General features: G+C 39.9%; 3 protein-coding genes and 2 pseudogenes across 3 annotated transcripts; 4 read left to right on the top strand and 1 right to left on the bottom strand.

Moving 5' to 3' along the window:
• The first annotated feature begins 6,976 nt into the window (after positions 1-6,976).
• LOC122646229 lies at positions 6,977-9,265 on the top strand (annotated as a pseudogene).
• A 1,062-nt stretch (positions 9,266-10,327) lies between these two features.
• Positions 10,328-12,505, top strand: LOC122646228 (gibberellin 20 oxidase 3-like). Its single transcript, XM_043839730.1, has 3 exons — positions 10,328-10,836; positions 11,790-12,108; positions 12,236-12,505. The coding sequence occupies exons 1-3, from the start codon at positions 10,328-10,330 to the stop codon at positions 12,503-12,505; spliced, it is 1,098 nt and encodes a 365-aa protein (XP_043695665.1).
• A 10,468-nt stretch (positions 12,506-22,973) lies between these two features.
• LOC122646226 lies at positions 22,974-24,870 on the bottom strand. Its single transcript, XM_043839729.1, has 4 exons — positions 24,843-24,870; positions 23,488-23,502; positions 23,164-23,384; positions 22,974-23,120 (listed from the first exon to the last, which is right to left on the bottom strand). Exons 1-4 carry the CDS (start codon positions 24,868-24,870, stop codon positions 22,974-22,976), a joined length of 411 nt encoding a protein of 136 aa, XP_043695664.1.
• A 10,909-nt stretch (positions 24,871-35,779) lies between these two features.
• On the top strand, positions 35,780-37,949 carry LOC122646225 (gibberellin 20 oxidase 1-like). The gene is made up of 3 exons (XM_043839728.1): positions 35,780-36,288; positions 37,234-37,552; positions 37,680-37,949. Exons 1-3 carry the CDS (start codon positions 35,780-35,782, stop codon positions 37,947-37,949), a joined length of 1,098 nt encoding a protein of 365 aa, XP_043695663.1.
• Positions 37,950-49,545: 11,596 nt separating this feature from the next.
• LOC122646224 lies at positions 49,546-51,260 on the top strand (annotated as a pseudogene).
• The last annotated feature ends 11,155 nt before the right edge of the window (positions 51,261-62,415 follow it).

The following is a 62,415-nucleotide window of genomic DNA, read 5'->3' as shown; positions in this document are numbered from 1 at the left end:
CCCATAGACCGATGGGCAGTTAGAGAGACTGATACAGATACTTGAAGACATGTTGAGAGCGTGTGCTCTAAACTTGAAAGGAAGCTGCGAGAAACACTTGCTTTTGGTTGAATTTGCATATAACAACAGTTTTTAGGCAACCATTGGTATGGCCCCATACGAAACATTATATGGCAGGAAATGTCGATCTCCTCTTCACTGGAATGAGATTGGTGAACGGAAAGTTATGGGACCAGAATTGATACAAGAAACTTGGGAGAAAATACAACTCATACAGAAAAGAATCAAGGTAGCACAAGACAGACAGAAGAGCTACGCCAACACAAAAAGGAAGGAGCTGGAATTCAATGTAGGAGACAGTGTCTTCTTGAAGATTGCACCAATGAAGGGAGTAGTAAGATTTGGCAAGAAAGGGAAGCTTAGCCCCAGATTCATTAGTCCGTTCGAGATTTTGCGGAGGGTTGGACCAGTAGCTTACCGACTTGGACTACCCCCAACTTTAGCCGGAGTACATGATGTGTTTCACATCTCATTACTCAGAAAATATGTTGCACATCTAGCGTACATCCTGAGTTATGAACTGTTGTAGCTAACAGAAGACCTATCCTATAAAGAAACCCCTATTCGGATTTTGGATCGTACAGAGCAACTCCTACGGAACCACACCATATCATTTGTGAAAGTTCTTTGGAATAATGATGGCATTCATGAGGCTTCTTGGGAAACAGAAGATGATATGTAGAGAAAGTATCCACACTTTTTACCGATCTTGGTATGTAAATTTTGAGGACAGAATTTTTATAAGGGGGAGGGATGTAATACCCATGCCCAAAATACGGGATAATTTAGACTTTTCACTTTGTGTGCAGAAGCTATATCAGTGGAACAATGAAGGGTGAAATTTTGGACGTTAGTATGCACACTAGAGGTAAAAACCTTGCTAGTATTTTATTAGTGTTAGTGTAGGGTATGCTTGTTTTTTTATTTATTTACTTTCCCTATGCATGGTTATATGCTACCAATAGCCAAATATTTTTATTAATAAGTACATTATCATCAAAGAGAGGTTAGCCTAGTGGTTAGGACCATATATGGAATTAAAGAGGCGTAAGGATCAATTCTTGAGTGAAGCAATTAAGGGTGGTGCTTCAAGGGTGGATTTTATTTATTTTGCCTTGAGCAGCATGGTGGATTTCACACAATATTGACTTTTGACTTGAGGACTATAGATCGATTTTGAAAGGAAAAGAGAGATTCCCTTTTTCAAGGTATACTTGAGAAGTTGAGATAAAATAAAGGGAGAGAATTAAGAAACTTGAAGTTTTATTAAAAGAGAGATTCCCTTTGTCAAGGTGTACTTGAGAAGTTGAGATAAAATAAAGGAAGGGAGAGAATTAAGAAACTTGAAGTTTAATTAAAAGGGAGTTGAAACCTACTCCAAGAAATAAAGGAGCAAAATTAAAGAAGAAATAAAGAAGAAGAAATAAAGGAGAAAAAGAGAGAGGGAGAGAGAGTTTCACGCAAGAGCAAGAGAGAAGGCTTCATTGAGTCTTTCATTTTTTTTCCAGAAGGTAATCCATTTTCCCATTTTCATGCTCTATTTCAGAGTCATTTGAATATAAGAGATTTGAGTTTTAAGATTGTCTTACTACAGTGTGCTGTTTTAGACAGATTCCGTCTGCTGTTAGAAAAAAAATTGTAGTTACTAATAGGTGAGGATTTTGGGCCCCAATTTCGGTGGGATTATGGATAACATGTATATAGAATATTGTTGCAAATTTGGGACCTATACAATTTCAATTGAAGTCCCATATGAATGAAAACTTGGGACTAGTCTGCTGTCATGGCAGAATTTGAAACTGAAATTAGGAATGATGAAAGTTCAATTAATACTTGGTTTTCGGACTTGAAATTTGGTATGAATCATTATTGTTTTGTCTAGTTTCATACTAGAAAAATTTGGATTCAATTAGGTTCAGGATAGGGCAGTTCTGTATCTTTTAATTCTGTTGCGTAGATTCTGGCTGAATCTGAGCACTAAGATTGAGACGCATGATTTAAATATAAAATGTGAGAATTTGTAGATGATTTTTGGTGGAGATATGTATAAGTGGAGGAAATATTAGATTGTTAGGGCTATCCGTGTTTGCAAGTTGGGTACAGCCTTGTAGGGGTACATAAGCCTATTGAGTTTGCTATTTATGATCTATGTAGGGGATATTTGATAGTTACTTTTGTGATTCAAAGTGTAGTGAGAATTGACTTACAACTTGCTAAGGTGAGTGAGACCCCGCAGAACCTATTGTGAGGATCCGGGTTTTTTCCTCTTTCATACATCGGGGCGCTTGATGCACGCTGAGTCGGGGGTTTTATACATGGTCCTCTGATATGAGGGAGAAGGAATGCGTCTTCTTAGGAGTATGGTGTCAATTTATCGGGGGATGGGGGTCATACAATAAAATGAAATGGAGTTGCCACCTAGGGTTAGGGCCTAGGACCCATTGGTGTAGCCCTTGAAGGGCTACGAGACTTCGATTGGTCTGGTCAGAGATTCGGGGTAAGTGGTCAGGTTACAAGAGTGGGAAGGTGTTAGGCACCCACATCACCCGGATGAACCGATCTTTCTACTAAATGCTTATTTTCGAATATTCTCCCTTTTATGAATGTCCTATTCTCATATGTATGGTTAAATAATGATGCACAAACTATTTATTTAAATTAAACTATGTTACACTAACTACTGTTCACTACACGAGAGTATTTGAAAGGACTACATAGTACTGGAATTAAAAAGTTGACAGAAGTAATGTATACCTGTATGCTTTAAATAAATGCAATTATGCAAGACGGACCGTGTCCCCCAGCACAGGTGGGGGCAAAAGACTGGCTTTGTCCTTTCGTCAGACAGAGTAATGGTGTGCGGGTGTTGGATCTTAAGATCTGGGACAGAATAACGGCATTCCAAGGCTTTGGAAACTAGGGGCTCAAAGGCCAGACAAAGTGTCTACGCCACAGAAAGTTTCCTAGATTTGGGCAAGAAAGGGTCGAGGAAGCCGGACTCGGATAGCCCGGACTTCAGATAGAGGGACGAGGCTCGACAACTTGAAGTCAAATTGGGGAAGAGCCTTGAAACAAGGAAACAAAGAAAAAAACTAGAAAATTGGGGCTCTGGGGCTGCCCCCTCTCCCATAAACTTGGATTATGCAAATGAGGGGTGTGACCCCCTTTTATAGGCAAAGTTTGGGTTTGGCAGCGCCGCGAAAAATGTGTGGGGCCACATGGTGGGGCCGCGACAGAGCAAAAAAGGAAAAAAAATCAGATTTTTGGTGCCCACGGGGCCGCACAGCAGGGTCACATGCGCACTGGATGGGTATGTGGACCGAGGGGTGAGGTAAGAACGTGACGTTTAAGGAACATGGTTTCCCCTCCATAGGAGCCCGTTACCGGTTCTGTGAGGCAAGAGCCTGAGTCTCATCCCGTTGATTATATTAGTGATATGTTGATTGTTAGCAGTGCCACTTTATGACCTACTGAGACTATTAATTGGAACTGGTGTTATGAACATTTGAACTCATGGCATGTTTTACTGGAATTTATAGTATTTGCAAATTTTTACAACTTATGTTTTGAGATGCTATTATATTTCTGGATATGCATTTATCTACCGATATTTTATGTTAAGTTAGAGAAGTTAGAGAGCGCCCTCAAGAATGTCAAGGGCGTGGAGGTGCAGGTTGCTCGACACCGTAGGAATGTGCTTCTTCCTTGAGGCAAAAATACCTGAGAAGTTTAAATTCTGTTCCCCCTTACTCACTAAGATTTTCCCAAGCTTACCCCTTTATTTAACCATACAGAGAACAATAGTAAGGAGCCATGCTCATGTGATGATTGCATTGGAGTTGTAGGAGAAGATGATACTCAGATTGAGAATGATTAGAACATTTATGGATTCATTTACAATCTTTTATTTGAAACGGTTGTAATGATTTTGGATTTGGATTTGATCTTAGATACATGGTTTCTTTTAAGATTTGGATGGATGGATGTAATAGGGATTTATATTTACTTTTAGTTGTGGTGCCACTAGTACCTAAGTTTTGAATATTCAAATTCATATTAACCGAATGCTGATTTTAATTGTTTAAGTCTTCTGCTGTGTTATATGATGATATTGTTAAGGGTTTGTTTGGAGATTATGATTAATGGTCTAGTTTTGGTTCATCTATCTAAAACCATTTCAATCTTGTGGATTTGTGTGACGACCCTTACCCCTAGGCCAGTTTGGGGGCGTTACATCATCTCTAAAGGTAACCTTATATATAATCCATCATTACAGTTCAAGCAGAAAATGATCCGTAGCAGTCGACAGATCAAACCAATATAATTGTTGGACTTTGAGCCCATTTGATCCGGCACAAGACATATATAATTGGAACATTCTAGACTTTTTTTTCTTAATTAGTTAATATCATATCAGTACAATACCATATATAAATAGTTGTCATTCCAACCAAAAAAAGATAACAACAAAGATGTAAATCTTAATTTCTAACATACACGTCAGGAGAGTGTACTGCGAACGCTTAGACACAGTGGGTGACAAAATGACTTCACTGCCCGCTATGAAAGGTGGAAATCTCACCCCCATGATGCTTTTGGGTGCGCTCTCATTGGCCCGCAGGTGCCACACACCCTTCGTTTAGTAAAAGAGGTAAACTTTGCAAAGTTAGCATTCCGACCTGGAGCATAAAAAAAAAAAAAAACTATTTACTCGAAGAATGAAAATAGCTCAGGCCTTCCCCAGGTCATCTCTAAAGGTAACCTTATATATAATCCATCATTATAGTTCAAGCGAAAAATGATCCATAGCAACTGCTGACACATCAAAAGAATATAATTGTTGGACTTTGAGCCCATTTGATCAGGCACATGACATATATTTGGAACATTCTAGATTTTTTTCTCTTAATTAGTTAATATCATATCATTGCAATACCATATATAAATAGTTGCCTTTCCTACCAAAAAAAGATAACAACAAAGATGTAAATCTTAATCTCTATCATACACGTCAGGAGAGTGTACCGCCAACGCCTAAACACAGTGGGTGATGAAATGACTGCACTCCCCCCTCTGAAAGATGGAAATCTCACCCCCATGATGCTTTTGCCTGCGCTCTCATTGGCCCGCAGGGGCCACACCCCCTTATTTGGTTTAGTAAAAGAGGTAAATCTTGCAAAGTCAACATTCCGACCTGGAGCATAAAACAAAAAAAAAAAAAAAAAAACTATTTACTCCAAGAATGAAAACAGCCCAGGCCTTCTCTAGGTCATCTCTAAAGGTAACCTTATATATAACCCATCATTACAGTTCAAACGGAAAATGATCTGTAGTAGCTGACACATCAAATGAATATAATTGTTGGACTTTGAGCCCATTTGATCAGGCACATGACATATATTTGGAACATTCTAGAATTTTTTTTCTTAATTAGTTAATATCATATCATTACAATAATATATATAAATAGTTGCCTTTCCTACCAAAAAAATATAACAACAAAGATGTAAATCTTAATCTCTAACATACACATCAGGAGAGTGTACCGCTAACGCCTAGACACAGTGGGTGATGAAATGATTGCACTGCCCCTATGAAAGATGGAAATCTCACCCCCATGATGCTTTTGTGTGTGCTTTCATTGGCCCGTAGGGGCCACACACCCTTATTTGGTTTAGTAAAGGAGGCAAACCTTGCAAAGTCAGCATTCTGACCTGGACCAAAAAAAAAAAAAACTATTTACTCCAAGAATGAAAACAGCCCAGGCCTTCCCTAGGTCATCTCTAAAGGTAACTTTATATATAATCCATCATTACAGTTCAAGCGGAAAATGATCCATAGCAGCTGACACATCAAATGAATATAATTGTTTTTACAATATTTAAATGCATCCTTGCCATAACCGATGGATCTATCTTAGAGAAAAGATAAGAATAAAATCCTTGATTTAAGGGCTGATAATTAGGGGGAGACATGGGAGACATATCTTCTCTCTTTCCTTGATATTTTGAATTATTTCATTTAGGAAATTGGCATGTGTTTTGTGTGCAAGCTGAGCATTGGGAGAAGATAGGCCATGAGTCAGCATTGACTTGTTTTGGATTATGGTTCCTCTATGTACCACAGTTCCATGGTCTTGATGATCATGGACCGATTTTGAATCTTCATATGTCATAACAGACTTTGAGCCATTTGATCAGGCACATGAAATATATTTGGAACATTCTACAATTTTTTTTCTTAATTAGTTAATATCATATCATTACAATACCATATATAAATAGTTACCTTTCTTACCAAAAAAAGATAACAACAAAGATGTAAATCTTAATCTCTAACATACACATCAGGAGACTGTACAACCAACTCCTAGACACAGTGGATGACGAAATGATTGCCCTACCTACTATGAAAGGTGGAAATCCCACCTTCATGATGCTTTTGCGTTCGCTCTCATTGGCCGGTAAACACAGGGTCCACATCTATTCCCCCTCTCCAACTTTATAGAGCCTCTTTATCGGATTATAGAACAGTGATATATATGAATCGAGATTCGAATGGCAAATCAATTCCTGTACAGAGATAAACCATAACTTGACCATTGTTAGAAATTCAGAAATTCAGGAAACACAAGAATTTTAAAGATATCTCTTATAACATCCCATGGCCATTGTTAGAGAAATTCAGCAGTAACCTATAAGAGTTTATCCTTTTTCCTTCAAATACATTGTATGGTTCAGAACCCCAAAAATATGATAGCAAAGTCTTCCAAAATTAACATTATTGAAAAAGAAATATCATCAACAACCATGTATTCTCTTGTCTCTATATATATGTGTTTACAGAACAGGCTAAAACTTAACGCACACTACACAACGTTGGCAAGATACATAGTGAGCCAGGAGAAAAGATAACAATGTCAGTTGATTTCATTTCCAATGTTCTAGTAGAATCTGTAGTTTTTTATGCTTCTATGCTTCAACATGAGACCAACATATCCAACATACCCAAGGAATTCATATGGCCCGACGACGAGAAGTTCTCCGACAAGGCACGAGAACTCCCAGTTCCCTTATCGACATGGGTGGTTTCCTTTCTAGAGATCCAGTTGCTGTCATGGAAGCATGCAAGCAAGTTCGAGAGGCTTGCGAGAAGCATGGATTCTTCCTCATCATTAACCATGGTGTTGATGATAAGCATCTCGATGATGTTCATATGCATCTGAAGCATTTCTTAGAAATGCCACTTTCTGAAAAGAAAAAGGCTCGAAGGGAGTTTGGTGATTATATTGGTTATGCAAGTAGCTTTACTAAGAGGTCCACCACACGTCTCCCTTGGAAGGAGACACTCTCCCTTCGCCATGTAGCAGAAAGTAAAAGCATTGAAGAATATTTGGTGAATGTCTTCGGTGACAAGGAATTTGGGTAAGGAAAGCCAACACACCCCATTGCCACATTATGATTTTCATATGTTTGTTAATTTTGATGTTGTTCAAAAGTTGAGTAATTTAAGAGTTAGCTTTAAGGATCCAAATAAGTTTCCTTCTCTATTCCTTTTGTATTTTTAAAATTTATACGGATAAAGTTCTCTGTGGGAGAGTGTACGCCCTGCCCCGAGATACAGAGGGGCCAAAATGACCAATTTGGATCGTCTACTGTCGAGCTACCCAGCAAGACCCTACTACCAAGACACAGTAAGGTGGTAAATGATCGGCCTTACCCTCAATCGGGCAAGGCGCTCGGGCAGGGGTAAGGCGGTCATTTACCGCCTTGCTGTGTCTTGGCAGTAGAGTCTTGTCGGGGAGCTGAATGGTGGTACTGAACGCTTGATGTTGCTGTGTGCTCTCCCATTGGGCCCCGCATAGACAGGGCCCACACTCCCCTACAGAAAACTGTTGCCCTCATACATATCTTATAATTCCTATTTTCTCCTTACAACACCTGTGTCAGCTCCTCTTCTATGACCTGCCCCACCTCCCTCCCTCTTACTAAACACAAACAGGGGCAAAATGACCATCCTACCCCTTACTCAAACACGCTGCCCGGGTGGGGTCCACCCTTATTTGTGTTTGGTAGGAGGGAGGGAGGGAGGTGGGGTAGATTGTAGGAGAGGTGTCGGATCCGCATCACCTAGCAGCCAATACCCTCCCCCCAAAAGGGGAAAAGGAGCCTGTCTTGGTGTATGGCTCTTCATCAGTCATTGGCGATTCCAAATTGAATTGGATGGGAATCCTCGCAAATCGGTGTGCAAGAACCCTAGAATTGGTCCTGAGATAAAAAGAAACAAGGAATTTCTAGGGTTTTGGGGTTAGCATCGACCATGTCGGATTGATCCGATTCCTGACTCATAAAACCCTGGCCCAAACACAGGACCCATGAAATGACCCATTCAGAGTTGAAGGAAGAGAACATTAAATGTGAACTGTATATATGTATAACCTTCTTATCCTCTAATATTTGGTTATGTTCAGGAGGGTATTCCAGGAATTCAGTAATTCGATAGGCAACCTAGGTCTTAAGATCATGGAACTATTGGGAGAGAGCCTTGGGGTAGGGAGCTACTTCAAGAAGTTCTATGAAGACCATGATTTGGTATTGAGGCTTAACTACTACCCAAAGTGCCTAACTCCTCAGCACACTATAGGAACCAGGCCACATACCGATCCAATCTCTCTAACAATCCTTCATCAAGATGATGTCGCTAGTTTACAGGTATTGCTGGATGATGAATGGTTTAATGTAAGCCCCTATCCTGGATCATTTGTTATCAACATTGGAGATACTTTTATGGTAAGATTTTTTCCCTCTTTTTCCTAATTGCACAAAAATAATTAGAAAAAGTGTTTTCTGTTCGGGAGCATGGCCACGCCAATGCTCCTATGTGCCTATATCTCTCTCCTCTCCCTGTGCAATTACATCTTTACCCTTAATCTCAGGCTCTTACCAATGGGAGGTACAAGAGCATTGTACATAGAGCCATGGTTAACAATGAGAAGCCAAGGGTATCCCTTGCTTACTTTATGAACCCACAACCAGATAAGATTCTAAGGCCACCAAGCGAGCTGGTGGATGAGGAGAAGAATCCAAGGAAGTATCCTGACTTCAATTGGGGAGCACTGCTTGAATTCACTCAAAAGGAGCACAGGGTTGACACCAAGACCATTCATTGCTTCATCGAAAAGAAAAAAGGACTGAAGACATATTAAACCGAAGAGAACTCAAGTTCATTTCAATAACTTCCATACTTTGTTGCTTTCGTCTAGTTCATTGGAAATAAATGCTGATCTCCCGCTGGGAGGGGGGATGGGGCTTAAGATTTGTGTAATAAATTCTTAAAAATATGTACATTGTTCATTGTAAGTACTGTGGTTTTTTTTTTTCCAAAAAAATGTCATTTAGAGGCCCATTAACATTAGCAAATCAAGCTCTAAAGATGCAAATGGCCATGGATGAATCGTGCTTTATAGACCAAGCCAACTTGCAAAGAAGGGCCTTATTAATATCCCGGAGTCTTCGAATGCCCAAACTCTTTACTTGCCTGCCAATTTTGGACAGTGTTGAGGCAAATTCAATACCATATCTGTACAAGGGTGATCTGGTTATGACCTATTACAAGTTACAACCCTTTTAAAGTAGGAAAAAATTTTCATTTTTATTGTCCTTGAAAATTTATATCTTATAGTTTAATCATATGTCAAATTTTAATCAACAATAAAAAGTACTCTCCAATTGCGTAGTGAAGAGATATGACTTCCTTGAAACATGTCCATTAAGGAAACCCAGGAATTTTAAAGGTATCTCTTATCGGATCCAACTCCTCTACTTCCGCCTCCCTGGTACTGCCGTGCGCCCCCACACATAAGCACGGTGGAAAGTACCACCTTACCCACACTCGGGCAAGGCGCTCGGGCAGGGGTAAGGCAGTACATTCTGCCTTGCTTATGTGTGGGGCACACATGCCAGTAAGGGCAGGCAAAAATAGAGGAGTCGAATTGATCTCTTATAATACCCCCATGGCCATTATTAGAAATTCAGCTGTAACCTATTGGAGTTCATTCAATTTTCTTTCAAATTCATGTTATGGTTCTGAACCCCAAAAAAATGACAGCAAATTCTTTCAAAATTAACATTATTAACAAAGATATTAATATCATCAACAATCATATATTCTCTTCTCTCTCTATATATATACGTGTTTACAGAACATACAAAACACACAATACACAACGTTGGAAAGATAAATTAGTGAGCCAAGAGAAAAGATAACAATGTCAGTTGATTTCGTTTCCAATGTTCCAGTAGAATCTGTAGTTTTTGATGCTTCTGTACTTCAACATGAGACCAACATATCCAACATACCCAAGGAATTCATATGGCCTGACGACGACAAGTTCTCCGGTGAGGCACGAGAACTCCCCGTTCCCATTATCGACATGGGTGGTTTCCTCTCTGGAGACCCAGTTGCTGTCATGGAAGCATGCAAGCAAGTTCGAGAGGCTTGCGAGAAGCATGGATTCTTCGTCATCATTAACCATGGTATTGATGATAAGCAAGTCGATGCTGTTCATATGCATTTGAAGCGTTTCTTTGAAATGCCACTTTCTGAAAAGAAAAAGGCTCGAAGGGAGTTCGGTGATTACATTGGTTATGCAAGTAGCTTTACTGAGAGGTTCACCACACGTCTCCCATGGAAGGAGACATTCTCCCTTCACCATGTAGCAGAAAGTAACAGCGTTGAGGAATATTTGGTGAATGTCTTCGGTGATAAGGAATTTGGGTAAGGAAAACCAACACACCCTGTTGCCTCATTTTGATTTTCATATGTTTGTTAATTTTGGTACTGTTCAGAAGCTAAGTAACTTAAGAGTTAGCTTTAAGGATCCAAATAAGTTTCCTTCTCTCTTCCCTTTGTATTTGTAAAATTTATATGGAGAAAAGTTCTCTCAAGGAGAGTGTGCGCCCTGCCCTGAGATACACCGGGGGCAAAATGACCCCCACCCCATGAATGGTGGTAATGAACGCTTGATGTCGCCATGTGCTCTCCCATTGGGCCTTGAATACATAGGGCCCACACTCCCCTACCGAGAGCTCTTGCTCTCATACATATCTTATAATTCCTATTTTTTCCTTACAACACCCGTGTCAGCTTTCCTTCTACGACCTGCCCCACCTCCCTTCCTCCTACTAGACACAAACCAAGGTGAAATAACCACCCTACCCCCTGCTTGAACACCCTGCCCGGGTGGGGTCCACCCCTATTTTTATTTGGTAGGAGGGAGGGAGGGAGGGAGGGAGGTAGGGTAGGCTGTAGGAGAGGAGCAGGATCCACATCACCTAGTAGTCAATACTCTCCCCCCAAAAGGGGAAAAGGAGCCTGTCCTGGTTTATGGCTCTTCATCAGTCATTGGCAATTCCAATTTGGATTGGATGAGAATCTGCCTGAATTGTTGCGCAAGAACTCTAGAATTGGTCCTGAGATAAAAAGATACAGAGAATTTCTAGGGTTTTGGGGTTAGAATCGACCATGTCGGATTGGTGGAAATCAGGATCGCTCACGACTGATTCCAATCCAAATAGGCCAATTCATCGATCCGATTCCTGACTCATAAAACCCTGGCCCAAACACAGGACCCCATGAAATGACCCATTCAGAGTGGAAGGAAGAGAACATTAAATGTGAACTGTATATATGTATAAACTTCTTATCCTCTACTATATGGTTATGTTCAGGAGGGTATTCCAGGAATTCAGCAATTCAATGGGCAGCCTTGGTCTTGAGATCATGGAACTGTTAGGAGAGAGCCTTGGGGTAGGGAGCTACTTCAAAAAGTTCTATGAAAACCATGATTCGGTATTGAGGCTTAACTACTACCCAAAGTGCCAAACTCCTCAGCACACTATAGGAACCGGGCCACATGCCGATCCAATCTCTATAACAATCCTTCATCAAGATGATGTGTCTGGTCTACAGGTATTAATGGATGATGAATGGTTTAATGTAAGCCCCTATCCTGGATCATTTGTTATCAACGTTGGAGATACTTTTATGGTAAGATTTTCTCCCACTTTTCCATAATTGCACCAAAATAATTAGAGAAAGTGTTTTCTGTCCGGGATATGTCTATATGTCTCTCCTCTCTCTGCAAAATGACATCTTTGCCCTTAATTCATCTCAGGCTCTTACTAATGGGAGGTACAAGAGTGTGGTGCATAGAGCCGTGGTTAACAATGAGAAGCCAAGGGTATCTCTTGCTTACTTCATGAACCCACAACCAGATAAGATCCTAAGGCCACCAAGCGAGTTGGTGGATGAGGAGAAGAATCCAAGGAACTATCCTGACTTCAGTTGGGGAGCGCTGCATGAATTCACTCAGAAGGAGCACAGGGTTGGCACCGACACCCTTGATTGGTTCTTCGAATGGAAAAAAGGACTGAAGACATATTAAACCGAAGAGAACTCAAGTTCATTTCAATAACTCCCGAACTCTGTTGCTTTCATCTAGTAAATTGGAAATAAATGCTTATCTCCCACAGGGAGGGGGGATGTGGCATCAGATTAGGGTAATAAATTCTTAAAAAGACTTACTTTGTTCATTGTCAGTGTTGTGGTTTTTTAGCTAAAAGGTAATTTAGATGCCCATCGACATTAATAAATCAAGCTCTAAAGAAGCGACTGACCATGGTTAAATCGTGTTTTATTAATATCCCAGAGTCTTCAAATGCCAAAACTCCCTTCAGTTTTTAGTCTGTACACCATGTAATTATGTATTTGTCTGTAGACGATCATAGGATTACTATGGTTGCTAGGATTCAAAAGTAGTTTCACAATGTTACTATTACTGTACATATGCTTTTATTTTTGTAATTTAACTTTTTTTTTTTTCAAAAAATACCCACCAACTCGGATCCAGCTCCTCTCCCGAGAGCCCAACGCCCAGGGAATGTGTGGGGCATCCAGCAGTTGGGCTGTGCCACACACATCCCAATGATTGATTGGGCACACACCTGAATGTGTGCGGGACAGCCCCCTGGGCACTCCCTGGGCGCTGGGCTCCCTGGAGAAGAGCTCAATCTGGTACATCTTGAAAAATAGTTAATGGGACACAAATGTATATGAGATGAGTGACGTGTTTGACAAATTCTTAATGTTAGGGTTAACAGTGTATAACTTATTCAAACCCGTCTAAACATCCTAGTACTAGACTCGTGTTCCCATGCACGAGCCTTAATTTTTCTCAACCTGATGCTATCATGATTAGGTGTTGTAGGTTGACTTGCCTAACCATTTTGGACAGTGTTGAGGCAAATTCAATATCATATTAGTACATGGGTGATCTGGTTATGATCTGTTACAACCCTTTTAAAGTAGGAAAAAATTTTCATTTTTATTATCCTTGATAAGTTTATATAATCGTACATATGTCAAATTTTAGTCAACAATAAAAAGTACTCTCTAATTGCATAGTTCCTTAGATTTCAAGATTGGTTTAAACAAAAAAACTTAACTTCAAAATGTTATTTTATCACTTTGCAAAATTCATTTGGGTTATACATTTTGCAAGGACCTTGATTTATTAGTCCACAAAACACACTCCATGCATCCAACACTTGGTCTATAATCAGGTAGTGTTCTAGAGTTTCTTTTTGCGGAAGGATCGCTTGTGACCTATGACCACCCTTCGCTTTCTAGGTGTGCTAACTAAGCTTAGCGCCCTTATTTGGTTTAGTATAGGGGGAAAACCTTGCAGAGTCAACATTCCGATCTGAAGTACAAAATACACTATTTACTCCAATATCGAAAATAGCTCAGGCCTTCGCCAGGTCATCTCTAAAAGTAGCCTTATATATAATCCATCATTGCAGTTCAAGCGAAAACGATCCGTAGCAGCTGACCAATCTTTTTTTTTTTTTGGTAGAAAGCAACTGACCAATCAAATGAATATAATTGTTGGACTTTGAGGCCATTTGATCTGGCACATGACATATATTAGGAATATTCTAGAATTTTTTTCTTAATTAGTTAATATCATTACAATACCATACATAAATACTTGCCTTTCCTACCAAATAGATAACAATAAAGATGTAGATCTTAATCTCTAACCCATTTATACACACGTACGTCAGATAAAATTATCTTGGAGAAAAGTTCTCTTTTGGGGAGTGTACAACCCACGCTGATCGAGACATAGTTGGGGTGGGGGTGTGAAATGATTACCCTATCCCTTATGAAAGGTGGAATCCCAGGACCGAATCTTGTCCATGTACAAGTACTGTCCAAGGCCCTCTAGGGTCACTCACATGGAATCCACTCCTCCTGTGGGTTCCACAATGGATTCCATGTGAGTGGCCCTGGAGGGCCTTGGACGGTACTTGTACAAAGATAGGATTCCATGTGAGTCGCCTTGGAGGGCCTCTTTTGCATGCGTTCTCGTTGGGCCACGTCCCAACTGTAAATAATGTCCCAAGTCCCAGCCGTTTAAAGCTTTACCTAGAAGTCGTTCAAGTTTAATTTGAAAAGCTTTGGTGAAACAGTTTAACATGGTTTGAGCCTTTGAGGTATTATCCCATCACCCGATATCCCATGGTTTGAGATATCGGTATCATAATATCGTATCGGTGACAAGGTACGGACAAGGGGTAAAACAGTCAAAAATCCTCTTTTAATAGGAAATCGGGGCAATTTTGTCCGATACGACTGATCGTTGTCGATATCATAGCGGTATCGTATCGATTTTGCAAGTGACCGATACCTGATCCGATACCGTTCAATAAAACCATGGGTATTGTGGGTCACTGATCCCGATCAGGTTTTTATATCGGTATCAGTCCCTGCTTCCTTAAAAAAATTAGGTTTTTTTATACATTTTTGCCCTTGTTTGTACCGATCCACCAATACGAGATCAGCCAGGAATTTGTATTGGTCTCCACTGATACTGATACGAATCAGCCAATCCAAGACCGATTCTTAAAAAATGATCCCGATATTGTGCCATACCATATTGGTGAAATGGTACAAATAAAGGGTAAAATAGTAAAAAAACCCCCATATTTTATAGAAAATTAGGGGAAAACTTGTCCGGTATGACCGATTGGTGGGACCTGGATCCTGTCAAGCTGTGGCAGGGGCTGGATGGTCTAGCACCCCCTTCAGATTATTACATGTGGCACTAATAATATCGAACGGTCTAAAAAGATATGGAGATTTTTAAGCCAAAAAACCCAATGACTGCCTAGCTCAGTTAGTGAGCCATGGTGCGCTTCATGCCCATGCTCACTAAGAGGTCTCGAGTTCGAGTCTCCTGGCTGGTACCTTGACTCCCCCAGGTCACTCCCCCCTATGTATAACTATACATGTAAGCTCCCAATCCCAAAAAAAACCCCAACGATAGCCTTCCTTTCCACTCGACCCAATTTTATTTCTCGTTTCTCTTCTTCCTTTCCATCTCGTCAAACCAAGGATCCGAATCCTCTACTTCCGTCATGAGAACTTCCATCCTACTTCCCTGTGTTCATAGCGTGCCACGTGGCCTAACACAAATCCTACGGTTAATAAAATCCAAATTCAATTTTTTTTGAATTTCACACGTCTTTAAACCACTTTAAATCCCACTCAAACCGGTTTGTCCTGACTCGAACCAAACCAAACCCAACTCACTTCATAACTAAACTAGGGTTTTTAGCAAGCAAACAAAAAATCAATGGTTCGTTCTTCTCTTCTTCTTCCCTAAAACGAAAAGCAGAGCATGAGAAGCCCTAAAACGCCTGCAAGAGAAGCCCTAAAATGATCGCGGTTGCTTCACTTCCTGCAAGAGAAGCCCTAAGACTTCCAATGATAAATCGAGAATAGGGGTTTCAAGATCTAGGTCCATTAGGAAATTGTAGAGAAATTCTTCCAGACAAACCAAGAAGTTTGTTGTTCGATTGTTTCGAATGAGGTTGAGCATACTTTACGAAGCATCGATGGATGATTAATTCTGGGATTTTAATGGATTGGTTCAAAATTGAGAGAATCGACATATATATGTTTAGCATGGGTCTTTTTTCTTTGTTTATAACCCTCGTCTCTGTGGACTTATGGATCGAATCCCGAATCGAATCTGGAGGTAGAGGATCAATCGGTTCAGGAGAGTGTTTTGCTGATTTCTCCCCCAAATATGAAGATGGATTCATGGAAGAACGCCTTTTAATCTCTTAAAAGGATTAACGATCTTTCTGTTTCAAGTCAGACCCCTTTTGTAAATAATCATCAGCTCAGATCTTGAATAGAAGAAACATTTCATTTTGTACATTTTCATTTATCATCTTTTATGAAAGTTGGAATTGGAAGTTACAATTCATTTGTTCATTATCACCTCTCAGTGTTGGAATGGAGAAATCGCAACAAAAATAAAACTTGTGATATTCCTCCATTTTATCACAAACCTGCGAGCAGCTAAGGAACAAGCGAAGGCCTCTTCCTCGTCTCGTACTTAGAATTTGGTTCCAAAAGCAGTGTGGAAGCTCATTTGGATGGATGGTGATAGAAGTGAGGCAACCGCGGTCGTTTTAGGGCTTCTCTTGTAGGCGTTTTAGGGCTTCTCATGCTCTGTTTTCGTTTTAGGGAAAAAGAAGAGAAGAACGAGCCAAAATGGCTTGGGGATTTTTTGTTTGATTTGTAAAAACCTTAGTTTGGTTATGAAGTGGGTTCGGTTTGGTTCGGTTCGAGTCAGGGTTTAAAGTGGTTTACTCAAGACATGTGTGAAATTCAAAACAATTTGAATTTGACTTTTCTTAACCGTAGGATTTGCGTCAGGCCACATGGCGTGCTATGAATACAACGAAGTAGGATGGAAGTTCTCATGATGGAAGTAGAGGATTCGGATCCTCAAACCAAACGATGGGAATCTCGTGGAAAGTTGAAACACATTCATTCACAAAGCTCAGCAATGGAGACTCTGGCAATCAATTTCTTGTTTGAGAAACCCAGAAAGAAAAAAAAAAGTCTATTACAACGTGCAACTCTCTTCCATTAATGATTGAGGGAAGTGAAATACATAAGCAAACAAGAAGAAATTATTTACAGATTACAAAGACCATCAAGCATAAGGGATTCTTTCTTGGTATATGAAAATCTGGATTAATCGACATGAGATGATGAGAATGAATCACAGTAACTAAACTTAGCTCAGTTGCATGTTAAGAAAAAAACTGCACTTTGCCTTCAATATCATACTTATAAGCTTTTTCCCATCACAAATAATATATAGAAAGAGTAAGGGAAACAGAGCATGCAGGGACTCTAATTCTGCAAGTCTATGCAGCAACGACTGTCTCTCCTTTAGTGGGGGAGGATTCCGATCCAGCAGTAGTGGATGCATCTTTCTTCGAAGCCACACACTTCTCCTCCTTGCGTTCGTCTTGGTTCATCTGCTGTTGTCGATACTCTAAACTGCAAAACGCGCTATCTCCTCTCCTCTGCAAAATTTACAAAACCCCACTTTTTGAAATTAGTATTAATGGTTTCTCACTAGAAATAAATTAAAATTACTCTCAGAAATGAAACTGGTTTGTGATTAAAGGTTTAAAACCCATAAAGAATAGAGACAAAGAGAAGACCCAAAAAAAAAATTCCAGATCTCTCTATTGGGATTTCACCCAGAAGGTGGAAAGATATAAGATATAGATTTGTACATGTAGATGGAGATTTGCTTCTACAGTTCGCTGTTTGGTTTGAAAAGATGGAGACTTGCCTAATCATAATATTGTGCTCTTTCTCTTAGCAAGTTAAGACCAATCTGTATGGGGAACTTCTTCTGCAAATGTCTGTCTAAAATTATGGCTTCTAGGCTGTCCTTCAAGCTTCCAAGGTTGGTGTCTGAGGAACAAGGTGCTTTCCAGAAAGGTAAAATAATATCTTCAAATATTGGTTTGGCTTCGGAGCTAGGTAATCTCTTGTTTAGTGCAACTCGTGGTTGAGGTATGGCTATCAAACTTGATGTTCAAAAGGCTTATGATACATTATCTTGGGAGTTACTCTTTTATGTCCTTCGCAGCTTCAGTTTTTTCAGACTAGTGGAATAGTTGGCTTCATCAGATCCTTGTGTCAACAAAAATCTCTATTCTTCTTAACGGTGGCCCGATTGGTTTTTTCATTGTTGAGAGGGGTCTTCGTCAGGGTGACCCAATATCTCCATTGCTCTTCATTCTTGTGGAAGAAGTTCTATGTAGAGGTCTGAAAAAGTTTCTACACCAGAATATGATTAAATCCCTCCCTGGTCCAAGAGGGGTGCAGGTCCCTAGCCATCTCTTGTTTGCGGACGATATTTTTATCTTCATGAATGCGTCGAGCAGGTATGTTTCTAATTTAAATTCATTCTTGGGGATGTATAAAGAGTTTTTTGGGCATCGGGTGAATTTAGAGAAGAGTAAACTATTCTGGCCGATGTAAAACTATTTTGGTGAGTCTTAGCCGAGTTAACTCCATCTTCTTCGACAAACGTCACCCCCGGGACTTGCACATATCTGTCTTTATCATTTTAACGTAGATCATCTACTTTCTTTTGGCGACACAAGTGAACCTGAGGACCCAATTTCTTGTAGTAGCCGCACCTAGCCATCCCATCTTTAAATACCACCTTTTGTCAAAAACAAAATTCCTTCATAGACCCAGGCTCTCAGCACTCGACCGGGATCTCTTCAACACGAGAATCTGACTCACCTGCCTTAATCTCAATCAAGACTCTTGCGAATTGGCCAAGTAGGCCTTGTCTAGTACGCCGATCCAATGCAAGAGGTCTTTCAAATGCCTTCGCCATAGATAATAAAACGCTCTCATGGCAGTACTCAAGGGGAAGGTCCAGAAACCACACCCAAATAAGCTTTGGCGTCACGTACTTCTCATGGATGTTGAAATCTGGCTTCCAACATTGGAACCTGATCGCCTACCCCTTAAAATGAACTGAGCTTCTTCTCCATATCTCTACCATGTCCCCTTCTGATGAAAACTGGAAGATGACAAAACCCTTCCCTAGAGGATGCATTATAACATGACCCTTGAGATTCCACTGCGCCCGCGCCACCTTCCTCTGATCATCCAGTGAAACCAATTAGAAGTTAAGTTGTCCAATTAAAGAAAATAAAAATCTTACACAATTTGCTTCATAATCCTATTATGGGATGATAATACGAGTAATGCTACCTTCCTGAATTGACCCTGGAAGAGCATCGATATCAGGCCAAGAGCCTCCTCCTACAGCCTTAGCATAAGAATGCTTGGAGAAACTAGAAGGACCTGTAGCCATAACACCCTCTCTTAAACCTCCCAAAGCCTTTGCAATCTCCCTAAGCTGCTCCAGTACCTCCACCGGACAATGGTCCACACCCTCCCGATCACCATCATGCTCATCATCCTCACCCTCTCGCATCGCCACACACACAGACCTACCACCGCTCATTCTTCTTCTAATCGCAAAACCATCTGATACCAAAAAGTCTAGATACATGAACTTAATATTGCAATACATATACGATAATGTGTTAGGTACATGAAAATTTATAGAGACCCATGCGATCTACATGCTCCACAAATACTTTGGGTCGAAGCCCTTTTGTGAATGGGTCGACAATCATCTCCTTAGTACCAATATGCTCTGTCGTAACACGATGATCCATAGCGTTCTCTTTCACAAAAAAATACTTAATCTCCATGTGTCTACACTGACTCATAAAGCATGTATTGTTAGAGAACCGTATGGTTGTAGTATTATCACAGAAGATCTATATCGGCCTTTCGATAAATGGAACCACCCTGAGATCTGTAATAACATGTCGTGGCCATAAAGCCTGAGAGACAGCCTCATAGCACGCATCCACCTCTGCTTCCACAGTAGAGGATGCAGTCTTCGGCTGCTTAACACTTATCCATGACACTGCTCCGCCAGCTAGCAGAAAGATTCATCCTGATGTTGACTTCCTTGTATCTCCACACCAAGCATAGTCTGAATCTGAATATCCGACTAGTTCCAAGTTATCAACACGCCTATATGTCAGCATATGATCCTTGGTGCCTTGAAGGTATCTTAGCACTTTCTTTGCTATTGTCCAATGTGGCATACTAGGGTTCTTTTGGAGCCTTCCCAGAACTCCCACTGCAAAGGCAATGCCAGGTCTAGTATAGACCTGTGCATACATCATACTGCCAACTGTAGATGCACATGGGATGTTTTGCATCACTTGTTGCTCTAATACATTCGTCGGGCATTTTTCTGGAGTAAGTTTGTCACCCTTCACAATTGGTGCTACACTTGATGAACAGTTCTTCATTCTGAAATGTTCTAATATCTTTTCGATATATCCTCATTGGGACAATCCTAAGATCTTCCTAGATCTATCCCAGTAAATCTCCATGCCTAAGACATAGAAGGCTTCACCCATGTCCTTCATATTGAAATAATGAGTCAAAAACTGCTTCGTCTCATGTAGCAACCCAAGATCACTACTAGCTAAAAGTATGTCATCCACATATAGTCAAAAACTACTTCCTTCGGTCTTGAAGTAGATGCATTGATCTGCACGATTCTCCATGAATCCAAATACGGTAATCGTGTGGTTAAATTTCAACCCATATATGGACTTCTTGAACTTACAGACCAAGTGATCTCTCTTGTTTAACGAAAAACCTTCCAGTTGATCCATGTAAACCTCCTCCAAAAGGATTCCACTTAAGAAAGCCATTTTTACATCAATTTGATGTAGCTTAAGGTCAAAGTGAGCCACAAGTGCCATAACGATTCGAAAGGAATCCTTTCTCAAAACTGGTGAAAAGATTTTCTTATAATCAATATCTTCTCGTTGATTATATCCTTTCGCTACAAGTCGTGCCTTGTATCTCTTAATGTTACCATTGGGATCCCTTTTGGTTTTGAAAACCCATTTGCATCCAACTACAGGTGCATCCTCAGACAACTCAACAAGTTCCCAAACTTGGTTTTTATCCATAGATTCTATTTTCTCTTTCATGGATTTAAGACATAGGTTAGAGTCTTGACTATTCATGGCTTGCGAGAATGACGTTGGATCTACTTGAGTTCCTACTCCACCCTCACACTCTTGGAGATAGACAAGATAATCCAAAGGTATTGCTGATTTCTTTTCCCTCAAGGATCTTCTTAAAACTAATTCTTCAACATCTGTATTTTCATGTTGAACAATAGGATTAGCCTGAACAAAAAGCTCGGCAACAACTTCATTTTGACGAGGTACCAATCCATTATATGACCCTTCATTAAAGGGAATAAAGGGTATGTACCCTTCACTCTCAGCAGTGGAAATAGTTGTTGGAATAGGTAATTCATTGAACTCCACATTCCTTGACTGTGTACTCCCACTGTTGTTGCCATTCTCTAGAAATCTTGCATTCTTAGATTCTACAATGGTAAGCGCATGGGATGTGTAATAAAATCTATAACCATTTGACCTTTCTGTGTAGCCAATGAAAAATCCACTGATTGTGTTCTCATATCTAGTTTCCCTTCATGTAGGTTAATTACCCTCACTTCGGCTGGACAACCCCATATTCATGTATGTGCTTCCATCATTTTCAGAGCTCAGAAGGCATCTTTGGAACATCCTTGATGGTACCCTGTTCAGTATATACACTGTCATTTTTAGGGCTTCCCTGCATAAGGTTAAGGGTAGATTTGAATTATTGATCATACTTCTAACCATTTTCATAAACATTCTATTCCTTCTTTCGGCTACACCGTTCTGGTCCGGAGACCCAGGCATAGTAAACTGTGGTACTATACCTTGCTCTTGAAGGAATTTAGCAAATGGACCAGGTTATGGTCATCAATAAATGAGATGAAGTATCTCTGACCATTCAAACAAGGTGTGACAAACGGTCCACAGATATGCATGTATATGATCTCTAGTGTCTCAGAACTTCAATTAGCACCCTTCTTGATTTTGTTGGTCTGCTTTCCTTTGATGCAGTCCAAACAAACACCAAAGTTGGTAAAATTTAGAGTTTTAAGAACTCCAACTTTTACTAATCTCTTGAGTCTATCTTTTGAGATATGACCCAATCATTGGTGCCAGAATTTGGAAGAAATCATCAATCATATTTCGTTTAATGCCAATACTGCTATTTGAAGTAAGTAAATTACTTTCAAAACTAGGATCTAAATTTAAGAGGTATAAACCATCAACTAATAATCCAGTAGTAACAATAACATTGTATTTAAACAAAGTTAAATTTATTCCATCAAAATTAAACACGTAGCCATGATGTGCTAATTGTGATGTAGATACTAAGTTTCTTGTGAATGACAGAATATAAGAGGTCCTCTCTAGATCCAGGACATGACCAGTCTGTAGAATTAATCTATAGACACCAACAACCTCCACCTGAGATCGCACCCTATTTCTGAAGTATACACGAGTCTCATTTTCCTTTGGAGACCTCTCTAGAAATCCTTGCATGGTATTAGCAATATGGATTGTGCAACCCGAATCAATCCACCAATTATGATTGAAATCAACCAAATTAGATTCAAAACAAACATAACTAAATGACATACCTTTCTTCTCCTACCATCCCTTGAATTCTAGAAAGTCCTTAAAATGACCTCTCTTCTTGCAAAAAAAGCATTTGGGTTTCTTCTTACCTTGTTTCTTCATAAGCTTTTTCCCTTTCTTCTTGTGCGGAGACTTACTAGACTGCCCTTTCTCATAGGTTGTCAGGTGTGCACTTTCCACCTTCTCAGATCTCAACCTCTCTTCTTGAACACACATAGTTAATATTTCGTTGATTGACTATTTCTCCTTTTGTGTGTTATAGGAGATTTTGAAGGATCCATACTCTTTCGGCAGAGAGTTGAGAACAAAGTGCACAAGAAAAGATTTTGAGATGTCTATGTGCATAGCTTTGAGCTAAGCCGCTTTATCCCGCATCCTCATTATGTGCTCATGCACTCCTTTGCCTCCACTATATTTCAAAGAACAAAGTTGTCCCATCAGAGTGCTCGCCAGGGCCTTCTTAGAGCTCACAAACTGGTCTTCAATAGCCTTTAGGTAGTCCTTGACATTCCATTATCAAATAGTCTCTGATGCTTTTACTTACATTTGCTTTGATAAGCATCAGACTGAGACGGTTAGACCGTTCCCAGCGTTCATAGTGAGCTTTCTCTTTTGGTGTACTAAAGTCCAAGAGAGTTGCAGATTCATCTACATGGATTGCCAAATCCAAGTCCATACACCCCAGGGTAAGGAGAGCTTTCTCTCTCCAATCGGCGAAGCTATCGTTAATAAGCATAGGAAGTCTGAATTGATTATTAAGCAAAACTGCATATATACAAATTAAATAATATTTAATTACATGGCGTACTAAAATTAGTGCTAAAACAACCAATGTTATTTTCAGCCATAAACTAGTGTCAACTACAACCTTCCTGTGGCTGGACTGTAATTGACAAAAGTTTACACTTAATCAATAAGACTAAGGTACTTTACATCTATATAGGAGAACCCTGTACCTGCGGGCCATAAGAATTCCCCACCAAGACTCTAAGTATTCCGTCTTATCCCAACTTCATACTTGAAAACTAACACTTCCTTGTGGGTATTGTGCTCTTTTCACATATTAGTTGCAAGTTTTAGATACCCAGCCCTTATGTTTTCATATTTGTCAAAAGTTGATCTTTAGTGTGTTGTGGCAACGCCTGAAGACCAATAAGGGCAATTTTGTAAATTTGGCATCTTACTCAATTTATGTCATATGATTATGTCACACAATTGAGTTCACATTGGTTCAAAGTATTGTGTCCATTAAGAAATTAAATAGAGCTCAAAATAATGGAACAAATGCAAAAAGAAGATTCCAATTTGGCCTTAACAGAATACAGAATCCAAGCAAGCCTTTATAAAACATATCAGAACAAACATGGCCTAAGGTTCTTTTCACAAAAAGGCTAGGCAGACAGACCTTTGAACAAAACAGTAGCATGGAAAATATCCTCCCAATGGTGGTGCATGTTAGCATGTGGACCCGTGTATGTTAGCACCCACCACTCTGTTATAGGTGCATGTTAGCACCACAATGACTAAAGGTGTACATTAGCGCCCAATGTTCCTTGTGCAAGATAGCAAAATCCACAAACTTATTGTTTATAAAAGCATTTCAAAATAGATTTTGAATTTAATATTTTATAAACAACGGTTTTCTAAAACCACTTTAGCTTTGAGAGAACATTTTATAAACTCAATTATACGGTTTTCAAAACCACTTCAGTTTTCATTTTGGAAATGTAGCATTAATCACAATTTATTTCCTATCATTAATATATTTCTATGTTCACCATCATGGTCTCTCATTATTATAGTTCTATCATATATTTCTATGTTCACCATCATGGTCTCTCATTATGTTCACCGAAACATCAATAATACCATAACCAAAGTTCTCAATTTTGATATGAAATATTAATGGTCAGCAAAAGACTTTCCTTCGCACATGGCTGCAACCATTTTAGTGTGGCTATGTCCTACTTATATTTGTGCGGCCATGGTGCATGGCTTGTCAATCTTAAAATGGCTGCCTCACCATCATAAGGTGCGGCGCCGGCCAATACAAAGCACAAAAAATAAAATAACAACTTTATTATTGGCCATGTGTACGAACACTCTTTTGGCCAAGGTGAACAGTGGGTGGGGGCCCTGCTCTAATACCATAATGTTAGACATACAACAAGTGACAGAGTATTACTGAGTCCAATCCGTATGTAGAAATTCAATTGGACCTACCTTTGTTGCTTGCTCCCAGTCCCGCCATCTCGCTAATCAACCTTGGGAAAACTTAGAAAACCTTGACATAAGAGGTCTTTCTAGTTTGTTGGTCTCTTAGACAATGATAGAGCTTGATAGGATTTTCCTTCATATTTATAGCCCAAACCAGGTCTTTTGCAACCGTCCCATTACTCCCTCCTATCAAGGAGAGTAATTCAACAGTTCATAATCACTCATTTAACCAAAAACAAAAGAAAATAACTTAATAGTTACCATTACTCTCTTTAATAAAGGAGAGTAAGCTCATGTAAATAGTCACCATTACTCACTCTAATAAAAGAGAGTAACTTCATGTAAATAGTCACCATTACTCTCTCTAATAAAAGAGAGTAACTTCATGTAACTAGTAACTATTGCTCTCTTTACTAAAGGAGAGTGATTTCATGGTAATTTCATAGCTACCATCTCCCTTACGCCACTTAACCCATGACTATCCCTACCATAAGTAGAAATTATCTTATCCCAAAGTGGTTTAATGTGAGTTGATGTAGCACATGGGCTAGACCCACTAACAATGATATCTTTCCACTTGGATCCTCTTCAAAGCCAGCCCATGCAATACTCGAGATGATATCTTTCCACCTAGATCCTTTTCAACGCCAGCCCCTCCATTTCACGCTGGAGATGATATCTTTTCACTTGGATCCTCTTCAGCGCCAGCTTGTGAGATACTGGAGATGATATCTTTCCACCTGGATCCTCTTTAGCGCCAGCCCCTCCATCGCACGTTGGAGATGATATCTTTCCACCTGGATCCTCTTCAATGCCAGCCCCTCCATCGCACACTGTGACTCATCTTTCCTCTCCAGCGCGCTGACTTCATCTTTCTTGTCCAGCGCGGGCTGTGATTTCATTGTTGACTGTGACTTCATCTTATATATAGTGGATGATTAACATCCCTAATATCTCAGCTTGAGAGAGAGAGAGAGAGAAAGAGAGAGAGAGAGAGAGAGAGAGAGAGAGAGATGGAAGTCTCGTTTGTCAAGGTTTTTTGGAGCTCGGGTCTACTAGGCTTCTGTAGCTTGATCGGATATATCTTCAATGTTTTTTGAATGAAGCCGGAGAGCTTCGAGAGAAGCTTAGAAGGCAAGGAATCACAGGACCTCCACCTTCCTTTTTGTTTGGAAATGTTCTTGAGATGACAAGGATCAAATCAGAGGCTTTGAATATGAAGCAGGTTAGGGACCATGGAGATATTGTTGTCTATGATTACACTTCTGCTCTCTTCCCACATTTTGAACATTGGAGAAAACAATATGGTACTGTACGCTCACTATCTTTCTTTTTTCTTCTTCTTCTTCTGTGAAAATCTAAAAGGTTTGTTGTGATCAGGTCTAGTATACATGTATTCCTGGAAGGACGCTACACTTGTACGTGAATCACCTTGTTCTGGTGAAGGATATCAACCAAATTATATCTTTCGATATAATCCAAGGACTTTAAAAAAATGCAAAAGATTGCAATGCCAAGAAGAAGAAAAAGAAATCAAATTGCTTACTTTGCAGAACGTATTTGTCGAAGTCATTACGACTTGGCAAATGCGAAACTGATGAGGCTTACAACTTGGTATTTACTCTATAACCAATTTTTCTTTTTTGATAGGTCAAATTAATTTATTGAAAGGAAGAACAAAATACTTACAAGCGAAAGCCAAGGCCAATCGAACTAGGCCTCAAGGACAAAGTACAAGAGGCTTAGAGAAACAAAAACAATACAACACAAAATCAGATAACAAATTACATATTACAAGATCCGAACAAATTACCTATTCTCCCAAATCGGATGGACCCTCCATCTTTCAACTAGAAGCAAGTTCCTAGGAGTTCTTCTGCCCTTAGGGATATTCTCCTTACATCGGTCTTCAACATCTGCTCGGATATCACTAATAATAGAAGGGCTAGTCTTGGTCTTGTTCCTGAAAGTACGAAAGTTTCTCTACGACCAAATTGCTACCAACATAGAAACGAATTTGTTGAAGTCTTCACAACTCTCCCAGCCACGAACTGTTGAAGCTTGCAACTTGATGGTAAAGGATGTCCTTTGAAGCAAGCCAAAAGACATGTTTCTGGATAAAATCTACATTACACTACTCCTACAAATGAAAATAAAAGATAAAAGATAAAGACTTGTTGTGTTGATTTGTTGGGTCCCTTCCTTTGTTTTGATTTTCTCTTTTTATAGGCATCCATGACAGTTTTGGTGGTTTCTGTAGTTACTAGGTAGTTTCACAACTACCCATTTCTTTTTTGAAAATTGATTATAACCATCCTACTGACCGTTTGTTGGTTACTGCAAATTTGTTAGTCTTAGACCATTTTCGATCAATGGCCGTTTTCAGTCATTGACCGTTTTTTGACTGTTTTGTCAGTTACTGACCGTTTTTAGTCATTGACTGTTTTTCAGTCAATGACTAACAGGTCAGTCTTGACTGAAATAGATTTCCCTATTTCTTTATTGACTGAAATAGACCAAAAATAGGGTATAAAAACATACATAAAATGTAGAGTAAAGGAAAGATTGGATTGTCACTAGTATGGAAGGCTGAGAGAAGGAAATCACTGAATATGGAAAGAGAGAAAATGGAAACGAATAGAGCTCTTGCCAAGAAAGCTTGGCTGTGCTATGTTTGGATAATAGTGCTGAATGGGCTGGCGCGCTTGAGATGATATATTTCCACCTGGATCCTCTTCAGCGCCAGCCCCTCCATCGCACGCTGTGACTCATCTTTCCTGTCCAGCATGGGCTGTGACTTCATTGCTTACTATCCCCCATGAGAAAGAAGAATGCCCAGGAAAAAAAAACTCGTTGGAGTGGTTATGTTTTGATATCATATTAGATGAGCAATATTCTTTACTATTTGATATTACTCCAATTGGAGTATATATAGGGATTACACAAAGTGAGAGAGAGAGCTCACTAGATAAGGAAAGGTTATATGTGATATTGGGTTGCCATATATCAAGGATATGAGATCACTGGATTTACAAGGAAAGATTGGGTTGCCATATCAAAAATATTTCTTGCAATACTATGTGGATATCCATATCACATGTGACAATATTTAATTGCACAAATGAAAAGTGTGAGAGGGAGATAATACGCTCAATACTTACTGTGACTTCATCTTATATATAGTGGATGATTAACATCCCTAATATCTCAGCTTGAAGAGCTTGAGAGAGAGAGAGAGAGAGAGAGAGAGAGAGAGAGAGAGAGAGAGAGAGAGAGAGAGAGAGAGGAAGTCTCGTTCGTCAAGGTTTTTTGGAGCTTGGGTCTGCTAGGGTTTTGCAGCTTGATCGGATATATCTTCAATGTTGTGTGGATGAAGCCGGAAAGGCTTCGAGAGAAGCTTAGAAGGCAAGGAATCACATGACCTCCACCTTCCTTTTTGTCTGGAAATGTTCCTGAGATGACAAGGATCAAATCAGAGGCTTTGAATATGAAACAGGTTAGGGACCATGGAGATATTGCTACCTATGATTACACTTCTGCTCTCTTCCCACATTTTGAACATTGGAGAAAACAATACGGTACTGTACGTTCATAATCTTTCTTTCTACTTCTTCTTCTTCTTTTGTGAAAATCTAAAAGGTTTGTTGTGATCAAGTCTTGTATACATGTATTCAGCTGGAAGGACGCTACACTTGTACGTGAATCACCCTGTTCTGGTGAAGGATATCAACCAAATTATATCTTTCGATATAATAGGTAAACCATTGCAATTAGGAAAGACGGTTAAACCTTTGCTAGGTAATGGCGTTATCATCTCCAACGGCCATATTTGGTCCCACCAAAGGAAAGTCATTTCAGCCGAGTTATTCATGGACAAGGTTAAGGTACCTAATAAATCAAATTCATTTTCCCAATATTATAGGATCCAGATCCTCTACCGCGTGCTTCCCGTAGCGGCCTGAGCGGCGCAGACTGAGCTACGTGCGCAAAGACCGCCTTACCCCTACCCAAACGCCTTGCCCGAGCGGGGGTAAGGCGATTGTTGCACACGTGGCCCAGTCTGCGCCGCACAGGCCGCTACGGGCAGCTACGCCATAGACTATCTGAATTGAATATTATATACCTTTCTTGTAAGAAAAAATAAAAAGAACAAACAAACAAACTACTACTTTGCAAAATTTTTTTTCCCCCCTTTGTGAGTGTAGGGCATGGTGGGGCTAATGCTGGAGTTTGGGTTGGCATTGATGGAAAAATGGGAGAAGCGAGTAGTTGAATCTCAAGGAGGGATTGCTGAGATAAAAATTGATGAAGATTTGAGGGACTTTTCTACTGATACCATCTCTAGAGCTTGTTTTGGAAGTTCCTTCTCTCAAGGCAAAGCCATCTTCTCTAAGATCCGGGTCCTCGAAAAGATGTTGGCCGAGAAAGGCTTCCTATATATGGGATCTATTTTCAGGTATGTCATCTATTGACCGAATATAGAGTTATTGGAAACTCAATATTCGGTTTACTAGGCAAATCTTCTATTCTATGCATGCACATCTTCTATTTCATGCGAGTTCTTCCATGTATCTCTCTTGTAATCTTCCAATATCACATGTGATATCACTTGTCATATTTATATTGATTAGGGCTGTAATTATATATGGGAGTCTCCATTGTGAGAACAATTAATCAATGAATGATATCCTTTCTCAACAGTATTTATGCAAAAAATTTTGCTGCTACCCGGGCTTGCAGGAGAGTTTCTGCAACCCATGTAGAAGCAAAAACAAGAGAGCTCCTCTCTTTTTCTCTCTCTCTCTCTCGGATGCAGGCATACAATCAGTAGTAGAAGACATGGAAGCCATGCTCAATCACCCAAAAACCCTCCGACGGTCTGAAAGGATAAGGGCTCATGTTCAACGTGGCTAATTGGGCTGAGTGCTTAGCTGTTGCAATAAGGATTCTTACCTAGTTATCTTTCTATATTTTCTTAGAATCCTATTTAATATAGTATGATTTTATTCTATTTATTATGGTATGGGTATGTTCCTAGTTTAGTAAATCTCAATCGTTAGGCTTCGGGATTGAGATTGGATTGAGGAAATCCTATAATAAGACCTATTGAAATAAGGAAGAAAGCAGAATTGAATATTATTGAGTTGGATCTCCATTGGAGTACTCTGAGGAGCTTGCGAGTGTTAGGGTTTAGGGTTTAAGCACAAGGTTGCTTAAAGCATTACACCCTGAGTGTCTAGTTTGGAATACCTAGACTGCTGCCTCCAGCTAGTATTTATAGGAAAACTAGGGTTTAGGTCAGATGGGCTAATTACTAGATTCACAGCCTGAGTATTAATACAAGTAGGATTATATTAGAACATATGAAGGGATATTACATAAATACCTTTACAGCGAGTTCCCTTGTGTTAGCATGATTTGTCTCCTCCTAGCCCTGTTCGATCCAAACCTGAGCACGAGGCTGCTCCACTCTCTCTCTATCATAGTTGAGATTTCTTTCATTGATTCTATTCTCTCAATGGAGAGTTGAATATATAGTTACAACCCTAGCTGATCTATTTATGGCAGGTATGATCACATGTAATATGGAAGGAGATTCTTGAATGAAATAAGAGATATGAGTTCCCATGAATGAGAAACTCCTCTCTCTCTCTCTTCTCTCTGTATATATGTAACTTTTATTTTTTGCAGAAATCTACCAACCAAGAGTAACAGAGACATGTGGAAGCTAGAAAGAGAGATCGCAACATTGATATTGAAGACAGTAAAGGAGAGGGAAGATAAAACCTTGGCTAACCCAAGCTTAGACAAGGATCTATTACAAATGATCCTAGAGGGTGCTCGGAGTGATATGTTAAGCAAAAAAGAATCTAATCGTTTCATAGTTGATAATTGTAAGAACATCTACTTTCTGGTCATGAAACTACAGCAATAGCCGCAACTTGGTGCTTGATGTTATTGGGTTTATATCCCAAATGGCAAGACCGAATTCGTCAAGAAGTTTCAAACGTTTGCAGAGGCAGATACCCAGATGCCGATGCACTTACAAAGATGAAATTGGTATATGCGCATGCATGCAGTTACTTATATAACTTCATTACTCTGAAATTTTTTTTTTTTTTTTTACCCCGAACATTATTTAGGATCTGGGGAGGCCACTAAAATTTTATTAAAAAACCAATTAAAAATAAACATACAAAGGGGGACTTAACCGCCTTACCCCGGCCCAAGAGGAGAACAGATAGATCCAGATCCTCTACTGTCGAGCTGCGCAGACACAGCAAGGCAGAAATGACCACCTTACCCCTGCCTGAGCGCCTTGCCAAAGTTGGGATAAGGCAGTCATTTCTTGCCTTGCCATGTCTGCGCAGCACGATCCTGCTGGGCAGCTCGGCAGTAGAGGATCCAAATTGAGAACAGAACTCTCACAAGCTCATTCAAGCACCCAATCCCTGACAGACAAAAAATACAATATTCCTTACTGCAACTGATCATTTAGCTTTAATTACCTTGGCAGGTTGAGATGGTGATTCAGGAAAGCTTGCGACTCTTCCCTCCTGGAACGTTCATATCAAGAGAGACATTTAAAGAAATAAAGATAGGAGATTTCATTGTTCCAAAAGGCATACGATTGTGGACTCTGATATCAACATTACATCGAGATCCAGATATTTGGGGACCAGATGCAAACGAGTTCAATCCTAGTAGGTTCGAAAATGGCATCTCTGAAGCATGTAAATTTCCACAAACATATGTGCCATTTGGATCCGGGCCTAGATTGTGTTTGGGTCGGAACTTTGCATTGACAGAGTTATAGATTCTTCTTTCTCTTATGGTTTCCAAATTCTCTTTCACTATTTCTCCTAACTATCACCATTGTCCCACATTCATGATCATTGTGGTGCCCAAGTATGGGGTGGATCTCCTCGTAAGGAAAATATAAACTTGAAAATCATGTGGATGATAAGAAAGATGGTTTGGAATAATGGTTTGTTCTAGATAAATAATATTGGGCTCCTACTCACTTATTGGAGACCTATGATTTTAGGTTTGATAATTAGACTTTGTATGGATGGATGAAAAAAAAAAAAAAAAATCCAGTATTAAATAATAAGACAAAACATGGTTTGAATATGGTGACTTTTTTTTTCCGCTAAAGATCAGATTGTATTAATATAAGATAGAAGGAATGTAAAAAAGCACCTCAACCTGGACACCCCCAGATGAGGAACAGAAAAAATAAAAAAAGATCTAGCTCCCCCCACCTTCGGCAATGCCATCAACAGAGGAGCTGAATTCCAACAAACCTCAACAAAAATGGAATCTAGATTTCCCAGCTGCATCCCAAGAAAGTGCATCTTGCACCTACAAAGGTAGTTTGAATATAGTGACTTGGTTAGATGTAAACTTGATAGAAAAAATACTAGTGGAACTTGTCAATTTCTTTGAAATTGTCTCGTTTCATATACAAGTAGAAAACAAGGAGTTGTAGCACTTTCTACAGCTGAAGCTGAGTACATTACTTTAGGAAAGGAAGTTGTTGTTCTGAATTATTATGGATGAAGCAAACATTTGAATATTTTGGTCATGAATTCAGCAATGTCCACATATACTTTGACAATGTGAGTGCAATCTGTATTACCAAATTTTCAACACTCAAGAACAAAGTACATTGAGATTAACATCACATTATTCAAGATTAGGTGCAAAAAGGGATGTTAATATTGAGTTTATCAAGTCTGAAGATATCAAATTGCTGATATATTTACTACAAATCTCAGAGAAGAAAGGTTTTGCTTTCTTAGGGAAGGTCTTGGAGTTGGGAGTATTCTCGATTAAATAGTTTTACTAACATTACTTTATTTGCATCATAAGCATCATACAGACTAAGACATGAACATGATAAGCATTTTATTCCAAGTCATAAGCATCATATAGTCTATGTCGTAAGCATCAAATAGACTAAGACATGGCATAGGTATTTGCATACTTATGGCCTTATAGGTCCTGGAGTTGTTGAAAAAGACTCTTGATCTATATGTAAGTTTAGTTAAGGCCTGATAAGTCAGTATGTTTCACCGAAAATCTTTTGATCTATATGTAAGTCCAGTTATGGCCTCATAGGCTTATGATCTTATTGAAAAATTTTAAGTGTCTATGTGTAAGATCAATATTGTGAATCTCAACTGAACATACACCTGACATTCCTATTTTTGTTTTTGGAGATGTCAAAAGTGGGGAGAAAATGAATGATAATACTTTATAACGAAAATGATATATTCAGGGGGACAAAATCAATGATAATGTTGATGCGATGATGTGAAATGACTCATCATATCTATTCACCCAAATAGGGGGGAGAATATAAGAAAATATGAGATATTATACACGCTGATGTGATGATGTGTAACGACTCTTTTTGCTAGGAATCAACAATGAGATTTATTACGAAAGAATGAAAGAATACACCAAAAAGTCCAAATAGGCCAAAAAGCATAAATACATATGTCCATAATAAAAACCATACTACTTATCCAGCTTCAGCACGACCATCAACAGATTGGTAAAGGAGAAACAAAGCTGTCCAAAGAGGAGAGGACAACCTGCAGCAAGAATAGAATAACTTGCTGCAAGACAGCTCCCTCATATATATATATATATATATTATTGAATCATAAGATAAACAAAGTACAAAGGATAGAACTACCCCTATACCCCACAACATTGTTCATGACACAGTTCACTTCACTATTCACGTGAACAGTGATCATGTCACTGTTCACATGAATAGTGTCATAGACCATAAGACCAATTTATCCTGGAAATTCAACAGTAATAATATAGAAAGATATAGATTTGAGCAAGGAAGATGGAGAGATAAGGAACAAATAGAGAAAGTACATCATAAAAGATACTTCAGAAAGAGCGAGGGGAACATGAGAGAGAGAGAGAGAGAGAGAGAGAGAGAGTTTCAAAGGGAAAAGGAAAGAGGGAGAGAGTAGATAAAGAAGGAGAGATAAGGAGGGGGATGTAATAGATTGAGAGGAATAAAGAAACTATCTTTTTGACACTAATTAAGTATAAAAAAAATTAGAAAGGGTACCAATAATTTGGAAAAAATGAAAAGAACGGAGAGAAAAGATATGAAGAAGATATGGTGTTTAAATAAGAAAGAAGGGTAAAATAGTCGAATGAAAGATTTGCCACGAAACAAGGGTTCATGCACTTATATAATAATATAGTATGGTATGATATGATAAGATATGCTATGATATGATATGATATGGAACACGAAAGATGGAGAGATAAGGAACTAATAGAGAAAGTACATCTTAAAAGATATTTCAGAAAGAGAGAGGGGAACGTGTGTGTGTGTGTGAGAGAGAGAGAGAGAGAGAGAGAGAGAGAGTTTCAAAAGTAAAAGAAAAGTGGAAGAGACTATATATATATAGGAAAAATAACTCTACCTGGCAGGTCGCATGGACAACTGGCTCCTGTGCCTAGACACAATACTATCATTTCCCCATGAAAAATTCTTTGTGGGAAAGTGTCCCGCTCACTTCCAAACATAGAGGGGGACTGAAATGACAACCCCATCCCCCATGAAAGGTAGAAATCCCACCCCCGTGATGCCAACGTGTGTGCTCTTAGTGGCCCTTGCGTGCGTGCTAGGCTAGGGCCATGCTACCCTACAAAGATTAATGCTGACCCATATATGTATATATGTGGCAGAGCGTGGCCCAAGCGCACACACGGAGGCTACTGAGAGGGGCACAGAAGCATCTTCGGGGTTGGGATTTCAACCTTTCACAGGGGGCGGGGATGTCACTTCGGCCCCAATTGTGTCTGGGCATGGGCGGTACACTCCCCACATAGCACTTTTATGCCAGTTCAAAGCCCACTGGGAGAGAAACCAGAAATGACCAAATTCATTTGTACCAGAAGAGACATGACTTCCTTGAATCTGGTCTATGATGGAAACACAGAATTTTGAAGGTATCTTATTTATCACTTGGCCAACATTAGAAATTCTTCAGCTATAACCTGTTAGGGAGCATTCCTTTTTTTCTTTACTGGAGGCTGTCCTTAAAATAACACCATTAATTAGAGAAATCATCCAAAAATATCTTGTACATTTATAGCTATCACATTATAGGAGATTTGTAAACTAGTCTGTGAAGGAAACACAAGAATTGTAAAGGTATCTTATTGTTCACCCTGGCCATCATTAGAAATTCAGCTGTAACATGCGTGCACACGGGGGCATTGAGAGGGGAACAAAAGTATGTTGGGGGTCGGGATTTCAACTTTTCACAGGGGCGGGGATGTCACTTTGGCCCCCACTGTGCCTGGGCATGGGCAGTATACATCCCCATAGAGAACTGTTATGCTAGTTCAAAGCGAATTCGGCTCTCCTCCAGCCATGGCGGGAGTCAGAGGACTAGCTGCCCAGCAAAACAAGAGAATTTGGGTCATTTCACAGGCAGTCCTTCTTAAAAGAACACCATTAATAAGAGATATCATTCAAAAAAATCTTGTGCATTTATAGCTTTCACATTTAAAGAGATTTTTATACTGGTCTACGTAGGAAACACACGAATTTTGAAGGTATCTTATTGCTCACTGTGGCCATCATTAGAAATTTAACTACAATCTGTTAGAGATCAATTCATTTTGTTTTTTTCCCCTTTACTAGAGGTCGTCCCTCTTTTTAAAGTAACAACATTAATTAGAGATATTATCCAAAAAAACCTTGTGCATTTATAGCTATCACATTTCAAGAGATTTTTACACTGGTCCTATTGCTCACCATGGCCATCATTAGAAATTCAGCTGTAACCTGTTAGAGATCCTTCTCTATATATACGTGTTTACAGAACATGCAAAACACACAATACACAACGTTGGCAAGATACATTAGTGAGCCCGGAGAAAAGATAACAATGTCAGTTGATTTCGTTTCCAACGTTCCAGTAGAATCTGTAGTTTTTGATGCTTCTGTGCTTCAACATGAGACCAACATATCCAACATACCCAAGGAATTCATATGGCCTGACGACGAGAAGTTCTCCGGTGAAGCACGAGAACTCCCCGTTCCCATTATCGACATGGGTGGTTTCCTCTCTGGAGACCCAGTTGCTGTCAAGGAAGCATGCAAGCAAGTTCGAGAGGCTTGCGAGAAGCATGGATTCTTCGTCATCATTAACCATGGTATTGATGATAAGCAAGTCGATGATGTTCATATGCATTTGAAGCGTTTCTTTGAAATGCCACTTTCTGAAAAGAAAAAGGCTCGAAGAGAGTTCGGTGATTACATTGGTTATGCAAGTAGCTTTACTGAGAGGTTCACCACACGTCTCCCATGGAAGGAGACATTCTCCCTTCACCATGTAGCAGAAAGTAAAAGCGTTGAGGAATATTTGGTGAATGTCTTCGGTGAAAAGGAATTTGGGTAAGGAAAACCAACACACTCTGCTGCCTCATTTTGATTTTCATATGTTTGTTAATTTTGGTGCTGTTCAGAAGCTGAGTAACTTAAGAGTTAGCTTTAAGGATCCAAATAAGTTTCCTTCTCTCTTCCCTTTGTATTTGTAAAATTTATATGGAGAAAAGTTCTCTCAAGGAGAGTGTGCGCCCTGCCCCGAGATACATTGGGGGCAAAATGACCCCCACCCCATGAATGGTGGTAATGAACGCTTGATGTCGCCATGTGCTCTCCCATTGGGCCTCGCATACATAGGGCCCACACTCCCCTACAGAGAGCTCTTGCCCTCATATATATCTTATAATTCCTATTTTTTCCTTACAACACCCGTGTCGGCTCCTCTTTTACGACCTGCCTCACCTCCCTTCCTCCTACCAGACACAAACCAGGGCAAAATGACCGCCTTACCCCCTGCTTGAACACCTTGCCCGGGTGGGGTCCACCCCTATTTGTGTTTGGCAGGAGGGAGGGAGGGAGGTGGGGTAGGCTGTAGGAGAGGAGCAGGATCTGCATCACCTAGCAGCCAATACTCTCCCCCCAAAAGGGGAAAAGGAGCCTGTCCTAGTTTATGGCTCTTCATCAGTCATTGGCGATTCCAATTTGGATTGGATGGGAATCTGCCTGAATCGTTGCGCAAGAACCCTAGAATTTGTCCTGAGGTAAAAAGAAACAGAAAATTTCGAGGGTTTTGGGGTTAGAATCGACCATGTCGGATAGGTGGAAATCAGGATCGCTCACGACTGATTCCAATCCAAATAGGCCAATTCATCGATCTGATTCCTAACTCATAAAACCCTGGCCCAAACACAGGACCCCATGAAATGACCCATTCAGAGTGGAAGGAAGAGAACATTAAATGTGAACTGTATATATGTATAAATTTCTTATCCTCTAATATATGGTTATGTTCAGGAGGGTATTCCAGGAATTTTGCAATTCAATGGGCAGCCTTGGTCTTGAGATCATGGAACTGTTAGGAGAGAGCCTTGGGGTAGGGAGCTACTTCAAGAAGTTCTATGAAGACCATGATTCGGTATTGAGGCTTAACTACTACCCCAAGTGCCTAACTCCTCAGCACACTATAGGAACCGGGCCACATGCCGATCCAATCTCTATAACAATCCTTCATCAAGACGATGTCGCTGGTCTACAGGTATTAATGGATGATGAATGGTTTAATGTAAGCCCCTATCCTGGATCATTTGTTATCAACGTTGGAGATACTTTTATGGTAAGATTTTCTCCCTCTTTTCCATAATTGCACCAAAATAATTAGCGAAAGTGTTTTCTGTCCGAGATGTGTCTATATCTCTCTCCTCTCTCTATGAAATGACATCTTTGCCCTTAATTCGTCTCAGGCTCTTACTAATGGGAGGTACAAAAGCGTGGTGCATAGAGCCGTGGTTAACAATGAGAAGCCAAGGGTATCTCTTGCTTACTTCATGAACCCACAACCAGATAAGATCCTAAGGCCACCAAGCGAGCTGGTGGATGAGGAGAAGAATCCAAGGAAGTATCCCGACTTCAGTTGGGGAGCACTGCATGAATTCACTCAGAAAGAGCACAGGGTTGGCACTGACACCCTTGATTGGTTCTTCGAACGGAAAAAAGGACTGAAGACATATTAAACCGAAGAGAACTCAAGTTCATTTCAATAACTCCCGTACTCTGTTGCTTTCATCTAGTAAATTGGAAATAAATGCTTATCTCCCACTGGGAGGGGGGATGTGGCTTAAGATTAGGGTAATAAATTTTTAAAAAGACTTACTTTATTTATTGTCTGTGTTGTGGTTTTTTCGCTAAAAGGTAATTTAGATGCCCATCGACATTAACAAATCAAGCTCTAAAGAAGCGATTGACCATGGATAAATTGTGTTTTATTAATATTCCAGAGTCTTCAAATGCCAAAACTCCCTTCAGTTTTTAGTCTGCACACCATGTAATTTTGTATTTGTCTGTAGACTCTCATAGGATTACTATGGTTGCTAGGATTCAAAAGTAGTCTCACAATGTTACTATTAATGTACATATGCTTTTATTTTTGTAATTTAACTTTTTTTTTTTCCAAAAAATACCCACCAACTCGGATCCAGCTCCTCTCCCGAGAGCCCAACGCCCAGGGAGTGCCCAGGGCATCCAGCCGTTGGGCTGTGCCACACACATCCCAATGATTGATTGGGCACACACCTGAATGTGTACGGGATAGCCCCCTGGGCACTCCCTGGGCGCTGGGCTCCCTGGAGAAGAGCTCAATCTAGTACATCTTGAAAAATAGTTAATGGGACACAAATGTATATGAGATGAGTGACTTGTTTGACAAATTCTTGATGTTAGGGTTAGCAGTGTATAACTTATTCAAACCCGTCTAAACATCCTAGTATTAGACTCGTGTTCCCATGCACGAGCCTTAATTTTTCTTAACCTGATGCTATCATGATTAGGTGTTGTAGGTTGACTTGCCTAACCATTTAGGACCGTGTTGAGGCAAATTCAATATCATATTAGTACAAGAGTGATCTGGTTATGATCTGTTACAACCCTTTTAAAGTAGGAAAAAATTTTCATTTTTATTATCCTTGATAAGTTTATATAATCGTACATATGTCAAATTTTAGTCAACAATAAAAAGTACTCTCCAATTGCGTAGTTCCTTAGATTTCAAGATTGGTTTAAAAAAAAAAAAAACTTAACTTCAAAATGTTATTTTATCACTTTGCGAAATTCATTTGGGTTATACGTTTAGCAAGGACCTTGATTTATTAGTCCACAAAACGCACTCCATGCATCCGACACTTGGTCTATAATCAGGTAGTGTTCTAGAGTTTCTTTTTGCGGAAGGATCGCTTGTGACCTATGACCACCCTTCGCTTTCTAGGTGTGCTAACTAAGCTTAGCGCCCTTATTTGGTTTAGTACAGGGGGAAAACCTTGCACAGTCAACATTCCGATCTGGAGCAAAAAATACACTATTTACTCCAATATCGAAAACAGTTCAGGCCTTTGCCAGGTCATCTCTAAAAGTAGCCTTATATATAATCCATCATTGCAGTTCAAGCGAAAACGATCCGCAGCAACTGACCCATCTTTTTTTTTTTGTTGGTAGAAAGCAACTGACCAATCAAATGAATATAATTGTTGGACTTTGAGCCCATTTGATCTGGCACATGACATATATTAGGAATATTCTAGAATTTTTTTCTTAATTAGTTAATATCATTACAATACCATATATAAATACTTGCCTTTCCTACCAAATAGATAACAACAAAGATGTAGATCTTAATCTCTAACCCATATATACACACGTACGTCAGATAAAATTATCTTCGAGAAAAATTCTCTTTTGGGGAGTGTACAACCCACGATGATCGAGACACAGTTGAGGGGGTGTGAAATGATTACTCTATCCCCTATGAAAGGTGGAATCCCAGGACCGAATCATGTCCTTGTACAAGTACTGTCCAAGGCCCTCTAGGGTCACTCACATGGAATCCACTCCTCTTGTGGGTTCCACAATGGATTCCATGTGAGTGGCCCTGGAGGGCCTTGGACGGTACTTGTACAAGGATAGGATTCCATGTGAGTCGCCTTGGAGGGCCTGTTTTGCATGCGTTCTCATTGGGCCATGAGTGCCTCCAGTCGTTAGATCCGTGTTGGAGGCCGGGGCTAGTACACTGTAGAGGATTTCTTTCCGTGATATATATTGTTGAAGAATATTCTGATCCTTAATTAATTGATCTCCACAAATGGAGTTTAAATACATTACAAGAATGTGATCTTAGAGAATCACATGAAATAGGAAAGAGGAGATTGGAAAGCTGCACCAATATCACGTGTGATGAAATCTAATATTGCATGTGATATGGTTCCTTTACAAGAGAAAATATAATATGTTTCCATTCATGGATTGCTTGGACGGCACTATTGCATGTGCACTAATACACCCCCTCAAGGTGGAGAGTCGTAGCTACGAAGCTTCAGCTTGTCCCGTAAAAATTGGAAACGTGACGTGCTAAGCGGTTTGGTGAGCTAGTATGTCAACGATCTGATCTTTGGTGGAGATAACTGAACTGACAGTTGGCATTGGGCAAGCCGTTCACGGACAAAATGAAAGTCAATTTTCACATGCTTTGTTCTAGCGTCGAATACTGGATTGGCCGAAAGATACGTGACCCCATCCAATGGCAGTTCAAAGCCTGTACGGAGAGAAACCATAATATGACCAAATTTATATGTACCAGAAGAGAAATGACTTCCTTGAAGCTGGTCTATTAAGGAAATATGAGAATTTTAAAGGTATCTCTTATACCACTCCATTGGCCATCATTAAAATTCAGCTGTAACCTATTGAAGTACATTCCTTTTTCCTTCAAATCTATTATATGGTGCAGAACCCCAAAAAATGACAGCCAATTCTTCCAAAATTAACATTATTAATAAAGAAATTAATATCATCGGCAATTATGTATTCCTCTCTCTCTCTCTCTCTCTCTCTCTCTATATATATATATATATATATATATATATATATATATATGTGTGTGTGTGCTTACTATTACGGATATGAGTCCATCCTCATCTCCAACTCTTGACACTACGCTGACTAAGACTCCCAATACTGTTATGACGGAGGACACTACAAGAAATATAATTTTTGGCGACGGTTTATTACCGTCGTTAAAAATATATTTCCGTCGCTAAATACAACGGTGACGCTAACTTTCACCGTCGCCATTCCGTCGTTTAAAGTGACTTCGGGAAAATGGCGATGATAAAACTCCTCCCATCTAGCAAAATCATTTTTTACGATGGTATATATTTCTGTCGCTAAAAAAGTATTTTTTACAACGATTTCAGATGAACATAGTAGCCGACGTGTTTGCAATTACCGTCGCAAATAATCTACTTTTAGAGGACGATTGTATAAATACCGTCGCAAATAATCTACTTTTAGAGGACAATTGTATAAACCGTCAGATGAACATAGTTTTTTTTTGTTGTTTTTTTATTTCTCTATTTATATCACAGCAAAAAAAAATTTCCCTGTAATTATATCTATAAATAATATCCATTTCATAAAAAAACTATTAAATACAAAATCCATATAAACATTATTTTTTATTGCTTTCCTTTAAAACTTAAAGTGTCACCATTACTGTTAATCAGGATGATATGATGCTACAATAAAAAAAGTAGCTTGTGTAGCTCTAAAATGGTAGCTATTTAAAAACTCAAAGCGGGCTCTCAGATTTGCCTAAGACACCCTAAAAATCTTAATTAAAGTGCCGGACCGAAATCTTAATCTCTTCCATCTGCTTCTCGCTAGGGAAGGATTCAAACCCAAAATATGCTCAGGCATAAAATCATTTCTTTCTGTTTAAGACAGATAAACTAGATCTTGTGGGAGCACCATGAAGGGCACTTGTTTGTGAGAGACACATTGCAATTTTGCCAATGGATTTGTTAGATTATCTGATCCCCAGATGGCAGAATTCATAGTAAGTAAAACAAATCAGATGATCACTTACATTGGAGCCCTTGAAGGTGCCTCAAGCCAACTTCCCGGAAAAGTATGAGAGCCTTTGCAAGTGACATTGTCTCTACGACTGTATAGGGTGAAGCATTCGTAAATGGATACAAATCTACAAACATCTCCATATCTTCCTCTGTCAATTCTATGTCTTCTATCTTGTTACTATTACCTGAACCCCTCTTTGCAAAATCATCAGCTTAATTAGAACTGCTTTATGGCATCAATTTCTGTAGGAACAAGGATAGGGGCAAGAAAGCTTTCTCCTTTAACAACACAATAAAGGAGATTGAGCAAGCAAGAAGTATTTTGTAAGCATGTCCTTTCTTGTAAGATGGACAAACATCAAAATAAGTTGAAAATTTTATTTTGGATGGGAGAGTCATAGTTGAGGCAAACACAGCCGTCGTATAGAATGCTCTCCAAAGAAGGGCACTTCTCCACGGATCCACATCCTCTACTTCCATGTGTTGTACTTCCATCCTACTTCCACGATTTCTCAGCACACCACCTGTCTTTATGACCATCCAATGGCTGTACTTGAATTAATTCAAACTTTTTTGAAAATCTGATGAGACCTATCTGGACCACCATAAACCCCAAAAAACAACCCAACCCAACCGGCTCATCTCACTCAAACTAAACCCACTTTTAACCCAACCATTTTCACTCAAACTAAACCCCCACTCATCCCCATTTCTATTTGAACGAAATGCCCTAAAACTTTGAGTTGCAGAAGAACTCCATCGAAGAAGAACTCCATCGCTCCACTCAGGTGCAGGATGAGGAAAAATAGTTGTAAACCATAGTTGTAGAAATAGTTTAGTTCACACAGATTGCAGAGGGTCATCAACCATAGAGGCTGGATTTTACTCTCTTATTCTTCTCCTCTCCAGTTCTCTCATCTCTTATGTTCTATTTCTGCTGCTGCTACTTATAATAAAACATCATCTCCCTTTACCCTCTGTTTCTGTTATCTGGAATTTCATGTTTTTTAATCTATAAATTCTGATCTCTCTGCTGCAATCTCTTATCACATCTTCTATTCTAAGTAAACTGAACAGATTTGATCCCAACAACCAAAAGGATCAAGTATGGACCCTTCTCAACACCCTCATCAACCTTGTTTATTGCAACCATAAATCCAATTTCTTGATAGCATGAACCAGTAAAATCACACTCAGTCATCCCATTTCCATAGGGATGTAAATGGATCGAATTCGGTCGGATAGTGGCATTATCATATTCGTATCCGATTATATTCGGACGGATTCGGATAATATCCTATCGGTTTTCGGACGGATTCGGATAATTTCCGGATAGTGATTTTTTGAATATAGGTTCTCCTAAATGGATATGAATACGGATTGAATACGATTTTTCGACTATCCGTTGACATATTTACCGCTTTTATGATGAGGGTTAGGGTTGAGACTTAAGAGTTCAAATTACCCTTTCTTCTACTCTTCTTAGTCATTTATTCTCTTACGTTTTTAACTTTTGATTTTTTAATAGATACGTAATTCCATGTATCACATTGCATAAAACAATATATATAAACCAATAGCAAATCTAGAAAAAGAATCACATTATCTTAACTTATAAATTTATAAAAATAAGATAACAAAATCCAATGAGGTAACTTAAAAGGATAGACAAACACAGAGTTATATTTCAGATATTTTATTACCGTCAGATTGTTAAACGAATCGGATAATAATCGATCGGATAGGGGGATTATCATATTCGTATCCGATTAGTTTCGGACAGATTCGGATTCTCCTAAACGGATACGAACACGGATCGAATACGGATTTACGAATATCCATTTACATCCCTACATTTCCACCTCCCTCAAGAAACTTTGCACATGCTTGGTTTTTCCTCGCTTTGTCCTCAACCCAAGACCTTCACATAAATTGCATTTGTAGGTGTGAGAGGAACTATATCACAACCATTGTCCATTTCACTGGGAACAAATAAATAAACCATAACCATCCTAACACTGGAAATTGGCCCATCCTTTACTCAGCCCAGAACAAGTTTTAGACTATAGCATTGAAGATAATCATATTTATTAATGGTTTAATACTTATCATAATATAATTTCAAGGCTAAGAACAGGGGTGGGGCTGGGTTGCAGAAGAAGATGAGGGCAAGGCCACAAGGGCATGTTCGTGTTTGCAGAAGAAGAAGATGGGGGTTCAGTTTAACCTATCACAAAAAAAAAAAAAAAAAAAAAAAAGAAAAAAAAGAGAAGAAGAAGACAAATGGAAGATGGCGGAGCGGATGGAGAAAGGGGCAAACCAGAGTTTTGCCACAAGGGCATGTTTGTGTTTGCAAAAGAAGATGGGGGGTTTTTGGGTGTTCAGTTTAACCTATCAAAAAAAAAAAGAAGAAGAGATTATTCATCCACAGAAAGGGAGTAAAATGAAAAAATACAATTGGAGCGATGGAGTTCTTCTGCAACACAGAGTTTTAGGGCATTTCGTTCGAGAAGGGTGGATTGTGAAGTAGGGTTTCATTTTTTCTCCACGATGGTTGTCGAGGCTCAGATATACGCTGCAATGTCACCCATTTCTGATGTGGTTTAGGTAGAATTGGAGAAGAAGAGAGCGGGGGAAGAAGAAGGTCGAGATTTTGGGGAATTTGGAATTTCAAATCGTTTTGAAACCTTATCACTTGCGTGTAATGGGTTGGGTTTGGTTTTGGGTCGGTCGGGGTTGTTTTTGGGGTTAATGAGGTTCAAAACCCATTTGAAATTTTGGACTAACAGCCGTTGGATGGTTGTCAGTACAGGTGTCACTCCCAGAAATCGTGGAAGTAGGATGGAAGTACAAGTGAGGAAGTAGAGGATGTGGATCCCTTCTCCACCGGCAGAAAAATTTGTTGAAGTTGAAAGAATTGCTAATACATGACATGCATGTCAAAAGATTCATATAAAAGCATGATAGCAAGGAGCTGAACTAGCTAATATAGTAGTAGCAACGAGCAATTTATTTTTTCCTCTCCCTTTTTTATAGGAATCCATTAACCGTGATTTGATTTCAAAATTCAATTAAGAAACTAAAATCAAAATTCAATTAGGAAACTAATTCTTTTGAAGTGGTGTGGTGTAATACGCTCTTCCCAACTATAAATAATGTCCCAAGTCCCAACTGTTTAAAGCTTTACCTAGAAATCGTTCAAGTTTAATTTGAAAAGCTTTGGTGAAACAGTTTAACATGGTTTGAGCCTTTGAGGTATTATCCCATCACCCGATATCCCATGGTTTGAGATATCGGTATCATAATATCGTATCGGTGACAAGGTACGAACAAGGGGTAAAACAGTAAAAAATCCTCTTTTAAAGGGAAATGGGGGCAATTTTGTCTGATACGACTGATCGTTGTCGATATCGTAGCGGTATTGTATCGGTTTTGCAAGTGACTGATACCTGATCCGATACCGTTCAATAAAACCATGGGTATTGTAGGTTACTGATCCTGATCAGGTTTTTGTATCGGTATCGGTCCCTTCTTCCTTAAAAAAAAAAAAAGTTTTTTATACATTTTTACCCTTGTTTGTACCGGTCCACCAATACGAGATCAGCCAGGAATTTGTATTGGTCTCCACTGATACTGATACGAATCAGTCGATCCAAGACCGATTCTTCAAACCATGTTCCCGATATTGTGCCATACCATATTGGTGAAATGGTACAAACAAAGAGTAAAATAGTAAAAAAAACCCATATTTTATAGAAAATCAGGGGAAAACTTGTCCAATATGACAGATTGGTTGGACCTGGATCCTGTCAAGCTGTGGCAGGGGCTGGACGGTCTAGCACCCCCTTCAGATTATTACATGTGGCACTAATAATATCGAACGGTCTAAAAAGATATGGAGATTTTTAAGCCAAAAAACCCAACGATTGCCTAGCTCAGTTGGTCAGCCTTGGTGCGCTTCATGCCCATGCTCACTAAGAGGTCTCGAGTTCGAGTCTCTTGGCTGGTACCTTACCCCCCCAGGTCACTCCCCCCTATGTATAAATATACATGTAAGCTCCCAATCCCAAAAAAAAACCCAACGATAGCCTTCCTTTCCACCCGACCCGATTTTATTTCTCGTTTCTCTTCTCCCTTTCAAATGACTGTACGAAAAAAACACAACTTGGCAAATCTCCATCTCGTCAAACCAATGATCTGAATCCTTTACTTCCGTCATGAGAACTTCCATCCTACTTCCCTGTGTTCTTAGCATGCCACGTGGCCTGACGCAAATCCTACGGTTAATAAAAGCCAAATTCAAAATTTTTTGAATTTCACACGTCTTGATTAAACCACTTTAAATCCTACTCAAACCAGTTTGTCCTGACTCGAACCGAACCAAATCCAACCCAATTCATAACTAAGGGTTTTTAGCAATCAAACAAAAAAATCAATGGTTCATTCTTCTCTTCTTCTTCCTTAAAACTAAAAGCAGAGCATGAGAAGCCCTAAAACGCCTGCAAGAGAAACCCTAAAACAACCGCGGTTGCCTCACTTTTTACAAGAGAAGTCCTAAGACTTCCAATGACAAATCAAGAATGGGGGTTTCAAGATCTGGGACCATTAGGAAATTGCGAAGAAATTCTTCCAGACAAACCAAGAAGTTTGCTGTTCGATCATTTCGAATGAGGTTGAGCACAATTTACGAAGCATCGGTGGACGATTAGTTCTGGGATTTAAATGGATTGGTTCAAAATTGAGAAAATCGACATATATATTTTTAGTAGGGGTCCTTTTTTCTTTGTTTATAACCCTCGTCTCTGTGGACTTATGGATCGAATCCCGAATCGAATCTAGAGGTAGAGGATCAATCGGTTCAGGAGAGTGTTTTGCTAATTTCTCCCCCAAATATGAAGATGGATTCATGGAAGAACGCCTTTTAATCTCTTAAAAGGATTAATGATCTTTCTGTTTCAAGTCAGACCCCTTTTGTAAATAATCATCAGCTCAGATCTTGAATAGAAGAAACATTTCATTTTGTACATTTTCATTTATCATCTCTTATGAAAGTTGGAATTGGAAGTTACAATTCATTTGTTCATTATCACCTCTCAGTGTTGGAATGGAGAAATCGCAACAAAAACAAAACTTGTGATATTCCTCCATTTTATCACAAACTAGCGAGCAGCTAAGGAACAAGCGAAGGCCTCTTCCTCGTCTCGTACTTAGAATTTGGTTCCAAAAGCAGTGTGGAAGCTCATTTGGATGGATGGTGACGGAAGTGAGGCAACCGTGGTCATTTTAGGGCTTCTCTTGCAGGCGTTTTAGGGCTTCTCATGCTCCGTTTCCGTTTTAGGGAAAAAGAAGAGAGGAACGAGCCTAAATGGTTTGGAGATTTTTTGTTTGATTTGTAAAAACCCTAGTTTGGTTATGAAGTGGGTTGGGTTGGGTTCGGTTCGAGTCAAGGTTTAAAGTGGTTTAGTCATGACATATGTGAAATTAAAAAAAAATTGAATTTGACTTTTATTAACCATAGGATTTGCGTCAGGCCACATGGCACGCTAAGAATACAGGGAAGTAGGATGGAAGTTCTCATGACGGAAGTAGAGGACTCGGATCCTCAAACCAAACGATGGGAATCTCGTGGAAAGTTGAAACACATTCATTCACAAAGCTCAGCAATGGACACTATGGCGATCAATTTCTTGTTTAAGAAACCCAGAAAGAAAAAAAAAGTCTATTACAACGTGCAACTTTCTTCCTTTAATGATTGAGGGAAGTGAAATACATAAGCAAACAAGAAGAAATTATTTACAGATTACGTACAAAGACCATCAAGTATAAGGGATTCTTTCTACATCATAAAAGATACTTCAGAAAGAGCGAGGGGAACATGAGAGAGAGAGAGAGAGAGAGAGAGAGAGAGAGAGAGAGTTTCAAAGGGAAAAGGAAAGAGGGAAAGAGGGAAAGAGTAGATAAAGAAGAAGAGATAAGGACGGGGATGTAATAGATTGAGAGGAATAAAGAAACTATTTTTTTGACACTAATTAAGTATAAAAAAAATTAGAAAGGGTACCAATAATTTGGAAAAAATGAAAAGAACGGAGAGAAAATATATGAAGAAGATATGGTGTTTAAATAAGAAAGAAGGGTAAAATAGTCGAATGAAAGATTTGCCACGAAACATGGGTTCATGCACTTATATAATAATATAGTATGGTATGATATGATAAGATATGTTGTGATATGGAACACGGAAGATGGAGAGATAAGGAACTAATAGAGAAAGTACATCTTAAAAGATATTTCAAGGAGAGAGGGGAACGTGTGTGTGTGTGTGTGTGTGAGAGAGAGAGAGAGAGAGAGAGTGAGTGAGTGAGTGAGTGAGTGAGTTTCAAAAGTAAAAGAAAAGTGGGAGAGAGTATATATATATATATACTGGCTCCTGTGCCTAGACACAATACTGTCATTTCCCCATGAAAAGTTCTTTGTGGGAAAGTGTCCCGCTCACTTCCAAACATAGAGGGGGACCGAAATGACAACCCCATCCCCCATGAAAGGCAGAAATTCCATCCCCATGATGCCAACGTGTGTGCTCTTAGTGGCCCTTGTGTGCGTGCTAGGGTCACGCTACCCTACAAAGATTAATGCTGACCCATATATGTATATATGTGGCAAAGCGTGGCCCATGCACGCATGCGGGGGCTACTAAGAGGGGTACAGAAGCATCTTCGGGGTCGGGATTTCAGCCTTTCACAGGGGGGCTGGGATGTCACTTCGGCCCCAATTGTGTCTGGGCATGGGCGGTACACTCCCCACATAAAACTTTTATGCTAGTTCAAAGCCTATTGGGAGAGAAACCAGAAATGACGAAATTCATTTGTACTAGAAGAGATATGACTTCCTCGAAACTGGTCTATGATGGAAACACAGAATTTTGAAGGTATCTTATTTCTCACTTGGCCAACATTAGAAATTCTTCAGCTATAACCTGTTAGGGAGCATTCCTTTTTTTCTTCACTGTAGGCTGTTCTTAAAATAACACCATTAATTAGAGAAATGATCCAAAAAAATCTTGTACATTTATAGCTATCACATTTCAGGAGATTTGTAAACTAGTCTATGAAGGAAACACAAGAATTTTGAAGGTATCTTATTGCTCACTGTGGCCATCGTTAGAAATTCAGCTATAACCTGTTAGAGATCATTCCTTTTGTTTTTTCTTGCTTTACTAGAGGTCGTCCCTCTTTTTAAAGTAACAACATTAATTAGAGATATCATCCAAAAAAATCTTGTGCATTTATAGCTATCACATTTCAAGAGATTTTTACACTGGTCTTATTGCTCACCATGGCCATCATTAGAAATTCAGCTGTAACCTATTAGAGATCATTCCTTTTGTCTTTAACTAGATAATTTTCCTTTTTACACTGGTCTATGAAGGAAACACAAGAATTTTGAAGGTATCTTATTGTTCACCGAGGCCATCGTTAGAAATTCAGCTATAACCTCTTAGAGATCATTCCTTTATTTTTTTTCCCTTTACTACAGGTCGTCCCTCTTTTTAAAGTAACACCATTAATAAGATATATGATACTAGAAAATCTTGTGCATTTACAGTTTTCACATCTCACTCTATATATATATATATGTGGAGTTGTCCACAACCTAATAAATACTCCAGCCCGAGATAGCTACCATTCTACCAGTCCAGAAAACCAATACAATGGCGGCCATTGATAGCACTTCCATCGTTCCATTTCTCCAAACTCCTCCATCACCCCAGGAACAAAGCAAAGAGGAGCAACAATCTCTAGCTTTTGATGGTACTTTGTTTCGAAACATGGCTAACTTACTAGAGGGATTCATATGGCCTGATGAAGATAAGCCTTGTCTTGATGCACGAGAACTCCCAGTTCCGATCATCAACTTGGGCGATTTTCTCTCTGGAGATCCAATTGCTGTCATGGAAGCACCCAAACAGGTTCGCGAAGCTTGCGAAAAGTTTGGGCTTTTCTTGGTTGTACACCATGGCGTCGACAACCAACTTATCACTAATGTTCATCGACTTATGCAATTGTTTTTCGAGATGCCACTCTCTGTGAAGCAAAGGGGTCTGATGAAACCCGGTGATAGTATTGGTTATACCAATAGCTTGAATGGTAGGTTCTCCTCAAAGTTCCCATGGAAGGAAACACTTGCACTTCCCTGTTTGGATAATACTCACAGCATAGAAGAATACTTCCTCAATGTCTTTGGGAAGATTTTCAAGACTTTGGGTGAGTAATTATAAATAACTTGATCGACCCTATATATTTTGTTATGTATGTCTCGAATTCTTGTATTTGTTTCGAAGGTTGACCCCCTCCAACATTTTTGGTGGCAATCCGAATGAAACTTTTTCTAAGATATGTGATGGTAGCGGAGGGCTTGACCCAATCCGATAGAGGAGTATTTATATTCTTTACTCGCTTTGTTGTAACTTGAGTGAGATTTGGGGTTTTCGATTTAGGGTTTCTGGGAGAGAGAAGTAGTGCCGTTTTTGGGTGTTTTTTAGAGATCTTCGTTGTAATATCCTCTGGTTTGCATAGTGAAACATCTTTGCCTTCACTCTTGGACGTAGCAATCCATATTGATGTGTGAACCACGTTAAATCTCCGTGTCATCTTTCTTGGTTTTTGTTTTTGTTTGTGTTCTGTTGGCGTTTGTTCTAACATATATTGTTACGATTGATTCTTGTTATCATAATATATTTGTTGGGTATGTTCAGGAGGGTTTATCAGGAGTACAGCGAGAAGATGAACACCATTGGTTTTGGGATCATGGAACTGTTGGGAATGAGCATTGGGATTGATCGAAGCCACTACCCGAAATTGTTCGAAGACAGCGATTCAATACTGAGGCTTAACTACTACCCACCATGCCAAATGCCCCATCAAACACTTGGAATCGGCCCTCATTCTGATCCAAATGCTTTAACAATACTTCATGAAGATGAGGTTCGAGGACTACAAGTGTATGTAGATAATGAATGGTAGTACATAAGCCCTAATCCTAAAGTACTTGTCATCAACATTGGAGATACATTTAAGGTAAGAAAAAAATATTAAAGATACATGTTTAATTGTGTGGTGTTATTAATAGTAATAGTCAGTTTTTGTTTGGTTTTGTCTCAGGGTCTAAGCAATGAGATACAAGGGATGCTTGCATAGAGCAGTGGTGAATAATGATATGCAGAGGAAAACACTTTCTTTCTTTATGAGTCCAAAGCTGGACGAGATCTTGATGCCACCAAGTGAACTGGTGGATGAAGAGCATCCAAGGATGTATCCAGACTTCACATGGGAGATGCTGCAACAATTTGTTCTAAAGCACTATAGAACAGATATGAACACCTTTGATGCCTTCTCCAAATGGGTTCAAGATGGAAACAAGTGGTGATGATGAAAAATTAACCAGAAGGGGACTGTAGTTTTCTTTTTTTTTTAGAAATAAATCTCATTCTCTCTCGCTCTCTTCTAATTCGCTGCAAATAAAAGTTTCACTTGTTATCTCTCTCTCTCTCTCTCTAGTGGGGGTGGGACTGATGAGTAGGAGAATGAAGGGCAATATTGATGGCAGAGGAGAGAAGTGAGATGTAGGGTATTTGGTTAGCTTCTAAGAATACTTCGTCCTTGCTCTTTGTACTCTAGAGATCCTAATGTTTGTAATAAGGAATGCATGGATAGCTCTCTCTCTCTCTCTCTCTCTCTCTCTCTACAAAAATATTGGATTGAAATTGTGTATTGTATTCTCATAAGATGAATCAATTACATAGAATATATAGGATACAAGAGATAAGAATCCCACATGTAATAATAGGGTTAGTTTCCTTATCACACAAGGGTTACATTGGAAAGAGACCTAAACAATCTAGGAAAGCTAGTATAAGAGATTGATACAATCTGGGAAAGCCATTATAGCGTTCCAAGAAGAGGGAAGGCTACATTGGTCAATACACCCCCTCAAGATGAAGAGTCTGAGTAGCGGATCTTTAGCTTGTCCCATAAGAACTGGAACCGACTGGAAGGAAGAGCTTTGGTCAATGTGTCAACAATCTAGTCAGTCGTGGAGATAAATTGGACCTGAAGTTGCTTCTGAGCAACCTGTTCTTGAACAAAGTGAAAGTCTGTCTCAACATGCTTTGTGTGAGCATGAAAAACGAGATTGGCAGAGAGATAGGTGGCACCAATGTTGTTGTACTATAGCATAGGAGATGTGGGTTGAGAAAGGCCAAGCTCCATAACCAATGACTAGAGCCAAATTAACTCTGACGCCGCATCAGCCATGGCTTTATATTCAGATACAGTGGATGAGAGAGAGACTAGCTATTTTCTACTTACAAGATTGCCAAGAGATGAGATTCGGCCCTAAGAAGATCGCATAACCACCTGTAGTACGGCGATCAAAACTACTGCTGGCCCAACTTGCATCGATGAATGCCTATAGAGTTAATGTCGGGGAATGATCAAAGAAGAGGCCATAAGAGTTGGTACCCTTCAGGTAGTGCAGAATCCGCTTAAACAAACTCCAATATTCCTCTGTAAGAGAATGCATAGCCTGGCAAGCGTTATTAACTGAGAATGCCACATCAGGCCTGGTGAGTGTAACATATTGTAAAGCACCGACTATAGAGCAATAGTAACTGGCATCAGAAAGTGGAGCACCCCTTGTAGTGGATGATTTACTAGTGGTGGCCATGGGGGTTAAAATAGGCTTGCAGTTAGACATCCCTGCACGTTGTAATAAATCATTGATGTATCGAGTTTGAGTGAGGAAAAGGCCAGTGCGATGAGGAGTAGCCTCAACGCCCAAGAAGAAGTGCAATGGCCCAAGATCCTTTATAGAGAACTCAGTAGCTGGACCATGAAGCAGCCGTGTAATTTAAGCAGGAGAATTGCCTAGGACAAGCATGTCATCAACATATATTAAAGCATAAATAATGGTGGTACCCTGGTGTTAGATAAAAAGTGAAGTGTTAGTCTTGGAAGCAGTGAAACCATAATCAAGAAGAAACTTGGTCAATCTGTGGAACCAAGCCCGTGGGGCTTGTTTGAGACCGTAAAGAGAGCGGTGAAGGAGGCAAACATGAGTCGGCTTGGTCTTATCTTCAAAGCCAGGCGGTTGTACTATATACACCTCTTTAGAGAGCTCTCCATGAAGAAAAGCATTTTTAACATCAAGCTGCCGACTAGACCACTCATTAGAAACTTGAAGAGAAATGACAGTGCGAATAGTTGGTTGCTTCACTACGGGACTAAAAGTCTCACTATAATCAACACCCTCCTGTTGATGAAAGCCCTTGGCAACCAAAAGCGCCTTGTAGCACTCAAGAGACCCATCTGCCTTCCGTTTAATCGTGCATATCCACTTGCAACCAATGAGATTCATAGAGGAAGACTTGGGAACCAAAGACCATGTATTGTTCCGCAGTAGGGCGTTGAACTCGGCAGCCATGGCAGAGCTCCACTCAGGAGACCTGTTAGCCTATGAAAACTAAGTGGGTTCAAGGAGGAGGGGGTAGAGGCAGTGAGGGCATGCAGAGTAGGGTTAGGGGTACGAAGCCTCATAGGGTGAATAGAGGCTGGGGGTTTGTGGGAGGAATGGTGGGAGGGGCAGGACTGGTGGTGTATAGCTCTTGAATAGAGCAGGTACGGGCTGGAGGAGAGGGTGGAGGCGATAGAGGTGCCACCTCGGGTGTAGGAGCTGGTAGTGGGGATAGGGGTGTCACCTCGGGTGTAGGGGCTGGTGGTGGGGATATAGGTGATGAAAGCGGGTCAGGTAAGGGAACTCTAGGGGTTGGCATAGGTAAGAGGGGGGAAACACCCCACGGTGGGGAAGGGGGAGAGGGTGGTGGGGAAGATTGAAGAGGGGGGATAACAAAGGGGAAAACATTCTTAGAGAAGCGGACATGGCAAGCAAGCTAGGTGCGACCAGAAGTACGGTCAAGGCATCAGTAGGCAAGATGATTAGGGTTGTAGCCCCAAAACACACATGGAAATGAGTGATAGTCAAGCTTGTGAGAGTTATAAGGACAAAGAAACGGAAAGCATAAGTACCCAAAAACACGCAAAGGTAAGCGATTAATTAAGAAAACTACCGTGTCAAATAAGTTACGGTATAAATGGGGAACCGAATTATGGGCTAGAAGGGAGAGACCAGTCTCCAGGTACCAAGTCAGGTTACGGTTAGGTGGATAAGGCGGGGTAGGTAGTAAGGATGAGTTGGATGATGGAGGATATTGGGTATAGTGGGCAAAAGGTGTGGAGTAAGGCTGATAGTGGAAGGGAGGGGAGTTGCAATTGATGGGCTGGCCAGGGGGTTTGGGTTTGGAATAGCATTGGGCTGTATCATGAGTGTCCTGATTGCACCAATGGCACCATTGACAAAATCCCTGGGTACGACCACCACGGTTGTAGCGTCCTTGACCACCACAACCACGGTAGTGGCCACCACCCCCTCCGCCAAAAGAAGAGGAGCGTGAATCAGTGGTTGGAGGGGCACGTTGGACTGTATTCACTGAAGGAGAACTGGCAGTATTGCTTGAGTCAGTGAGATAAATCTTGGACAGCTTGTTTCCATACAAAAATTCGTGGCTGAGAAGCATGGAGAGGAGATCATCATATGCAATTGGGGTTGTTCGTGGGAGGAGAGAAGAGACCATATCACCGAATTCAATCTTCAAACCTCAAAATATGTGTAAATTGAAAGTACTTGGTTGAAGCGGCTGGCCAACAGCACTAAGTTCTTCAAAAATTGTCTTTACTCTTTGAAGGAATTGAGAGACGGAATCATCAAGTCTTTGTTGGAGATCTTGCATAGCCATCGTGAGAGACATGAGACAACTCTCAGAGGGCAAAGAATAGGCTGTAAGAAGAGTGTCCCACATCTCACGACTTGTTCCTTTTCCAAGGATCAAGGGAAAGACCTCATCGAAAAGGGAGGAGAGGAGAAGACTACGTATGAGGGCATCTTGATGGCGCCAAGTTTGAGCAGCAACAGGTTCCAGAGGGCAAAGAGTAGTGTCACCGAGGTAGCCAAGCAGTCCTTGCCCATCGAGAAAGGGTTCAAGTTGAGTACGCCAAAAGAGGTAATTTTTAGGTGTTAATTTGACTGAGATGTAAAGGTGTGCATGGTATAGAGAGGGTGCACCAAAGAGAGAGGAGGTAGTGCCGGAATCGGCAAAGACTTCATCGTCAGGCATGGTGGAGAAGAAGAAGAATGAAAAAAAAAATGCGCATTGGAGCTAATAGGCTCTAATTACCATAACAACAATATTGGATTGAAATTGTGTATTGTATTCTCATAAGATGAATCGGTTACATAGAATATATAGGATACAAGAGATAAGAATCCCACATGTGATAATAGGGTTAATTTCCTTATCACACAAGGTGATGCAGCCCTGGACCTGGACCATGAAGTTGACAAAGTGGAAGCCGCCACCTCACACCCCAAGGTTCTTCGAAGGTCAGCCCAGATCAAGGAGAGGCGTGCCAGGCATGGTCAGTCCCTGCAAGGATAGCCCTTCACTCCTTATTTCCCAATATTTTTAAGGAAAGAAGTTGCACCTAAGAGAGGGAAGATTTGGATTGATTTGGAATTATCTCAGTTGCTAAATAAATTATTACTAAATAAATAACGGATCAATCAGCTAACTAGTATATTGTGCTGATTAAAGATTGGATTGAATATTGGATTTCTGAGTGAGAGTATATGGGGTTGATTGAAGAGAAGATTGGATTTTGATTGAAGTAGTTTTGGCTGATTGGAGATTCTGATTGAAGTATTTTTGGCTGATTAGAGATTCTGATTGAAGTATTTTTGGCTGATTGAAGATTAGAGATTGGAATCTTTTCTTTCTTTTCTTTTCTTCCTTATTCATACTCAGCTCTAAGTCTATATATGTAATCCTCCATGATTGAATGAAGGCAGATTATGAAGTTTAATGAAAATTGCTCAGTTGAGTATTTGGAACTCTCAATTGGAGTTTCCGTTGCAATTTTTATTTTCTTATTCGATTGATCAACTCCTGGTCACGTAGAGAACGCGATTTCGATTCTCCCGATCCTTAGCTTCCAATGATGCTGCATTATTTGATATTCGAGCCTAGGATTGCCAGAGTGAAAGACTGTAATGGCACCCCGACAAGCTACCCTTACAGTCCCTGTCAAAAATATCAATGCATGAGAAGAAAACTTGCGTCAGTAAGAAATTGCTAACCTGCGTCTCAAGAATGAAGCGTTGAGGAAAGCTTCGGAACGTCCTCAAAGAGTCAAAAATCTGTTCGAATAAGGAGTACTCATTGACACAGCTATCCCGATTGGACTCCACCAATATGGGGTATGAACTTCAATGACAATGAACTGGAAACTACTAGTTCGGCTTCACAAATCGACATTGAAAGTGATCGATTTGTCACCCGGATTGATTTGACAGAACCTCCCAAGTTTGATGGGTACCAAGATGAGTGTGTTGACGAGCATGGCGGTTTTGAAAACCTTGAACCTGATTCTATTTTAGAAGCACTACACAGTGAGACAACATCATTAAATGAAATGATGAACATGGCAGCATATCAAGATCCATATTTGGAGCCGTTGCAAGTGCACAACTTTGTTTACTTATTCGCTGACGATGTAGCAAAAAAGATGAAAGGAGACACGTTCCAGTGGATCAACATTACCAGTACATATGATGATCCGTATTTGGTTGTTATTTCTTTCTCGTCTCTACATCAATTTGTTTAAGGTATAAGCATCATCAACAAACCATATTTTAATCCCTTTTATTCGAACCGTGAATACATCAATTGCTATCATCATCAAACTTGAAGTCGAGTTGCAAATTCTGTTATATTCAATTGGAGATATCACCAATAACTTTGCTTGGTTTCGGTTTGATCCCGGTGGGGTGATAACCATCATTGATCGGGGCAAGAATTCCAGGACGAATTATTTTCAACCAGGAGGGAATGATGTGGCCCTGGACCTAGACCATGAAGTTGACAAAGTGGAAGCCGCCACCTCACACCCCAAGGTCCTTCGAAGGTCGGCCCAGGTCAAGGAGAGGCATGGTCAGCCCCTGCAAGGATAGCCCATTCATTCCTTATTTCCCAATATTTTTAAGGAAAGAAGTTGCACCTAAGAGAGGGGAGATTTGGATTGATTTGGAGTTATCTCAGTTGCTAAATAAATAATGGATCCATCAGCTAACTAGTATATTGTGCTGATTGAAGATTGGATTGAAGATTGGATTTCTGAGTGAGAGTATATGGGGCTGATTGAAGAGAATATTTGAATCTGATTGAAGTATTTTTGGCTGATTGAAGATTAGAGATTGGAATGTTCTCTTTCTTTTCTTTTCTTCCTTATTCATACTTAGCTCTAAGTCTATATATGTAATCCTCCATGATTGAACGAAGGCAGATTATGAACTTTAATGAAAATTGCTCAGTTGAGTATTTAGAACTCTCAATTGGAGTTTCTATTGCAATTTTGATTTTCTTGTTTGATTGATCAACTCATGGTCACGTAGGGAACGTGATTTCGATTCTCCCGATCAGTAGCTTCCATTTAGGCTACATTACAAGGGTTACATTAGAAAGAGATCTAAACAATATAGGGAAGCTACTATAAGAGATTGATACAATCTGGGAAAGCCAATATAGTGTTCCAAGAAGAGGGAAGGCTATATTGGTTAATACTCTCTCTCTCTCTCTAAAGGTCAGCAAGATTATAAATTAGATAAAAAAAAAAGAGTTCAAGTGTTTAACATTCAGGCATGGAGTTCTCTCTCTCTCTCACAAAGATCAGATTGCATTAAAATAAAGATGAACCTACCAGATGAGGAGGCCTCTAGTCACCATATCCCCACTACCACAGGGGCTTCTTTTTGCAAAGGATGAGCAGCCCAGGCGGCTTTAAGGGGAGAGGGGGTTGGACTAAGGCTCCCATAGCCATTAGTAAGGATTGAAGAAACTAATGCCATACGATCAGCTCCTGCATATGGCATATTGTAGCCTATTGAAGCATCCCCATCTCTTTTAGGGATGCTTCAATAGCCCCCTTTGGGCCTTCCTCTCCTCCCCTTTGTGGGATGCTATTGTATCCCTTTCCCCTTCTTGAGTGCTTTGTATTCTTTGTGCTTTGTTGAATATAATCTTATTCACCCCAAAAAAAAAAAAAGATTAAGAAAAATGTGAATACAAAAGAATTTACGAGTGGGCATACCCAGCGGATTACAACCACAAGGCAAAATAGAGGCTTCCACTTTCGGCATTGCCATAAGTAGGAACCCTGCCCACTATCTATAAAATCTGAATATAGGCCTGTTTTGAGCATCAATAGCTAATTAATTCTTTCCTAACATGGCGAGGAAAGATGATCATATATATCAGATGATATATCATATTTAACCACATCCTTAGCCAAAAAATTTGCTATAGGGTTAGCCTCTCTGAAACAGTGAGAAATTTTCAAAGGACCAAAGATAGAAAGGGGTGTAGACAAATCTAGTCATACAGCACGAACCAAGGAATCTTCAGACTTGCATGATAAGACTTCTATTTCTGGGACATGATTCTATTCCAGAAATGACTTTCTGTATTTCTGTTACTGAACCATATTTCTAGGCAAAAAAACACGTTTGGTAACACATAATAATTTCTATTTGGCCAGAAAAGAAATAGAAACGCGTTTGTTATCCATACTCATTTTTGTTTCTAGATCTTCTAGAAATTTTAAAAAATGCCATTAAATACCCAAAAATTTAGTGGAGGTGGACATGGTGGTGGTTGTGGTGGGGAGAGGTGGTGGTGGGGCGGTGGAGGTAGTGGTAGAGGTGGAGGTGGCAGTGGTGGCGGTGGAGGTGGCGGAGTGGAGGTACTGGTGGTGGTTGCGGAGGTGGTGGTGGTGGTGGTGGTAGAGGTGGCAGTAGTGGTGGAGGTGGTGGCAGCGTCAATGGTAGTGGTGGCGATGGAGGTGGTGGCGGCGGTGGCGGTGGCGGTGGAGGTAAAATGGCAGTGGTGGAGGTGATGGTGGTGGTGGTAGAGGTGGCAGTATTCCTGAGAATATTTTATTGGTTAATAAATTAGTCGATGATGGGGATGGAGAAGAGGCCCTAGGAGACTATTCAGAAAAGGATGAGGGGTCTCCTCGGGGAGTCATGGTATGACCATATTATGGAGATATGGCAAGGTGATCATAATGAGAAGGAAGGGGAATTGGAAGGAGATACTGATGTTAGTGGAAGTGACTTACATAAGGGTATTGAGAGACTCAAGGGGGAGGGAAGATCTTCGATTCTAATATATTAGATGGTAATATTTATGTTGAAATCCCATTCGAGGAGGAAGGTTCTTTTATCAACCCCACTCAGGAGCTGCAAGAAAGGGTAAAGGCTCACTCTAAGAAAGATAGCAGGGTATCCCAGGGAATTAATTCAGGTAAGCATATTCCTAATCCTCCAAAGCAGCAACGGGGGCATGGTACTGGTAAAGGAAAAGGTGGGAAAGAGGGTAATGGAAGGAAGGATTCCAATAACAAGAGATGACAGCAGGCCCGGGGTTTGGTTCCTATCATTAGTTGTAGCAAGTGATCTTCTATTTGCTTCCTATTTTGGTTAGTGATTTGGTTTATTATTCTCTTTAGTTTTATTATGAAGATCTTATGTTGGAATATTCGAGGGTTGAATGCTCTTGAGAAACGCAAGGCAGTGAAGAATCTAGTTCGTAAATCCTCTGCTTGTATGTGTGTGCTGTTTGAAACGAAGATTAAGGAAGGCGCAATTGATTCCATGTTCAAGCCTTTGCTCCAGGGTTGGACGTTTACTCATGATTGTTCTCCGATCTTAGCTACTCGGATTTTGGTAGGCTAGAATTCTTCAATTCTGAAGGTGGACGTTGATCAAATTACTTTTCAGATGATCCATTTGGAAATCAAAGTCTTAGGTATGTCAATTGCCTTTAAGTGCTCTTTTGTTTATGGTTTTAATAATGCAGGGGGGGGGAGGCAAGAATTATTTAGGGACCTGAAGTCCATTGCTAGAAGTATCCAGGAGCCATGGGCGGTGCTAGGGGACTTCAATGTCATGAGAAATCACAGGGAAAAAAGAGGAGGAGATGGACTAATGCAACATGCTGTGGATGATTTTAATAGGTTTATTTTTGAAGTTGGTCTTCTTGAGATCAAAGGGAAAGGGGAGGAATTTACATGGTGTAATGGAAAAGGTTGGATGAATAGGATCAGTTGCAAATTGGATCGGGTGCTTATTAACACTTTGTGGCTCGACTTGTTGAGATCATCAAAGGCTGAATATCTCTCCTCTGGAGTGTCAAATCACTCACCTATTTGTTTGACTATCTTAAATACACAGAACTTTGGACCCAAGCCTTTTAAGTTCTTTAAATCTTGGGTGTCTAGGAGTGACTTTATTGATATGGTGTCCTTGGGATGGAGTGAAGAGGTATATCCAAACCTGAATCCCCTATCCAGCTTTGTGGCGAGGCTTAAAAATGTCAAGAAGACCTTAAAGAGGGGGAATAAGGATGTGGTTAGGAATGTCCACTCAAGAGTTAAGGATAAGGAGGAGTCTTTGCATTTCATTAGGCAATCTTTGAGGATAGACCCTTTTAATGATCAGCCGGTTAGTGATGAAAGGGAAGCAAAGTTATTATTATTGGAAGCTTTGAGGGAGGAGGAAGAGTTTCTTTGTTAGACAACGAGAATTAAATGGTTAAAACTTGGAGATGGTAATAATAGCTTTTTTCATAAAGCTGTCAACGGTAGGTTAAATGCTAACCAAATTCTTGAGGTGGTGAGAAGTGACGGGTCGTCTTCTCAAGACCCTTCTATTATCATAGCTGATGTGGTAAATTTCTTTTCTACTCTCTTTGGGTCGGATATGGAGGAGGATGTTTCATCTTCGATTTTTCACCTTAACCGATCTTTTGAAGCTTCTCATGGGGATTCCTTATTGTTTGAGGTGACTGCTGATGAGATAAAGCAAGTAGTGTTTTCCTTCAAGAACAGCAAATCTCCCAGTCCTGACGGCTTCAATGCTTGTTTCTTTAAGAGTGCATGGCTTATCATTGGCTTAGATCTTGTTGCTGCTATCCAGTGGTTCTTCATCCATTCCTATATGCCTCGGTCAGTGAATTTAACTTTCATTACTCTTATTCCAAAATCTGAAATGCTTGTGGATTTTAGTGGCTATAGGCCTATTGCTTTGTGTTTAATTTACAAGTTTATATATAAGATTTTGGCCGGTAAGAATTCAAAAGGTGGTTGGTCTTCTTATCTCCCCCAATCAATCTGCTTTCATTAAGGGGAAATCAATTGCCGACAACATTTTTGTTTGTCATGATGCGGTGAGAGGGATTACCTACAAACACTCCCCCCCTTCGGCCATCCTTAAGGTTGTCCTTCACAAGGCGTATGATACTTTGAGTTGGAGCTATCTTTTTTTAATGATGGTATCTATGAATTTTCCAAAGAGATTTATCATATGGATTAAACAATGTGTGATGACCCTTATGTTCTCAACTCTTGTGAATGGGAGTCCAGTAGGATATTTTGCTAACAAAAGGGGAATTAGACAAGGAAATCCATTATCCCCTTATCTTTTTACCCTTGCCATGGAACGGTTGTCTATGATGTTGAATCAAGTTGTTGTGGAAAGGAGGATGCAGCTTATCCCTAGATGTAAACCTTTGCAGCTATCTCATTTAGTTTTTGCTGATGATCTGATGGTATTTGCTAGGGCTGATTGTGATTCTATCTCAGCCATGATGGACACTCTTAGATCTTTTTCCATGATCTTGGGGCTTAATGTGAACCATTCTAAGTCCTCTATCATCGTTGGGGGGTGGATGCTCACATCCGAGCGAATCTGATTCAGATCTCAGGGTTTTCTAAAGCCCATCTTCCCATTAAGTATCTTGGAGTTCCTCTGATTTCTGGAAAGCTGAACGCATGTGATTGTGCTCCTCTTTTTGACTTGGTTAGAAAGAGATTGGAAGGGTGGAAATCAAGTTTCCTTTCTTTTGCTGGTCGTCTTCAATTAATTGTTTCGGTTCTTCAGGGAGGATATATATACTAGTTATGATTATTTGGATTGCCTGGTTTTATCATCAAAAAGTTGGAGTCAATGTTTTCAAATTTTTTATGGTTGGGGCCTTCTTTGGAGAGGAAGATTCATTACATTGCTTGGGATGACATCTATAAGCCTAAAAATGAGGGTGGATTAGGGGTGAGGCGCATCAAAGATATGAATATAGCAAGTATTATAAAACATATTTAGTGGGTCGTATCCAAAAAGAGACTCACTCTACGTGAAGTGGATTCGACATAGATAGTTACGAGTGGATTCTATATAGACTATCCAACCTACTCAGAACTGCTCTTGGGTTTGGCGGAAGATGATGAAGTATCGGGATCGGGTGGAACCTTTCATTCACCACATTATAGGGAATGGCTCAGGTACATTTCTTTGGTTGGATCCTTGACACCCTGTTGGGGTTCTTTTTAATAGATTTGGGGATCGTATCAGATCCAAT

Source organism: Telopea speciosissima, chromosome 11 (assembly GCF_018873765.1).
Source record: "Telopea speciosissima isolate NSW1024214 ecotype Mountain lineage chromosome 11, Tspe_v1, whole genome shotgun sequence".
Classification (NCBI taxonomy): Eukaryota; Viridiplantae; Streptophyta; class Magnoliopsida; order Proteales; family Proteaceae; genus Telopea; species Telopea speciosissima.
This window is presented reverse-complemented; position numbering and strand designations above follow the sequence as displayed.

What these genes read in the sequence shown, in the direction of transcription:
- LOC122646226 (XM_043839729.1), bottom strand. Translation starts at nt 24,870, where the DNA reads ATGGCGGGACTGGGAGCAAGCAACAAAG. An exon ending in TGATGCTTATCAAAGCAAAT is followed by an intron (nt 23,121 to 23,163) that starts GTAAGTAAAAGC and finishes TGGAATGTCAAG; the next exon opens with GACTACCTAAAGGCTATTGA.
- LOC122646228 (XM_043839730.1), top strand. Translation starts at nt 10,328, where the DNA reads ATGTCAGTTGATTTCGTTTCCAATGTTCCAGTAGAATCTGTAGTTTTT. An exon ending in TTCGGTGATAAGGAATTTGG is followed by an intron (nt 10,837 to 11,789) that starts GTAAGGAAAACC and finishes GGTTATGTTCAG; the next exon opens with GAGGGTATTCCAGGAATTCA. An exon ending in ACGTTGGAGATACTTTTATG is followed by an intron (nt 12,109 to 12,235) that starts GTAAGATTTTCT and finishes AATTCATCTCAG; the next exon opens with GCTCTTACTAATGGGAGGTA.
- LOC122646225 (XM_043839728.1), top strand. Translation starts at nt 35,780, where the DNA reads ATGTCAGTTGATTTCGTTTCCAACGTTCCAGTAGAATCTGTAGTTTTT. An exon ending in TTCGGTGAAAAGGAATTTGG is followed by an intron (nt 36,289 to 37,233) that starts GTAAGGAAAACC and finishes GGTTATGTTCAG; the next exon opens with GAGGGTATTCCAGGAATTTT. An exon ending in ACGTTGGAGATACTTTTATG is followed by an intron (nt 37,553 to 37,679) that starts GTAAGATTTTCT and finishes AATTCGTCTCAG; the next exon opens with GCTCTTACTAATGGGAGGTA.